This window comes from Xyrauchen texanus, chromosome 11, assembly GCF_025860055.1.
Source record: "Xyrauchen texanus isolate HMW12.3.18 chromosome 11, RBS_HiC_50CHRs, whole genome shotgun sequence".
NCBI classification, from domain to species: Eukaryota; Metazoa; Chordata; class Actinopteri; order Cypriniformes; family Catostomidae; genus Xyrauchen; species Xyrauchen texanus.
Window position 1 is genome coordinate 48,306,754 of NC_068286.1, and position 72,089 is coordinate 48,378,842.

The 72,089-nt window shown below is 38.1% G+C and overlaps 4 protein-coding genes across 8 annotated transcripts in view; 1 reads left to right on the forward strand and 3 right to left on the reverse strand.

The window, feature by feature from the left end:
- The first annotated feature begins 2,897 nt into the window (after positions 1-2,897).
- On the forward strand, positions 2,898-22,930 carry dnajb14 (DnaJ heat shock protein family (Hsp40) member B14). Its single transcript, XM_052137321.1, has 8 exons — positions 2,898-3,051; positions 8,786-8,960; positions 17,621-17,766; positions 17,845-18,027; positions 19,746-19,831; positions 20,001-20,110; positions 21,742-21,914; positions 22,028-22,930. Exons 1-8 carry the CDS (start codon positions 2,916-2,918, stop codon positions 22,150-22,152), a joined length of 1,134 nt encoding a protein of 377 aa, XP_051993281.1. The 5' UTR covers positions 2,898-2,915; the 3' UTR covers positions 22,153-22,930.
- Positions 22,931-23,035: 105 nt separating this feature from the next.
- pspc1 (paraspeckle component 1) lies at positions 23,036-40,923 on the reverse strand. The gene is made up of 7 exons (XM_052137317.1): positions 40,474-40,923; positions 32,082-32,383; positions 31,842-31,937; positions 31,541-31,737; positions 31,189-31,273; positions 30,650-30,755; positions 23,036-26,063 (listed from the first exon to the last, which is right to left on the reverse strand). The coding sequence occupies exons 1-7, from the start codon at positions 40,780-40,782 to the stop codon at positions 25,839-25,841; spliced, it is 1,320 nt and encodes a 439-aa protein (XP_051993277.1). The 5' UTR covers positions 40,783-40,923; the 3' UTR covers positions 23,036-25,838.
- Positions 40,924-64,731: 23,808 nt separating this feature from the next.
- On the reverse strand, positions 64,732-68,296 carry LOC127651492 (uncharacterized). 5 transcript variants are annotated; one of them, XM_052137345.1, is made up of 5 exons: positions 67,900-68,296; positions 67,344-67,393; positions 66,962-67,129; positions 66,307-66,402; positions 64,732-65,087 (listed from the first exon to the last, which is right to left on the reverse strand). In XM_052137345.1, the coding sequence occupies exons 3-5, from the start codon at positions 66,980-66,982 to the stop codon at positions 64,770-64,772; spliced, it is 435 nt and encodes a 144-aa protein (XP_051993305.1). In that variant the 5' UTR covers positions 66,983-67,129; positions 67,344-67,393; positions 67,900-68,296; the 3' UTR covers positions 64,732-64,769. The 5 variants fall into 5 exon arrangements, with proteins under 5 accessions (XP_051993305.1, XP_051993304.1, XP_051993303.1 ...); XM_052137344.1 differs by lacking the exon at positions 67,900-68,296 and adding an exon at positions 67,568-67,891; XM_052137343.1 differs by lacking the exon at positions 67,900-68,296 and adding an exon at positions 67,568-67,891 and having other exon boundaries at positions 66,962-67,393.
- Positions 68,297-70,857: 2,561 nt separating this feature from the next.
- Positions 70,858-72,089, reverse strand: part of LOC127651499 (helix-loop-helix protein 2-like) — a 3,125-nt gene continuing 1,893 nt past the window's right edge. The window contains exon 2 of the mRNA XM_052137356.1: positions 70,858-72,089. This exon is cut by the window's right edge and continues 345 nt beyond it. Coding sequence (XP_051993316.1) covers positions 72,007-72,089 — 83 coding nt within the window. The 3' untranslated portion in view covers positions 70,858-72,006.

The following is a 72,089-nucleotide window of genomic DNA, read 5'->3' on the forward strand; positions in this document are numbered from 1 at the left end:
TCACAAAAAATGATTCACATTTACAAAATAAAATTCCCAATTTTAATAACTTTTTAGTCATGGTTTTCAATGATGTCTTTAATGAAACAGCTCTAAGAGTACTTTAAGATATTACACACATTATAGGATAACTTCTGTAAAGCTGCTTTGAAACGGTGTTTTCTGAAAAGCACTAAACAAATCAAATGACCATTTATCAAACAGTATTATAAATCCTTATTTAATTTTAAGCTCATACTCCAGGTGTCCAGGTTCGATACTACAATGCCACATTGAAAGTCATTTCTTAATTCATTAAGAATCACATCAAATCATTAAAAATTAAAATGCAGCATATTTGTTTTAGAACGTAATGAAGTGCACACCTGTTCATTCATGCAAGATCTGCTGAAGGTTATGTCAATGCTTCAATAAACAATATCCATTAGAATTTTAGTCGAACATTTCCACATTTAGAAAAATGTTGATGGAATTTCGAATACTTCATATTTCTTGACAAAAAAAAATCTAGCATGTTTTCCAGTAAACCATGCCGTCGGAAAAGCATTTAGCTGTGAAACTCTCTCATATGTGTGTTATAACTTTTCAGAAATCTATGAGGTGCTAGAGTGATATTTTCATATTGAGCTCCAAATATTGTTCTATTTTGGGGGTTACAAATACATTGATGGGGGCTCCCACACAAAGTTTTGCTTAGGACCCCCAAAAAGGCTAAGACTGGCACTGCTCTCATAGCATCACATTTTATTTGTAAATTGACCAGCATCAATAAACACATATTTTATGTCGTTTGCTCACTGTCATCCTAACTGCCGGTGTTCCTGTCTGACAAATGGCCCTGTGAGGAATTTGTCCCATTTGGACTGTAGTTGTCTGTCTCTTCAGGATTTTATCGTTGAAATCTTAAGAGCTGACCTTCTGCTCTCAGACCCTCTCGACAGAGGCCCTTCCGCTTCCCTCTCCTCCTCTTGTGGCTCCGCCCACACCTTCTCCAGCTGCTCCGCCCCTTCTCCTCCAGCAGCTTCGTCCGCTCCTCCTCCTGAGTTTCCCATGGCTCCGCACTCCGAGTCTTCCACAACTGTGCCCCCCCAAGTCTTCCACAGCTCCGCCCTGCATGTCTCCGTGTCTTCCAGAGCTCTGCTCCCGAGTCTTCCACGGCCCTGCCCGCTCTTCCTCCTGCATCTCCACCCGCTACTTCTTCTGAGACTCTTCCTCCAGCAGCTCCACACATTATGAGTCATCTGAATCAACGCGCTCAGTGGCTCCACCCACTCCACCTCCTGAGATTCCTGTGGCTCCGCCCGCTCCGCCCCCTGCAGCTTTGCCTGCTCCATCTCCTGAGCCTCCCATGGCTTCATCTCCTGAGCCACATACTGCTCCACCCCCTGTGGCTCCACCTCCTGAGACTCAAGTCCCTGTGCCTACTACGGCTCTGCCCACTTCTCCTCCAGTGGCTCCACCCGCTCATCCTCCTGAGTCTCCTGTGGCTTCGCCTCCTCTGATTCCTCCCCCTGCGACTCCATCCCCCATTTACAGTTCAAATGTCTCAGACAGATTAAAGATATTATAATATAAATATTAAAATCATTATTGTTTATCAGAAATTCAGGGGCAAAGGATGGTTTTGGCTAATATTTATGTGCCTAACGTTGATGATCGGGGCTTTTTATTGATCTTGAAGGGATGTTGCAAGCCGCTGGCACCCCTCATGATATAATATTGGAAGGAGACTTTAATCTGTTGATGGATTCAGTCCTTGATCATAGTGAAGCAAAAGTGTGTGAGCCCCCGAAACAACACATATGGTAGGGACTATAAATGTTTTTCATCAGTCCATAAGATTTATTCTAGAATAGCTTTTTATTATATACAAGTCCCTCATTTCATCAGTTGTTGATTGCTCAATTGAAGCATCTTAGTCTCAGATCACACCCTGGTGAGTTTAGAGTGCCACAATTTCCGGAGTGGTGTGCGGAGATGGGGAGGGTGGCAGCTTTTGAATAGATGATAGATAGAAGGCTGGGGTTGGGGGACTTGTTTTTCAGGAAGTGGGGCAGGTATTTGGCAGTTTTGGGGGATTCTCGGGAAGGGTTAGGTGTAGCTGGAATAGGAGGCATTTGCATGTCAATGGAAAAAAAGTCAGAAAATTCTATGAAAAAAATCAAATCAAATCAAATAAAAAACAAACAAACAGGCCATGTCAAGCCCCTGAATTTTTTTTTTAATAAATGTAATTTCAAGTAATCTTTAACTAAATAAAAGACTGAATTGAAATAATTATAAAAATAAAATATTTCGTTTTGTATTCATTTTATTTTGTAAAACATTACAACATTTTATTTGATGGTAGTTTGTTATGAAATTGAAATGTTTAAACTATCCATACAAAATATTATGTGACAAGCACTAAACGAAACAAAATGGGAGTTTGTAATAAGAATATGGTCCATAATATGGAATATAGCAGATCAGAAAAGTGTGAAGTGTAGTTAAAAATTTGTTTTGTAATCTGATCTTTACTGATTTTATTTTCTGTTATTCTATTTCATTTTATGAACATTAATACATGAATTCATGTCACAACACATTAAATGTATTAAATAATTATACTGATTTTATATAATTAATGAATCGGGTCCTCTTTTTGGCCCTGCTTTTAAAGGGTTAATAATATGACAACAAAATAACCCGTTAAACAGGATCTCTTTGATCGGTTTCTTTAGTTTCGACACAAACTAAACTTATTGAGTAAATCTCTCCATATCTTTATATATTTTAACTGATTGCAGTATTGGTAGATATAAACAGAATATAAGCCAAATGAAAAGAGATCGCGTACAGCGCTTTATTTCCGTGTTTGTTGATCTGCGAAAGTGCTGTGCTGAATCAGCACGCTGCTGTGTGTCAGCTGATGCATGATGGAAGGAAACAGGGATGAAGCAGAAAAATGTTTAATCATCGCCACTAAAGCACTTGAACAAGGCAATACTGAGAAGGCTCTGAAATTCCTCAACAAAGCAGAACAACTATATCCTACCGAGAAAGCAAAAGGTAAATTATAAATGTCTAATTTTACAAACGGCATAGCGATGCCAGCTGAAGATATGTTTCACCTGTTTTAAGTGGCATTTTCAAATATCAGGAAAAAAAAAACTTCAAACGACTAATGCAGAAAGCTAATACACACACACACACACACACACACACACACACACACACACACACACACACACACACACACACACACACACACACACACAATCAATAGACTAACATAAACACAGACGAGTATCTGATCAAAAACACACATTTCGTCAAAGTGGTATTCTACAGTAAAATGTAAACGACACCTATAATAGACAACTGATGTTTCCAAAACAATCATGATAGCCTGTTTGTGTGTGTGTGTGTGTGTGTGTGTGTGTGTGTGTGTGTGTGTGTGTGTGTGTGTGTGTGTTTGTTTGTTTACTATATACTATATATATAGCTTTATACAAGAATGACATCATTTCCATGCTGCTGAGAATTATATTTAATATAACATCTTTGCTATCTGAAGCAGTGTTACTGCTGACGAGAGCTGCAGCAAACGGGTGATCTCATCTGCAATCTTTTTCAGTTTTCTCTCTTTCTCTCTCTCGCTCTTACACACACACACACACACACACACACACACACACACACACTGTGGAAAGCAGCACAAGCCTCCATTACTATTTCTAAAGTGACGTTTTTGAACTAGCAATGGAGGCTTGGGCTGTATCAAAGCAAGACCGTAGAAATCCGAAGGAAGAATTTACACTCAGAAGAGTGACTATAAAACCCTGACAGGGGTGTCAAACTCAATTTCAGCCCGGGCCACTTCAGCATTATATATGCCCTCAAAGGGCAAAATTGTCAATAAAGCATTGAATTGGAAGTTGGGATGTATATGTAAATTATTATATTTACAGTAACATCTGTAAGAAGATTTCACATCTCTTGGGCAAACAAACCCAGTTAAATTTTCCTGCAATCATTTATTATTATTATTAATATTATTATAGAGACCAGATTTACACAGAAAGAAAACTGATAGCTTGGGTCATAAAAATGATGGGAGAACAGTAAAGAAGAACAGTAATTTATTTATTTACAGTAAATCTGTGTTAAATGTTTGTAAGGTATATGATGTGTGCTCTTTTATTTAATGATTATTTTCATGATTTCTCTGTTGCTGTTTATAATGGCTGGGCTGTTTAACATGGTTTTAATGTAGTTTAATCACTGACACATTTGAAGTTTGGGTTAGAATTCACATGTGGTTCATTATCCTTCCCACGCTTGACACAAGCGATGTTTATAATGTCTGCACAGCATGTTGCAGTCCGGCGAAAAGTGCATCTGCCCTGTGCTCACGCAACTCTTTTTCTCCATTGATCCAGGCAGCAGTTAGCGCTGTTGATAATGATGTGCGCTGTACGGTTTAGAGTGGTAGGCGAATGAACGCACCTTCTCTGCGCTCACGCCGCTTGACCAGAGTGGATTCTGGGTAGCGCTGTTTTGTTTCGCTTTTGGAGAGAGTAAAATGCGCTCATTAATATTCATGGAGAAAGTGCTAACTGATTGGTCAGTGAGACGTTCCATTTACCTTCCATCATTCATTTTAGAAATCAGCTTGCGGGCCACATGAAATAAGGTGTCTTAAGTCGTGGTTACTGTGGTATAAAGTGGAATCATTGAAAAATAATGCTCTGTCGCGTGGCGCCATGCGAGGGTCGGACGTGTGAATGGTGAGCTCTGCTAGTTTTAATACTTTTATGTATTAAACTGATGAGATTCGATACACTCTGAATCTTAACTGTTCTAGGAATACAATATGTAAAAGAATTCAAAGTCCTTGGGCTCTGGAGACATTAAAAGACACTTACGTGCTCAAGCTGAATCCCCTGAGCAGCAGGCCGCGATGCTAACCAAGGAGGATCTTGCTGCAATAAGTCGATCAAGCACTGCCATGGAGACGAAATTCACTGAGTTAGTCACAAGAGTGACGGATGTTGAGAAACGGATTGATTATCTGGAGTCATCGGAGAGGGAAATAGCTGCTAATCCATTAGCGAACAAGACAGACTTGGAATGCATTTTGGAAAAGTTGGAAGACCTTGAGAATTGTAACTGGTGAAACAACGTCCAAATTGTTGTAATTCCTGAGGTCGAAGAAGGTCAAGATATGGTGAAATTCCTAGACGGGCTCTTCCCGAGTCTGCTCGACATAACGGACCTTAAGCTGGAAATCGAGCGAGCTCACCGGGGAAGACAGGGACACAACCTAACTGAGTATAGTTGCTGATATTGTGCATCCCTTTATGACCACGGTCTACCCATCTTCTAATGGCCACTTCCTACAGGATAACGTGCCTTGTCACAAAGTGCACGTCATCTCAAATCGGTTCCAGGAACACGAGAACGGGTTCAATGTGCTCCAATGGCCTCCGCAGTCACCCAGAGCTCAATCCAAAAGAGCCCCTTTGGTATGTGTTGGAACGGGACATTCATGGCATGAATGTGCAGCCAACAAATCTGCACAATCTGTGTGATGCCGTCATGTGAGCGTGGAACAGCATCTCTCAGGAATGTTTTCAGCACCTTGTTGAATCCATGCCACAAAGAATTCAGGCTGTTCTGGGAGCAAACGGGGCTCCTACCCAATATTAGTGAGGTGTATATAATAAAGTGGATTACTTTTTATTTTTCAACCCATTCTTGCTGATCCCTCCAAGATCATTACAGATTATCCTAACAATTTTGACAACACCTCATCTATGTTAGGCAGGTAGATAATGTTACTGTGGTGATGAGATTAAATCAACAGGATTCACAACAGCAAAGTTCAGTACATCACATAAATACAAATGGTTAACTTTGCAAGGCATAAAAACACATTTACAAGATTAACAAATGTAACATTTAACCAGAACGCAGCACTGGCCCGTTAGTGACCGTTTCATCAACCGAAATCTCACACTTGCCCCGTACCAGAGGCCCATCCTTCATATTGAGCCCTGATATGCTTCATAGAATGCTCTTTATTTTGCTGTCTTGTAGACATTTAATGTAAAAGTGCAGTTGTCTCAAAATGTGTCGTATCCTGCAATGCCGCAGTACCCTTCTGTAGTTGTGTGTGGCCTTGTGGAACGTTCATCTCAACTAAAAATATTTATTTCAGTTAAGGGTGGGTATCTTGACTTCGATAAAGTTTCCTAAACTATTCTTTTTCGATACTTTGGTCGAAAAAAAAAAAACTCTGGAGGAAATCTATGAACACCGGTATTACCGCTGGATGGACGCTAGGTGCTACTATGGGATCATTTTCGGTAAACATGGTTAGGGTTACACAATGAAGCAAGACACCTTGATTTCAAACTTTGAACTTTTTTATTTATTTATTTTAACTAAAAGTTCAAATGAAACCGGAACACAATAAGTGCATTTAAAATGTGTCGTTCAACTTTCTGAAAGACGGTTTTACAACAGTTGTGAACATTTCTCTGGCAAAGATTCATCCGTGTATTCTCTACCCGTCGGGTACTTCATTATCCAGGAAAATACATCACGTGTGTGAATACATTCGTTTAGTTCCTTCTTCACGATATATATATATATATATATATATATATATATATATATATAGATATATATATATATATATACAATTACATCGGAAACCTCCGGGCTGAGGGATCAGTGAATATTCTTGCTTTAATGATTTCACATTGAAAATTAAATACATTTATTTAAAAAATGAAAAACTTAAATCAAATACATTTCTAAATTCAAATTGCACTCCAAATGAAACAAAAAAAGCAAATAAAACGATGAAGTGATCAAAACAATAATATATATATATATAAAACCACCTTTTATTTACCGTTAGACAAGAATCTGTCTAAACATGGAGGCGGAAAATGACTTGCATAAAAACATTTATGAATGTAAAAATAATTATAGAGATGATAATAATCACTGAAATATAAATCATGGTTGGAGATAGTTTGTATTATTTTACAGGCTGCAGAGTTGCGTTCACAATAAACTGTTCTGTGGAAATAAAGTGAACTCAAAGCAGCTCCTGAGATGTGTGAGGTCATTTACACACTCATAGATGATACAAATGGGAAGTCAGAAACAAAGTGTGAGATCTTTACATGCGTGTGTTCCACGAGACCGCACGCCTCCGTATCAGCGCATCATATATGCCCATATACGGCTTTCTGTCATCTGTACTTAATAATAAAGAGTGTTTCTTCAAACGCATGTCTTTGTGTCTACGGTCAAATTAGTTGTAATATTAATTTGATAATAATAATAATTTAATAGATATATGTGAAAACGAGCCAAATATCATCATGACCTGGTCAAAGGCATCAGCTGTTGATCACTCTGAGCATCATCGATCCCCGAGAACATCGTCTGTCGGCTCAATCCAAATGTGCATTTCCCTCTATACATTAATGTTCAGACAGTCTCCTCGCTGTTTTCCCGACACATTCAGGATCATTACCGCTTTTCCCGGTGTTGCTGTGGCTCACTTCGTGCATGTGCTTGTAAAAATGATAATTAAAGATTATATAAGATTATTACGGTTCAGTATTTCTCTGTAATGTAGAACAGTGTCAGCAATATTACTGATGACATCCTCAGACCTGGAACTCCATTTACTGATACTCGTGTTTTTCCTTGTTGCCTAAACAGCCAATCACCGCTTGAGATACATGCTTATCTCTGACATGACGAGATTAACCCCTTACTGTACGTTCACACCAGAAGCGGCGAGAGCGTCAAAATTTGCTCTGGCTGCCCTGCCTTCGACGCTCGTGGACGCTCTGACGTAGTTGAAATAGGCGGCAACGTTTGTTCAGAATGCTTTGTTTTGTGAACTATATTTAAAGGGGCCGCAATTTAAACATCCAGACATGTCGACCATTTACTTTTTGCCGACCGATCACAAGTAGCATATCCTCATGAACTCTTTAAAATGTGAAAATAAGAAATCGATCGATGGCAGAAAGTAATTAAAATTACAGTTGTTTGTTATCAAAATAAAATACATTTGTAATAATAACTGTGGTCTTGGTCATATATTACAGGGAAACCCGTCACGGCAATAATTAGTTTCTCCTCAATTTTATCTTCGGAACGAATGTTTGGTGGGAACCAAAGTTTACACGGTTGTGTTCACTAGACTTCGCTAGAGCGGAGCACTTCTACATTACAATAGGTTGCCGCCGAACCGCGTCACAGCTCATTACCATAATGTTGACAGCACTTGAACTTCCATCTGACGCCCACACCGCCCAAGACTCGCCGCGCCGCTTCTCGCTGCTGAGCGACTCTGGCTGTCATTGAAAATGAATGACTTCTGGTCGATTTGACGCTCTCGCCGCCTCTGGTGTGAACGTACGGTTAGGTATCGAAATTTGGTACCGAACGAAAAGACATTATCGAACTCGATCCCCAGCCCTAATTTCAGTATTTTGTTCCAGTCTGTTGTTTAAGGGACTGTAGGTGACTCTGGGCTGTGCAATAAGAGGTTATCATCAAATGTAACTGGAGGCTCTCTCTATATATCAATGCTAATGCTAATGAATGCTAATGTTATAGATTCAAAGTCCTCAGGATTTATTTGTACATCAGAAAAAAACATTGTTGGAAAGTTCAGGAGATTTCTTCTGAAATAAGTGTTTATTTATCAGTGGTGTTACAGTGTTTCCATCGACCTCAGCTCATAATTGTACTTTGTTGGCAGTCTTGTTGGAAGCACTGATGAGGAATGGTACATCGGCAGGGAATAGCAGTGCATATTGCCGGAAGGCCACAAATGGAATGGAGAACGGGACCCAGACCTGTAAAAAGAATCAGGACTCTGCATCTGCAGATTCAACTAAAGGATTTACCAAGGAGCAAGCTGATGGTGTACAAAGGCAAGTTTCTCTTGGTCTTTATCTTCATGTCATGTGCTTCCCCTCTCACAGCGGCGTGTCATTCACCCGTAGATATTACGTTGGTCTCAGATAATGGCAAAGTGTCTGAACCAAATGACTGTAGACTTTTTAAACCTGCAATAAAAATCTCGTTAGCATTATTGTTACAAAGGAAGCAAAGCTTTTTATTAAAATTTAGGCAAAATATTCTAAACCTTATTAAATAATAATTTGGCATTCTTTGAACACATGTCACTGTTACAGTAAACCGTTTGTGGAATGACATCACGGCTAGTCGAATTCAACTCGACGATTGGCCTCGACTAGTTGTCTGCTAAAAATCAGTAGTCGCGCAACCCATTCTAGTCCATCGACCAAACGACTCTTGCTGCCGCGTGTATTGCAGCGGTAAGGATAAAAAATATAAGTCACATGTGAAACTTGGTAAACTTCTTAAACTCTGCGTGTCCGTTGGACGGGGCCAGACGTGTGTGATAAGTTTAAGAACCATTTAAATGAGTTGAGAATCTGATCTTTGATGTTGATGTAAATATATATATAACTATATATATATGTTTTTCACATAGCACTTAAATAGACAAGTCATATATCAAGTGAAAGCTCTTGTTCAATGTGACTGTAGTTTATTTTGTTGTACTTGTTACTAGGGATGCACTGATATATTTTAGACAGGTGTGTATCGGTCCGACGAGCCCGATCCAAATCTGATACTGTGTGTGTTAGTCATGGTCCTTACTGTCCAAAAATTACATAAAAGAACCGTTAAAGCACAATTAAAGTAGTTCATATGACTCGATCAAAGCCACTTGAAGATGTCATAGCTCTGTGAATCACAAAAGACTAATAATTAATTAATTGATAAGTAAATGTATAGTAAGTGCAGCTCCAGCGCGTCAGTGAACGGTGCTGCTCTGTTGACACACACACATACACACACACACACACACAGCGGCTATTTATATCCTTCACACGTGAGCAATATTTGAGCGCTATTCACAAACAACATCTCAGATGTAGATGCTCAATAGTTCGGTTCACTTATAATATGTATTTAGAACGGCACCGGAGGAGCATTTGAACACAATGTGAATAAGAAGTGAAATAAAAACACACACATACAGGACGTCCTGCAGACTTCAGAATTTCAAAATAAAAGCGTGAGGGGTTAAAAAGTGCATGATTTTAAAATAAAATAAAAAGTCAATAATAATAATATTAATAACTATTTATTATTGTCACAATTAGTAATTTTTTTTTTACAATTTATAACAATATTTTAGTTGAGTAGTTTCCAAAAAATAACTGAATGAAAAGTGGACAACTAAATTAACCAAAAAAAGAGATCCGAATCCTTTAAAGTCCAGATGTGAGCTGAAACATTTTCGAAGAAAAAAAAAAATGGCTTCTTTTCTACTGATGACTTCTGCTGGAATTACTGCTAATTTTACTGCTACATTATCCAGTATTTAATAATAAAGTGTTTCTTAATAATCTATACATTTATATTGAATAATGTGTAGTTAGAGGTTTGTGTATATATATTAAAGAGTTCAAAATTATTTCCACACAATAATGTAAAGATATTCTAAACTGATTATGCAGAAAAACGGATCGGCTGATACTGAGATTTACGTCTCGGTTCATCTCTTGTTATTACCAGTTTGAATGATTATCAAAAGAATCATGAAGTGAAAAATGATCTCTGTCAGACAAAGAAAAGCATCTCATGTCTGCTCTGATCATTGTTTCTTCAAGCCCCAAGAAGCCACAAACTCCACATCAGCGCTTACTGAAGCTGTCGTCTTCAAAATGAGCATTTTATCCTCGTCTGTGAGCTTGCTTGGTTAAATAATCCAGTTTAATATATCAAATGCCCAAAACAACATTTTCAGTCTAGCAGGATAAGCAATAATGGAGATAAACAAATTATGTCATGCGTAAGTAAAAATATGAACTGTTTTTTACATCATCACAAAGCTGAGATGAACACATTCAATTAAACGATTGAGGTGATGAAAATAGAGCGACTGGTTTGAGTTCTTCACAAGGATCCACATCAGATCTGTAATGGAAGGTGGCAAACGGAAAAATCTTTATTTCTAGCACTTGCTGCCATCTAGTGGAATTAAATCATTAAAAATTAGACCATATTGATTGATTTATTTTGCAGTTAGTCCCCTGTTTGTGTATATGGTGTGCTTTTATATCTTGTGGGAGAATTGTAAGAAAGGGTTAGTCAGAATTAAATGGGCTTGAATAGGGTTATTTTGATTTGACAATGAAGATCAAACAATGCAATAAATGAGCTGTAATAGCATTATAACATTATTTCATCTTGACTCATTATCATGAAAAGGTGTAAGACTGCAGCTTTAATATTTGACCAGTTTAAGTTAGAAATGTGATGTGTGTCAGGAGTGCATATCAAACACGATAAATCAAAATGAGAAAGGAATGAGCACATTTCCCGTTTATTTGTCATGACAGTCAGAGCTTCGGTAATCAATGTAGTTTATTTGGGCTTTGAGTTCAACAGTGTTGCACATTTACAGAAATATTGATATGTCAAGGTGTAAAGTAGCTAAAAGCTAACAGAAGTGTTTGATCATATTTAGCTTAGCTTTGACTAGCTGCAGGCGTTTCCCCTCCTTTAGTATAAACACCTGTGCGTACTGTATATTGAGTGACTCAGAGCAGCACATGTAATGTTCTGAACATTATCAGAGATGATACAGTGCAATACTGATATGGAGAATGTGTAACGCTGTTGATTGTGATGTTGAACACATTAAATATATTTATTTCATAGTGATCTTTTGTGTAAATGTGTTGTCATTGATCTTGTTTATCATGTCCTCTGACATCATTTTCATTGAGATCTTCAGCGAAGTAATTCCTGCTGATCCTCTCGTGAGAAGTGACTCATGCTCTCTTGCTCCATGTTGCATGTGATTGGCTGTTCGCTTCATGTGAACACGCTCGTTCTGATGATAAACTCCGGATCAAACTCTGACGTGATATAGAAAGTTGATAACAGTGTCTTGAGTCCACTTTATCCTAATAAACCCTGATTGGATTTACAAAATCTGGAATCTGGAATTTGTTCAGCTGTTTTTGTGATGCAGGACACTGGATTAAGCTCTTTTATAATCGCTATCGTTTCTAACAGCATTAGAAGCTGTGAAGGGGGAATTGACACCGGGTATCCTTATAGATGGATGACCTCTTTATGTTGGTGACCCAGCCACAAACGTCTTAAAGGAGGTCTGAACTTGACCTCCAGAGAAGCTCATATTTTCCATTGAACTCTCTGACATCCTCAATATGGAGGACATGGAGTGCCAATTAAAAATGAAGAAATAAATTATCAAAATATTAATTTGAAAATAAAAATATGAATAAACCAATTTACTGTATAAAAGGAGAAATTGAAATTTGTCACATTGACACATTTAAATGTGTTTAAGTCATGTTTAAATTAAATTGTATGTAACAATTAAAGTGCGCATTAATAAATCATGTATTTAATTAGTGTTTAAAATGTAATTAAATGTAACAATAAAATACCACAATAATAATTTATTTTTGGGTTATGTTTTGATTCTGTTTGTATATGTTTTGCTGTTCTTTGTTTAATATATGAATAAAAAAAAAGAAGGATTTTTAAATGCACGCAAAGCGTATCTGAAGTTAATGGTCACTTGTCACCGCTGCTAATGCCAGCCACGCCCCTCCTCCAGCATGCGCCCTGGAAGATGCAGTCAACAGAACGAGCTCACAGTCCAAGCCGTAAAGGGGAGAGCAGGGATGTAGCGCAACGCTTTGACATTTTACCTCAAACATCTATGTTATTTTACATTTATGCATTTGGCAGACGCTTAAATGATTTACAGAGCACTTATTACAGGGACAATCCCCCCGGAGCAACCTGGAGTTAAGTGTCTTACTCAAGGACACAATGGTGGTGACTGTGGGGATCAAACCAGCAACCTTCTGATTACCAGTTATGCGCTTTAGTCCACTAAACCACCACCACTCACATGACATGTACTGCCATTATCTGTAAGTGATGTACTGTCAATTAAATGTCAAAATAACGATTCTGCTACAATGAAACTGTACACAGTAAAATTCACCAAAGATTGGAGAGACTCTGATGAAGAACACAGATAAAAGTTGTTGTATGCAGTCACGGCTTTACAGGAGAGTGGCAAAGAGAGACACTATTGAAGAAAATAAAACCTCTGCTAGAGTTTCCCAGAAGGCACGTGGAGACTCTGAAGTCAGCTGGAAGAAGATTCTATGGTCTGATGAGACCCAAATGGAGTCCAGACACTATGTTTGGCATGAAGCAAACACGGCACATAATCAGAACTACACCATCCCCACTGGGAAGCATGGTGGTGTTAGCATCATGCTGTGGGGATGCTTCTCTGCACCCTGGAAGGCTTGTAAAGGTAGAGGGTCAAATGAATGCAGTAAAATACAGGGAAATCCTGGAGGAAAACCTGATGCAGTCTACAAGAGAACTGAGACTTGGGAGAATATTTGTTTTCCAGCAAGACAACGATCCCAAGCATACAGCCAAAGCTACACAAGAATGGTTTCAAAACAACAATGTTAATGTCCTGGCGTGGCCAAGTCAGAGTCCAGACCTCAGTATCTGTGGATGGACTTTAAAAATAGTGGTGTAGGGGTCTAAAGCACAAAACTGGTAATCAGAAGGTTGCTGGTTCGACCCCCACAGTCACCACCATTGTGTCCTTGAGTAAGACACTTAACTCCAGGTTGCTCCGGGGGGATTGTCCCTGTAATAAGTGCACTGTAAGTCCCTTTGGATAAAAGTGTCTGCCAAATGTAAAAAATGTAAAATTAATATATTTGTTATAATGTGTTTTCACTTTACATGAAAGAGTCTTTCTATTAATCAATATCTTAAAAAACAGAATACATTCACTGTAATTCAGTGTTGTAAAACATAAAAACTTTTAAGGGGGTGAATACTTATAATAGATACTGTATGTGATAAAAGTAGCAGTAACTCATAAAGCACTTTAATGGCAATGTGTGTTTAATGTGTGTAGAGCGACTGTTAGTCCATAAACATGTTTATGAACATGTGCACAACACAATTAAGACTTTATTTGCAACATTATAAACATTCATATTCAAAGCAGGTTGGTGTGAAAAATACAATCTTTTTGAAATGATCATTCCAAAGAAACAAGTAAAGTATAACAGTAGTTCACCAAAAACTGCTCTCTTGCCTTCTGTGTATCCTCGGCTGGTCCGCCTTTCCCTGAGCATATTATTTTAATACAAATTACCTTACTATATTATAAAGGTGCACACAAAATGTCTTCAAAAGGAATGTGATATAACTGAAGTGGATGGGGTGTCCCGGCTTTATAGGAGCGGCTGAGGGAAGGTCAGGCAGCACAAAGCATTTACTTCAGGAGAGTTTAGGATCCGGCGGTACCACAAGCACCGGTGGAGAGGGAAGCAAATGGCAGCTGTGGGCTTGCAGTCAGAGTTATGGGTCGGGGGGCTCATTCTTCCTCCGTGCACGATGGAGGAGGGCCGTGCTCAACATTTAACAGTCAGTCCATCTTACATCTCTTAAAGGGTCATCACGAAACCCACCGCGTGGAGCCCCAGTTTTTCACACCTCAGACTATACCCCAAGTGTTGTTGAATCTCGCACCTTTTTGTATTTATTTCAGTGTTTGCCTTTCTTTTTACACAACTCATTTTTTCATTTTATTAATCAGGATGTGACCTCTTGTATAATGGGCAATAAAATGCCCAGAGTTAACAAAAAACTGCATCAAAGGCAACACAAATGTGCTGACTGGAGCTTTATACACTATTATTGGGCCGCTAACATTCAAAAGATTCTGTTCTGCTCTATTACCCTCCGATAAGATGAAGAACAGTCATGCCTACACTCCAGCCTTCAGGCTTTCATATACTTCAGCGTATATATAATATACTCCTTAATATAATACAATATATTGTTATTTAATATACCTTTTTAGCCTTCTCATTTTCTTCCAACCCCATTGTTCTTTCCACCCTTAAAATCGGGAACCAATTCCGTTCCCACTGTAAATGTGTCCGCCTCTTTCTTTGGACCATCACAGAAATCACATTTTTTCGCCCTTCTACTATCGACTTGACCTTCCTGAGATGGAGTGAGAGAGGTCTTGCCCATTTCCAGGACCTTGATACTTAAGATACATAAATTAAAGTTTTGAAAAACAAAACCTGCACAGAGTACAACCTTTCCAATAAACGTTTTTTTGTTTGGCAATATCTGCACATACGCCAATTTCTTATCTCCCCTTTCCGACCTGCCCTGCTCATGCGACTGTAGCAGCTTGGGAGAAAATCACTCTTTTAAAAAAGAAAAGGGCATAATGGGTTTATGATCTAATATTGTCTGTGGACAGTCATGGCCTTGCTAGGATTCAGTCAAGATTGGAGGAGGAGGAGTTTGGGATGGATGTAGGAGATCACTGAGATAAATTCATCATCCTGTGCACGCTCGGGACTCTTCAGTTACCCAGAATGCAGATATACACTGGGACTGATGCTGTGATGGGTGTGCTTTACTGCCCCACTGATCACACAGTTTCTGGTCCTGCCCCTCTCTTAAACATGTTAGACGGGAATGTTCTAAATTCTTTCTGAGGTTCTCCGGATCATGATTGAGAACTCCTTTAATTGGAATTTTGTTATTCAAGCAGAAACTTTAACCACACGTCAGTCTGATGTCATGCCGGTTACCTCACTTCTACCCGATGTAGGATTGTATTAGAAGTCTACTGCACCACCATCTGTAACCTCTTGACCTGAAGATGAAGAAATCTAATTCACATTAATAGAGTGATTGTGGGATATTATTCAAGGTGGCAGCTCTTCATTTTCTGGGTGCTTCAACAAAAAATAAATAAACGTTCATAACTCTGTACTTGCCAATCAAATATCAGCAGATAACAACTTGCATTGTGTACGGCCAATCATTATGATATTTGGCATCCACTTATATGTTGCCATAGTTAGGCTGTATAACAATGTATTTTTGAGAATCGGCCACAAGGTGGTGCTATAATGAGCAGTTTCACTTTATTGCTAAAAGCCCCAGAAGCATGTGGGCTAGAATCACATTTTGTGCTTCTATAATCCTTCAGTGCCCACAAATCATGTTCATGTGGATTTCTATTGACACCAACGTTTGACATTTGACACTAAAACTGCTGTGTCCACTTCATCCACTGGATCTCATGTAAACTATGATTCTTTTGGTCATCATCTCTTCATATGTGCTTGGACCCTGATAATCACCGCCTGCGGCTATATTTAAAGCTTGGAACTGATCCTAGGCCAGTATTTACGAACTGTGTTATCCCAGAGCAGCAAACAGATTTCCTTATAGATATTAATACATTTATAACTGCATCATGCCAGTGGCGCCTGTTTATGATGATAAACAGTTGTTCGAATAAAAATGTTTGCTGTCTTCAGCTACTTTTCATAATAAATATCTAAATATGTTTACAATGTTGCCCTGTATGTGTCCTGATCCTTGACGTTGGCGTGTTCAGTGTTTGTTTGACACAGATGTTTTTACAAGTTGTTTGTATTAACCTCAACATGTTATTTAAACTTATATTTGTGATTTGGATTTTAAAATGCGCTGCTGACTTTGCATGTGGAGCAGAATCACAAATCCAGTGGAACAAAAGATCACTGAAGCTGACACCGGACCGCTGTGGGGACTTGCTGAAACTCACACATGACTCCTGAAATGTATTTTCAGCCCTCCCAAAATCATCTGATCATCTCATTCTGCAACAAACAGAAGGAAGAAAAAGGAAATGAAAGATTGTCGAAAGTCCATCTATAACTTTATCTAACATTCACTCGCTCCATAATAAAATGCCCCGAACTCTCAGTGTCGCCGACCTGAATGATGGCCAAGACTTCTGATGATTTTAAGAGTATTTATTGAGTCTCAAAAGATCTTTGAAATATGGGATCTTTTACATTTGTAAAATCACCTTTTAACTCGAGCAAATCACCGTAAGAGCTGAATGATAAAACAAAAATGCAAAACTAGATGTCTCATTAGAGTTAATTACACCTGTAACTGATTAGCATCCTGAAACACATCAAGTGCAGCAAGACTTTTTCATTTTTTACACCAGAAGTGCCGTGGAATATTTTTGTAAACGCTTTCAACAATTTTGTAGTTTGTCATTGCTGATTTGCCCCACTATATCACTTGCAATGGTTTTCCCACTGACATCCTGACTATTATCCTCACTAAACCAATGAGTGATCTGATTTCATGCGATCTACCGCATGAAATCACAGGACACGCTCTCCTTTGCACATCCATGATCTGTAAATCAGTGGGATGGTGACGGAAAGAAAGAGAAAATGTTGTAGAAGTGTGAGAAAGGAAGTGAAAAGCTGATGGGGGAAGTAGACGGGAAAGACAGTTCACTATCTTTACATTCTGCAGCATTTCAAAGTCTTTGTGATATACTGAATAACATTCATAAGCATTGATGACAATTCTGCCCATATTTGACTGTTAAAGCCGTTTCTTTCTTTCTTGTATGTGTCTATAGGATAAAGCGGTGTAAGGATTACTATGAGGTACTGGGTATCAGTAAAGAAGCCAATGATGAAGAACTGAAGAAGTCCTACAGAAAACTTGCTCTACAGTTCCATCCTGACAAGAACCAGGCGCCAGGAGCAACTGAAGCCTTTAAGAGTAATGCCCATTCTCAAACGCCATATCAAATATAGATGCAGAACAATAAAAAGTAATGAATGTGCCCTTGTTCTCCAGAGATTGGAAATGCTTACACAGTGCTTAGTAACCCAGACAAGAGAAAGCAGTATGACATGAGTAAAGGAGAGGAGTCCAGCAGTCACAACGCTCATGGAGGATTTGAATTCCACAGAGGCTTTGAGGCAGATATTACACCTGAAGATCTCTTTAACATGTTCTTTGGAGGCAGCTTTCCTTCCTGTAAGTCTTTATGTGTGTTATTTCCCTCCAAGTGTGTCCTGAAACATCTGTACATAACATTAACACAAGACTATCACAGGTAGACACATGAATTAGTGCAGCAGTGAATAAGAAACAACACTGTGCTCATTCTGTCCTGACTGAAGAACGTCCGTTCATCCGCACTTTACTATCAGAACCTTTAATATCACATTGGAGACATTTGTATCTTAGGTGGTTATTTTTAATAACAGCTGATAATTGCAAGGATTCAAACCTGTGAATTGAAATAAGCCTCCGCAGTCGCTATAAAAGTATTTTTAAAATCCTCATCCAGTAATATTAAACGACTGTGATTGGTCCATCTTGGCCAGCGCAAGTAACGGGTATCACGTGACGGCGCCATCTACGTGTCGCACTGTTTCGGTCGCGGTTAGGACCTCTGGACAATCATTTACACATGATTAATGATACTGATGAACTTTACCATGGGAATAAAAAACTGTCCATTCTGCCATCATTTACACGCTCTCGTTATTCACAAGCAGTTTGACTTTTGTTCATCCATTAAACACAAGATTGAGGGATAAGAGGATCGTGTTTGTGGCTCTCAAAGCTCCAAAAACCCTTTAAAAGAAGCTTATAGTCATCCATAACACTCGTGCCTTAGATTTCAATTCTTCTCAAGCCATATGATATTCTTGTGAGAGGAATAGACCGAAATGGAAGTGTTAATCTTCACTCATTTGAAGTTGTTTCACATACGGCTTGTTTACGTAAGCGCTGCGAGCGCACATGACATCATGAGCGCTTCGGTCTGTCGAGAGCTGCACGCAGGACGTGCTGCAGTGTCAGACGAAAGTTTAAACAAGGCAGAAAATAAAACCGTCAAACAAAGAAGAGCATTTTCATAGGATATCCGCACACTTGTGGAATGCAGTCAGTTTGATTATTATTGTAATATAATGCTTAATAATAATAATAATAATCCAATGGTGAAATGCTCATCTCCACATATGTCCGCTAATATCCAGCGTCTGCGGTTACTTTAGGTTTATTTTGTCATTTGCTGTGGACAAACATATTTGGAATTACACAAATGTGCAATTAAATTAAATCTGGAGCACTTTAATGTAACGCATTCAGCGCACGTTAGTGAATCGCACACCATTTAAAAATGTTCATGCATGTTCCAAGACAGGCCAGAGTGGGGCACAAATAAACCATATGATGTGTGTAAACCTCTGTGGCTAAAAATAGTGAAATAAACCCGTAGTGAACTTCTGAAGAGAGCGGATCAATCATCGGACAATTGTGTAATTAACCGCGAGCGCTCATGATCATCGATAAAATACAATTAATATTGCAGCTCTACTTTTAAATGTGATGTGCAAAATATTGTTGACCTGAAAATCTTGACAAATTGTAACGAATTTCAAGAAATGAAATCTGATTTAGTTTGATATATTAAGAGGCCTCATGTGTGCTGGAACATGATTTTGAGAGTTTAAATCTGGTGTTCATTAAAGCGTGCAGGAGTCAGTAAAACCATTTATCAAGAATGTCGCTGATCTTGATAATCAGGAAACCATTTTACCAGTTTGCACACGTCAGACATCATGTGCTGATTCAACCAATTTGTTATTATAACACACTTAAAGCATAAATAAATGGGTATAAAACACCTGTTGTAAAGGTCTTTGAATGGGGTCTGAATGTGTGATGTTGTGTTTCTGCAGCAAGTAACGACACCTTCACTAATGGCAGAACACAACACAGTCATCAGACGGACCAAACCAGAGACCGAGCGGAGGAGAGGGGAGATGTATGGAATATATATTCAATCAATATAAATGCCATTTTTATTGTGCTGCTGCAGACATGTTAACTCCTTAGAGAATGTGTCCGGAAGTTTCTTGATTAATGTTCGTTCTGTCATTGAATGTTTTGAAGTAACACACAGATCATGAGTGATGTTGGTTTGTCGTCTTCAGGGTGGATTCTCCATGTTTATTCAGCTGATGCCCATCGTTGTGCTAGTCCTGGTGTCAATTCTCAGCCAGCTGCTGGTGTCCACAGCACCCTATAGCCTATACTCCAGACCGTATGTCACAATGCATCATCATGCACCCTATACTTATTATACATGCCTCAAACCATCATACAAGCAATACTCCAAATTGTATGTAATGACTCCTTTTATGATAATTTTTTTATTTAATTTTAATTGAACATAGACAGAATGGTTTCCAAAAAACCTACTCACCAAACACCCCCTAGCACGCCCAATCCCCATTGGTCCCCCACCTGTGGTTGTCAGCATGTACAAAGTCCTGATAACACTTGCCTCACATCACCTGTACACCAGACCATATGTTATATTACCTAATAATATATACTGTATTATTGGGAAATATTTAAGAAATATCACACGAGCAAGAGTGCGAATGGCCCTACATCAGCACTGCTGAGAGAGAGAGAGAGAGAGAGAGAGAGAGAGAGAGAGAGAGAGAGAGAGCATGTGTGATCACCTTTTGCCACTCCCAAGCAGAGATGCTGTCAGCTTTCTGAAGATCAGCTTTCTCAGTGGTAAAATGGCGCCCAATTGGGGGTATTTCTCCCCATTTCCTGTAGCTGGTGTGCTAGAGACAATCACTATAGAAACTGCAATCTTCTCCGCCATTTTAAACCGCACACATTGTGTAAATAATCAGTCGGTTGTGTCTCTCAGCTGTGATGAGCCCTAATGCTGAAGTTGGTCGTTTAAATCATTTTAAAGTTATTTCCCAGCTTTAGTCATGTAGTAGTAATACGAGTGATCACGAAGAGCTGTTTTATTTAGACACTAGCTGACGCAGATTCACTTCATGTCTCCAACTCCTCATATTATCTTTTGCCACCACCTGCTGGCTAACATATATAATGTCACACAAAATACATGTTAAAACAAAAGACAAACAGTAGCTCTTAACACATCTGCACTGCTCTTAAACTATATATACTGTGATCTGAAACCCTTGAGCCTTCATTTCATTTGACTAGGGGAAGACATCGCTGTTGCATATTAAATTAACTTTTTATTTGGAATTACGTGACTGTGAAAATAAAGCAAACTTTGAACAAGGGTCTTATATTCTGCTGGCTGTGCACAAGAATCCTCCGTAATATCCTCCCACAGAACTCTACTGTGTGCGGTGTGTGTGCGGTGTGTGTGCGGTGTGTGTGCGGTGTGTGTGCGGTGTGTGTGCGGTGTGTGTGTGTGTGTGTGTGTGTGTGTGTGTGTGTGTGTGTGTGTGTGTGTGCTGCTTTGCTTCCTGTCTAGTATTAACTGCTTTAGTTGTCCAATCAGAACCTCATTTGACCTTTAGTTTAGTTCAAATGTTTTCATTTGTTTTGTTGTGGTTGTCATGGACCAGCGGTGATGATTCAAGGTTTTATCCTCTTCTAGAAGATGTTACATCATCAGTCTGATGTATGTGTCTGATTCAATAGAGGACGTTTGAATCTGATTGGATGTAAGGAATCGATTAGACCGTGTTGCGAAAGCTCATCTCAATGAGAACGATTTGCAGCCTTCAGGGTCTGACATATACAAGAAAAGGGGTTATCCTTCCTAAACACTCATTTGAGTATTCTGAAGTTAGTTGGAGTCAAACATTATAAGACTGTTATTTCTCCCATATGTTGTGCTTCTGCAACTGTTTAATGATGTCATGTCTGCTCCTTCACATCCAGGTCCACAGGACAGACTGTGAAGAGACAAACAGAGAACTTGCATGTAGACTATTTTGTCACAAGAGATTTTAAATCTGAATATAAGGGCTCGGCTTTACAAAAGATCGAGAAGAGTGTGGAGGAAGATTATGTGTCTAATGTGCGCAACAACTGCTGGAAGGAAAGACAGACGAGTATGTGCCATTAGATCATCTTCATCACTGCCAGCTGATTGTTTATTATACTCTGAATAAAATGTGTTTGTCAGTAAAGAAAGCTGCTGTTTCATCCGTGTGATGTGTTTCAGAAACAGACCTGCTGTACGCCGCTAAAGTCTACAGAGATGAGCGACTGCGGCAGAGGGCCGAGAGCATGAGCATGGACAACTGCAAAGAGCTGGACAGATTAAACAGCCTGTACCGCGGAGGATGAACCTGAAACTAACGAACACTTCATTAAGAGACACAAGATATTTATGTAAATGTGTTTGTTTCTACATGAGGATAGAAGAAAAATATATGTAAACTAAAGTTAGATTTCTTAGATTTAAGATTTAAACCAACTTCCAATATCTCATTTGTTTACCTCCGCACCATCAATTCTGTTAAAGAAACAGTTTACCTGTCATTATTTACTCAGCGTAATGTCGCTTCAAACCCAAATGACTTTCTTCCATGGAGGAGACTTTGTACTAAAGTCTTTACAGAGTTTATTTGCCATATAATGAATGTAAATAGTGACTCAAAAGAAACCCACAGAAACTGTAACGGACAATCACATCATGTTCCAAGTCTTCTGAAACCATCCACTGAAATCATTAATGAATCGCCCAAATCAAATATGGCAGGAAGATCAAACCTCGCTAGTTCTCATCGTGTCTCGTCACCAATCGTTGCGACACCTTTCCTGTCTTTGCTGAAATGCTAACATGTGAAAATAGGGCTGTGAATTAAAACATTTGAACTAGTTTATGAGTTTCTGTGATTAATTGGGATTCAATTATTGTATGTGAAACATTTTAACAAACAATAAAAATCACCATCAGTATATTTACTTTAACCAGTTTAATCATCATTTTTTAAATAAAATATTCAGGTGAATTGGACACATTTATACAGGCATTAATCTTTGATTGTGGACATGCTGTAATTATAATTTGGGCACAATCTGCTGTTTTTAGTGCTCTTATAATAATACGATCAAATGGCAGATTCAATTCATATCAAACTTTATTGGCAAGAGAAACTTAAAGGGACAGTTCACCCAAAAATGTAAATTCTGTCATCATTTATTCACCCTCATGCTGTTCCAGATGTGTGACTTTATTCCTTCTTTATGAGCATGAAAGTAATCCACACGACTTCAGTCGATCAATTAAAGTCTTCTGAGGCAAATCGATAGGTTTGTGTAAGAAATTAAATAGATAATTTAAGCATTAACATTTAAAAAGTGCTTCCTACCGGCAGTTGGTGCATCACGTGTCTGTTGCGCGATGTAAGCGGCGCTTATTTACAACAGCGAGATGAACGTCACGTGAGAGTTCAGCCATTTCAAACAGCATCTGGGCCCTGGACATTAATTGATCGACTGGAGTCGTGTGGGTTACTTTCATGCTTCCTAAATATGACTTTTGGACCGTCAAACAGCAGCAGCCACGTTTACTTACATTATAAGGACCTACAGAGCTTCAACAGTCTTCTAAATACCTTCATTTGTGTTCTGCAGAAGAAAGAAAGTCACACATCTGGAACAGCATGAGGGTGAGTAAATGATGACAGAATTGACATTTTTGGGTGAACCGTCCCTTTAATAATCCTAATAAGAGCATCAGTGTTTCAGCACTTCATGCTTGAACCTGTAATAATATACAAAACATATTATGAATAACAGCACGTAACCTAGTTTAGAACTGCACACATGAAGCCTAAAACATCAAAGCGTGTATCGAGACAAATATAATTCACATACTAACTTCCAGCCTAATTCATGTAATGGGAAATTGCAAACCTTATTAAGATATTTTACAATGTTTCAATTGATAATTATTCTGCTGCCATGAAGAATTCTGTTAAATATTTTAGTTTTATTGCCAGAAGAATATAACATAAGACACAATGATATACATGTAAATTAATTCACATTTAATAAATCTGTTTTAAGTACTTAATGTTAACTTGTTCCCTCTGTCCATTAATGAATGTAGTAACAGACGTGACTGCCCTGTTTTAACAGAACACACGTGTTGCCCACATGTCACAGTTTATTAAAGTCATAAAACAGTTATAAAAGCTCAAATCTATATGAATTCATCTTAAAATGATTTTCATATAATATTTAATGAAAATATTCATGAAACATACAGTAAATGATCCAGAGAAGCCCTCATGGATGTGCAGCCTGTAATTTAAGGGTTTACACAGACTCTGTTCACACTCAATACCATATCCTGAAAATAATGTTCATGGAGGAAATACAGTAACTCTACAATATAAAATACAACATAACCAATTGTAACGTTATTAAATGCATTCCTGACACATGTGAGAACACGGATCAACTCATGTGCACCTGCTGTGTAAATGACATTATCATTCGATTGTGTGAGATAACAATGACAACTTGCATTAACATTAATCCAACATTTTCTTCTCCGTTATAGTTTAATGTTGTTAATGAATACAATCGCATTGTAAAGTGATGCTGAAAATACTGAATACTTTAGAAGCAGCAGTAAGTCATGAGTATAATGATTTTACAGCTCCTAAACGTGTGCTTTAACATTTTAAATTGTGTCCACAGTCATTTCTGTTTCTCCAGGTGTCTGGATGGGCAAAAGCTGCCATTTTCATTTTCATACACACTGATGCTTTCCAGCATCTGCTTCCATTCACAGAGTTTCAACACATTGACAGGACCTTCAGCGTTCAACATCTTAAATGTTAATTACCATCAACAACATGCTGCAATGACTTACAGTCTCTGATTATAAGAGTTGGGATTGTCACTGAGGGTCATTGATGATATTTCTGATGGAGAGATACATTTACTTTCAGGTTTTATTGCATATATAAAAATATATGATGTATTCAGATACCAAACCGGTTTCCCTGCACCCACATTTGTGTCTTTTGGTCCATGCAAGTGTGTTTACTATTTATTATTTATTTTAAACAGCCTGTTAGAAACATTTACACATTTATTACAGTTCAAATGTAAATAAATATGTAACATTGAAAAATGAACAAATATTTTGAATTTGTTTTGAGACACTTATTGACACTTTAACTTTGTATATTAAAATATTGCTTGACCTGATGATTCCCTACAAGATAAATATTACCTTTTTAACTTTATTACGGACCCATTTTGAAAACATTTCAAGTCTAATATGTCAAACTAAATTTAGTTGAGTTAAAAATACTCAAAAAGCTGATGGAAATAGTTGCCTGTTTTTTTTGTAAAACGTGTCAAATTTTTTTTTTACAGTGTTTAAAAATAGAAATATGGGCTATTGGCATATAGACTATGACTCTTGACATTTTTGGAAGTTGCAATTGTTTGAATATTCGGTTAATGATGCTGGCTCATAACATCAGTGTGTATGCATTTTATATATATATATATAACCTGATTATAGCACCTGCTAATGATTCATCCATGCGCTGACTGCAGCTGTTCTCACACCATTCTTCAGGACTTACTGTATGTATTCCATAAATATATATATATATCATATATTTATAGATAGGTATTCAAAGCACTGGCGTTCCACAACGGACAGCAGATGAATTATTCCAAAACATTCACTAAAATAAAGATTAACAATTCTAACACATGCAAGTTTTACACTATCACTCATTTACAGGTAAACAGGATTCAAATCTATATTTTCCGATATTAGTATATAAAAAGGAATATACATCACTACATCAATTGTAAACGATCTAAAAATGGCTGTCTCCATTTCATGATTTTAGGAGTGTTTCACATTAACGCTCGGCTCATGCGGGCTTCAGAAAGAGCAATAAGTGAGGAACAGAAAAGTATGGTTTGATACAGTAAGCATGAGTTGAGCCTATCCTATCTGAACACGAGGAAGCACAATTAACAAAGAAATATTAGTATCTTTGTCGTTTGCTGCCAGGTCCATCAAAGTTGCCCCCAACTGGACTTCCTCTCCCAAAGCCAGCTGGCACAACCACGCCAGGAACTGCTGTCTGCTGCTGCTGCTGTTGTTGTTGTTGTTGTTGTTGTTGTTGCTGTTGCTGAGGAGAATCAACACCAGGCCGCCCACCCGCAGACGATCCCATCAGAGGAGATCCTCCTTGGGAAAACCGCTCAATCTATATTGCAAAAGAAAAAAGAAATAGGATGTTTGTAATGAGCATGTGTAAGCCATATGCATTTCAGATTATACAATTCAGATTTTATGCCTTACAGATATAAAACGAAAATGATATGGACTATAAATTGCTGAAATACCTCAATAAAGCAGCACAATAAAAAAAATAAAAAAAGGAAAATAATGTTAAAACATCCCACACTGAATTTTTCTAGAGACGGATCAATGCTATATTTTGAGACAAGTACGAGAACCTTTTACATATTTGCCAATACAGATGCGATAGTTTATAGGAGATGTATAAGAGATGCATAAGAGATGTATAGGAGATGCATAAGAGATGCATAGGAGATGCATAGGAGATGCATAAGAGATGCATAGGAGATGCATAGGAGATGCATAAGAGATGTATAGGAGATGCATAAGAGATGCAAAGAGATGCATAGGAGATGCATTGGAGATCTATAGGAGATGTATAGGAGACGTATAGGAGATGCATAAGAGATGCATGGGAGATGCATTGGAGATCTATAGGAGATGTATAGGAGACGTATAGGAGATGCATAAGAGATGCATAGGAGATGCATTGGAGATCTATAGGAGATGTATAGGAGACGTATAGGAGATGCATAAGAGATGCATGGGAGATGTATAGGAGATGCATGAGAGATGCATGGGAGATGTATAGGAGATGTATAGGAGATGCATGAGAGATGCATAAGAGATGTATAGGAGATGCATAAGAGATGCATAAGAGATGCATAGGAGATGCATAAGAGATGTATAGGAGATGTATAAGAGATGCATAAGAGATGTATAGGAGATGCATAAGAGATGCAAAGAGATGCATAGGAGATGCATTGGAGATCTATAGGAGATGTATAGGAGACGTATAGGAGATGCATAAGAGATGCATGGGAGATGCATTGGAGATCTATAGGAGATGTATAGGAGACGTATAGGAGATGCATAAGAGATGCATAGGAGATGCATTGGAGATGCATAGGAGATGCATTGGAGATCTATAGGAGATGTATAGGAGACGTATAGAAGATGCATAAGAGATGCATGGGAGATGTATAGGAGATGCATGAGAGATGCATGGGAGATGTATAGGAGATGTATAGGAGATGCATGAGAGATGTATAGGAGATGCATAGATTAGGCCAATTATCAGGAGGAGTTTGCAGTAGTGTGAGTTTATTATTAATCTTATTATTATTATATATTCACGTGTTTGAGAGTATTATTTCTTGCTAGGTTAGTTAGGTGTACTGAACTCCTGTTTGTTTTCATGTTTTCACCTCTCTAAACATTTGGGCTCGCCACGTGTAGTAGATTTGTTGTGAATGCCAAAGACGTCTTCTCGCTCAGATCAGCAGCAGCGCTTGACCGCGTTGGCAGGTTTCATGCCAAATTGGGCTAATTTGAAAACACAATTGGGGTTTAAAATCAAAGAATTGCAGGTTGTGTTTTTGGGATACTTTACACATGGACCGCGGTCAACAAAAGTCTGACGAATGGAAATGTCTTATTCATGTATAATGATTCCCGGATTGAATATCTGGCAACCGCACCAGCACATCTTAATAATCAGTATCACTACAGTCATAACGTTACTTCCACAAATATATTATTCGCACGGATTGTTTATGTGTAATACATTTATGCGGCTTCTGTGTAAAGACGGAGTCTCGTCCACATCAGAAACTTGCAGAACTGTTGAGAAAGAGCAGTTATTAACAACAATAATACACTACTACTATATGTAGGTAAATAAATCTAGAGAAAGTAACCCTACTGATAAACAAAAGGAGGAAAACAGACGACGTATATCAGAGTCCAAACGATGACAGAAAAACATGTTAATAACAGTCACACGTGTGGGCACACAGGCATATTCATATTATTTCTCTTTTTACATCTCATATGAAGTGATTCACAAAAAATATTAAATAATTGTTAACAATAAAAACAAAAAAAACAGGAGTAAAAGAATTAAAAGCACCCAAAATAAAAGAGTTGGTAATAAAAAAAGATAGAAAACTAATTACTTTAACATAACACTGCATTATTTAACCAACTCTTAATCAGTACAAATGCACGCTTGCACTAATGATATATTGCACAATTATTATTATTATTGTTACGTCCAAGGACGTATTCATTGTGTGTCTGTAACATACCAGGAGTGTTATGTGCATGTGTATTTTTCTTTTCTCTCTCTTTCTCTTTTCTTTTTGTGTCTTTGATAGGATTAAGGGCTACCACCTGTGCTCGTTAACTCGGGAGAGCTGTCCGCGCACTGATTGGTGCGTGATTCCTGAGGAGTTAAATAAAGCAGCAGAGAAAACTCTGAGAAAGGGGGGAGAGATATCGCGGCGTTTGGGGTTGTTCCGCTCTCCAAGCCCAGACAAGCGAGTGCTGGTTGCGCTCTTTGGTGTGTGTGTGTGTGTGTCACAATGTGTGTCCTAGTGTGACTTGAGCTTACTTTTTTTATTCTCTTCTCCTTTTCTTTTTTTTGTATGATTAGTTAAGAGTTTGTGGGTAATATAGGGTGGAGGATACCCATAATTTTTCTCCTGTTTAAAGGTTAGTTAGGGAGTGAGGGAAGTTATTTGTTCTTTTGTTTTGTTTTCTGTTGTGTATAGGTAAGTTAATGTTATTTCCCCTTTTAGGTAGACGTTATTTTGTTTTCTTTTGAATTGGGCCCTCCTCCCGAGGTAATACTTTTTGTTTTGGATTTATTTGTAATGTGTTTCCCCACTTAATATTAATTATTTTCTAGCTTCGGCTAGAGAGTAGAAATAGAAGGCAGACATGCCATTTCAAGGTGAATGTTGTTTGGCTATTTTGTGAATCTGGGACTGGAGAGCTGGAGATCCTCAAAGTCTCTCCACTGTTTGTTCGTCGTTCCCTATTTTACCCCTAGACAAAAGGGGAAAGACGTAACATTATTAATTCATAATTATTTATTATATTACTACAATTAATATTATATTTTACTATACAGTTGTAATATATTTCTGTTGCAATTTCTGGAACCTAGCTTATTCTGAATCATGCTTTTATTCTGCCATGAGCTTCTTCTGATGGATAAACAGTTTGCTACATGGCAGTGTGATAGTTTAAGTGCAAATACTGTGGTTTCATTATATAAATATATTGTCTACATGCAGTATGTGCTTTACAGTGGATTAGTGCTCTCCTCTGTCATCTCATACAACATGATTGATTATTAATGTCTGTGGAGTTTCCAGTGTACGAGCGATCGGCTTCACACTTTCATTTAAAGCACGCAGCTCAAATACAGACTAAGATTGCACCCTTTCGCAGTTTAATAGTCACACTATACATGATTTAATTGATTGTCTATTTCAGTGTAAAACAAATAACAGAGCACACACTCAGATAACTGTGTGAGCATTTGAAAGCAGTCGTGTCAGTCAGACAGAAATTATTACATCTTTTATATTTTAGTACTGACTTTGTAGCAAAGTACCGGTACTTACAAAACTGCTGCCGTTGTGTGTTTGTTGGACCCCAAGTTCTGGACCCCATTGACATGTATTATATGGATATAAACTAGGGCTGTCGATTGATTAAAATGTTCACCTGCATCAGACGTGCTTGTGTCGCGTCTCGGGTGCGTTGCATCATACACATAAAATGTTTAGTTCACTGTGTCAAGTTAAACATAGTTTAATACTCAATCTTTAAACACTTCTTGAGAACTCAGTTCGCATTTGCGCTCCTTCAAGTGTTTGAACGCAAGAGTGTAACACATGTTTGTGTTGTTCTGCTGAAGTGTTTGTTCACTGTATAAACTGTGTGTTGCTCATACAGCTGAAGTTTCACTTACTGCCCTCTGGAGTAAACAGGTGGTACTACAAGCATTTCTCAGGACTCTTCCTTATTACGGTCCGGGGGCATTGCCATTAATTGCGTTAATTTTTTTAACACGTTACTTTTTATAAAATTAATTGCACTGAATTAACACGTTAAATTGACAGCCCTAATATAAACGCATCATTTTTCTTGAAAATATCTTTGTGTTTCACATAAGAGAGTCAGTCCTCCAAGTTTGAGGCAGCTTAAGGGTGAGAATCCGATGAGAAGTTTTTTTTCATTAGGGCTAAAAAAAAATCATTGTTCAGGTATTTTAATTTCAATGATCTAATGCCTATGAATCACCAGTTTCCATGTATTGGAAGAAAGGCTTGACACTTTAGCACTTTTTTAATTAACGAGAAATTCTTTTCATGATATAATTAATTCCTTGCATTGGTTGATCTCTATTTAAAAACGAAAATTATAAAATTAAGAATATTAAACATGTTAAGAGTAACCAACTCTCACTTTGTTCACCCATAACAAAGGTGCATAAAAATGTCCCTTTGTGCCACTTAGTGATTTTGTGAATGAGTCTCATGTGAGACTTGACTTTACAGTTTTACTGTGAGGGCGGTTAGGGGCATTTTGGTCAGGTACATACTGTACGACTTCCATTGTCTGTCTGCTGAAACTAAACCCTAATAGAATTCTGTAAAGATCAGAATGAAAATGGAGTATTTCTCTTGTACTTACACTGTCTAAGAAGCTGGACTTGAATCCATCTGGTTGCCGTCTCATGTCATCCTGCTCTCTATGCCGTATCATCTCTTCCGCACGTCTGCGTCTCTCTTCTTCATGTCTGAGCATTGGGAATGACTCAGTTAAACAGCAAATGCTCAGAATCCAGTCTATAGTCATCATTAGATTTTAAATAGAACGTAATGATTTGATTTAATCTGCGTGTTGCCTTTATGAAACTGTGTTTTGTTGGTGTGGGATACGGCTAAAACACTAACCGTGGTATTTAGTTTCTGTGTTCAAGTTGGGAAACGTTGATTAATAAAACAGCCAGAGTAATTAAAAAAATGCTTGGCGCTTCATCCGATAGAGAACGCCACAGTAATTTGGGTTCAGGCTGGCTTCGGGCTTAAAATCTGACAGAACCGGTTGGGTCGGTTCGAGCTTCATTTTAAGGCCCATGCAGACCTCTAACGTGCCACTACCAACTAATAGGAATGCTTTCATTCTTTAAAAGCAAAAAGCATGGGACATCCACTGAGACACATGCACACCTCATCTCAATCTGCTTGCGTTTCTGCAGCTCCTGATTCCTGAGCTCCTCCAAGCGCCGCAGCTCCTCTTGCCGTCTCATGAGATCTGTTTGAAAGCCCACAGGTGCATTCATCAACAGCCAGTGTAATAAGCAGACAATATTTAAAAGTCTTGACTGTGTCGCAGGCCTAAGCAAGTAAACATGGCCTCCGTCGTCAAGTTTTAGATGTGTGACAATATGAAGCTGGCACAAAAAACATATGGTACGTAAGATACCAAAAGTCCTAAGAATTCTCCTTAAAAACAAATGTGTGGTGGGCAGTACAAGTTTCTTTGTCAGGAAATTTTCCAGCTCAATGTGTATATGCATACCTTGTCTCATCATCATGAGCTGATGCTCATGTTTGGCGGCCTCCATTTCAGCCTCCAATTTCTCCTTGGCCTCTTGTATGTTTCGGTCCACCTGTTCCCTCTGCTGTTTCTCCATCTCATCCAAAGCTTTCCAGCGAGAGGAAAACTCAAACTCAATGGTGCCTGGCTGTGCAAAGTGTGGTGGGTGCTCCCTTTCCCTGTATTGCAGATGCTTATGTTTAGTTTGTAAACTCACCCACAGCGATTTTTTTACCTTAGATAAATGGAACACAGATAACATGTCAATGGTCTTAAGACACACTTGTGATATTGTGCTGATTTTTGCAACAGCTTTTCTGTGAGTCCATCTTCATCATCAAACTGTTCTGTTGGCTCAAGAATGACTGGACGAGGGGACCTGAAAGACAACAGAAATAATGTATGTATAAAAAATGTGACAAGGCATAAAGATTGGTCATGTCCATCATAAACAGTCTCTGCTTTGACTTTCCTTAGTTGATATTTAGTGACAGATCATACAGTGTAAATGACAAGTAATTACGTTGTAAGCAGAAGGGCTCCATCTGTACAGCCATCCAAAGCTTTCCGGGCAGCTGGCTTATTGGCAAATTCCACAATCCCCTTGCCTGTCGGTCGGCCACGGTCATCAACCACCACAATTGCCCGCTCAACTGGGCCAAACTGTGAGAAGGCCTGTTCCAGAAGCTCATTGGATACCACTGGAGCGAGGTTTCGTACTGTGAGTGCAGCCCCATGTGTGGCAAATCGGATCCGGATGGGCCTGTTCTTTAGCACCAGACCATCCAACTCAGCCTTCGCAATCTCTGCGAGAGTCCTTGTCTCCTGAATAATCAAACAAGAGAACAGTTTTCAAGAAGAGTGTTTAAACTATTTTGATTAACAATTCAGATTTAAGGACACAAGTTTGTAATGATGTGTAATTAAGAAGTTGTGCCCAAGACAAAGACACTTACAAACAAGAAACCAGATATCAACTAATTGGTAGAAATAATTCAGGGCCTGAAATTCGGCACGGGATAATCATTCCCGGAAGTCCCACTTTCATTTTGTGGGAAATTCCTGCACATTTATTTACTTTACAATGCAGCTGCAAATTAGTAAACCAATAGATTCTCAGGAAAGTAATAACTACATCACTACAATTCCATCCCGAACGGCATCAGATTATAATGTTTCGTCTCTCTCTAGATTAGCAGCTGCCTGACGAAACACCGGCTGACAGAGTTGACACATATATTGTTTTACAGTGAGCAGCACATCAGCAGCTTATTTTGCAGAAACCGACACGCAAATCTCATCGATGCTCTCATTGTCACCTGACACAAAGCCACTTTAGACATGTTATTGTGACATGAGTATTTTGCCCCATGAATGTCTTTGCATTTATGGGAAACATTTTTTTGAACGGTGTCATAGAGATTATTAATTTACACAGAGCTGTAATCACGTACATGATGATTCATAGCGAAATAAAGTTTAAATGCAAAAGTTCATATAATTGAGGGAATTTTAAACAAGTGGATCCTGTTAAAAACTGCGCTGGCATAAGGTGGTCATACTGGCATGCGTGCGGTCAGTCATTCTATTGCAACATGAGCATCAACCTGAATGGCAACTTTACAAGACCAATAAATACAGCCAACTGAGAATGAAATTAAACCATCATATTTCCAACATGCACTCCTCCAAGGCTCTTCGAGTTGATTAATGTGAAGTAATGAAACTTCTTTGGGACTTTGCAGGATTTGTCTTTAGGTGAGTTCGTCTCCATTTCTTAGCGCTTTAACTACACATCAAGCATTTATGCAACACATCTCACTAAAGCATGAATGGCTGTTACGTTTCATAAAATGTTTTAATTCAACCAATACATTGCAAAAGCTTACTTTACTTGTGAACAACCCCCAGTACTGTTTGCAGCAGAGCGATGACATCATCATTACCTCGTCTCTTGTATGCCGTGATCGGCTAATGTTACTCAATCTACACCACGCTATCGTTCAGGTATAACTATTCTTTTAAACACTAAAGATAGCTTCACTAATGATCTTCCAAATTTGTCAAATACTCAGTAAGAAAAAAGTTCAGAAGAACTTGACGTAGTCCCAGAAAATATAAATGCAGTCTTCTCTAGCACTCCTGATAGTGTCGCCCCCCCTTCGATTAAAACAATTTAAAGAAATAAGCCCTGCACCATGGTTAGGGCTGGGACAACGCGTCGACGTCATCGATGACGTCGACGTCAAAATTACGTAGACACAAAATATGCGCGTCGATTCGTCAGACCCAAAACAAAGATGGCGGCGCCAGCGAATAGTAGCAACACGAGTGGCTCTTCAGACTATCAGAAGTGCAAGGCGGCACGCACTCGTTCCTCTAAAGTATGGGAATTCTTTAATTTAAAAGGGAACAATTCCGTGATATGTCGTCTTTGCAAAATGGAGATGGCCTTCCATTCTAGCACCACGGCAATGCACCAGCATCTGAAGAGGCGCCACCCGGGAGCAGCTGCAGATGACAGAGCACCGTAAGTTTTTTTCAACTTCCCACTTTGCACTCGATGTTGGAGTAGGCTATAATACGTAGTCGACACCTAAAGTTTTCACTTATAGCTATTAATAATGCGCTTATAGCTATGAATGTCGTGAAAAATACATAGAGGACACTGACAACGCGCTGACAGACAGGACCAAGCAGGTAACATTTAATAAAGTCTCAACTTTCAAATTTGGTCATTCAAAGAAAATTAAACCATAAATAGCCCTACTATTTTGTGGCTCTTTAATGTGTCGTGACAGATTGCCTCAGTTAAAGCTGCTCGTGAACCGATCATCTTTTCCTTGGTTAATTTATAGCATCAAATAGGCTAAACATGAATGTAGCCTACATCAGAAGGACTGTTGTTTTAACCGCGGAAAGATGTCAGTACAGTAGCCTACAATCATTATTCAAATTCACCGACGTTAATCTTCTCTCTCCTGACAACTTTGTCGGACAAAAATGCCGTATTATGATTGATTGATCAGATCGCCAGTCAATCAAACTCCTGCCAAATATTTTTTTTTTAACATTTTATACACCCCCACCCCCGATGAAACCGGTATTACCGGTGTTGTCACAAGTCGATTAATCGAATCGGACTGAAAAAATGAATCGTTAGATTAATCGATGCATCGGAAAAATAATCGCTAGATTAATCGTTTAAAAAAAATAATCGTTTATCCCAGCCCTAACCATGGTACAATGATCACACTCATGCTCAAGAGAGCAACTCTTGAAATTAGAAGTATTTCGTGGTGCATGGAAGGATAGTGTCTGTAGATACAGACAGGCACTAAAAGCTGCCAGGTCAGCATATTTTAGTAAACTCATAATTACCACAACAATCCTAGATGTTTATTCAGTACTGGTACATTATTGGTTAGGCCTTGTATACCAGATAATCCATCGCAGCACAATAGTAATGACTTCATAAATGTATTTACTGATGAAATTGAAATCAAACAAAATCTGTTTATGCATCAGATTTTACGCACCTCAGAAGTGTCTCAAATGATTCCCTACGAGCAGCTTCATGTTATATGTATGTTAGACCCAATACTGACTAAATTCCTAAAAGAAGTGTTTTCTGTAATCTCAGAACCTCTTCTTAATATGGTTAACTCCTCATTATCCTTAGGACATGTCCCTGGAAACTATACACTGGCAGTTATCAAACTGCATGATCCTGGAGAATTGGCGAATAATTGACCGATTTCAAATCTCCCATTTATGTAGAAAATACTAGAAAAGTCCTCCCATGTTCATTTCTACAGAGAAATAGTATATATGAAGTATTTCAGTCAGGATTTAGGCCTCATCACAGTACAGAGACTGCACTTATCAGAGTTACTAATGACTTGCTCTTATCATCTGATTGCATGTGAAGTTACTGAGACATGTCATGGTTTGTTTTGTTGTTATGTGCATCGTGTTACTACAATGATAGACCGGTGTGCAACACAGTGTCATTTAAACGGTCCACATATCAGATCCGTGACAGGCACGTTTGAGCTCATAAAGTTGAAGTGTTCATCTGTTTCATTCTCCCTCTCTCTCCTCAGCAGTTCCCGGTCACTTTTAACTTTTTATTCTAATGATTAAAGGCAAATATCAATAAAACTTATTATATACCTGTGGCAGCGGGGGCGTGGTCAAGCGCCCGTCCGGGAGAGGAAAGCGGTAAGGGCGCTTACACCTGAGCTAAATTATGCCTAACACCTGTCTCTGATTCCAGTGAGCACGAGGAGAGCGGCATAAAAGCAGACACAGAGCCTCCAGTTGAGGAGAGAGACGACAAGCAAACCCAGTGTTTGACATTTGTATTGTGTGCGATAATAATACTGTGAGAACCAAAGAGAATTAAAAAAGCTTACCTTGTGGTGAAGACCTGTTTCCTGTCCTCCTTCCCATCGAAAAGCGTTACAATACCATTTGCAAATATGCAGATATCTCGTTTAAACAGATGTAATTCACAAACCTCACAAAAATCCAGTGTTTTCCTCCTAATCTAGTTCATCTATCACCTGCTTTGTGCCCACTGACCATCATGATGTGTGAATGAGAGGAACTTTTGATCCTGAAGTTTTTAATTGTGGCTGATAGAATAACACTCTTCAGAGGAAGATATTAGATAAAAGACATGTATTTCTGTAGTATTTACTTCACCTTCACTTGGAGCATTTATTTTGGCAGAAAGTGCAGTATTTAACAGTTTACATTGTTCCTCATATTAAATCTGATTAAACACGGTCATCTCCTGTGATACTGTGTCATGTTTTTAAATTTGTATAATAACGTGGCTTTGACTCTGGCCTTCAGGACGGCCAATGGAACAGCACCCTCTTTAATTCACTCCTCCAGCAGGTCCATGTGCCCTCTCGCTCGCTGCGGCCTCAGAATGAGTGACAGCTGGTGAATGAGTGACAGCTGGTGAATGAGTGACAGCGAGTGACACTCTTCAATCATTCATATTCCTCAGTGGTGGAAAGAGCTTCCATCCGATATCAGATATATTCTCCAGATATCACAAACATAGCTGTCTTTTGTTCCAAAGCATATAGACTGTGTTTAATATGTAGTTTTACCTCTCTATGTAGCAGATATTAATACACATCTTCAATCTTATTTTTTAAAAAAGCTTTAGAATATAAAGTAATTTCACCATATTGTGTGATATTCTAAAATAATCTGTGTTGTAAAATATTTTACTGTATCATGTTCATTTCAAAATTAGTCATTTTAATGTGGGACTTTTATTTTGAAAAATTATGTCACCAGCATCTCATCTCATTATCTCCACACACGCACACACACACAACTGCTACAAATGCACAAATTGTGTCACACTCTATCTTATGAGTCAGATGTCATTTTTTGGAGAAACCCGATTTTAGTTTAAGCTTTTTATGATGTCAGTTATCTTGAAATTCAACAATAAATGTTGTATTTATACACTTTAATGGTGCGTGTGACAGATTGCAGTAGCTGGCCATTCATACGGAGCGGGACACAACGCTCTTTCTCTCCAACTTATAGCATGAAAAAAACATGAATGAACCTCTGAGGGTTTGTTGAAAGATACGGTACCACTTACTGAAACATGTAATCGCCCAGTCTGCTAATGTTGAAATGACAATGGAAATGAATGGGGAATATCTTGAGAGCAGCACTCAATGGACCAGCACATATGTGCGCTGAACTAGAGATGATTTAGCGGAGATGGGTCACTTCTCTTTAAACGAATGGGAGAAATTGAAATACTCAAACAAGCAGCTGAGCACCCAACGGTCAACGGATGTAGAAAGGAAGTCCCGCCTTAGTTAAAAGAGCCAATCACCTTTCAGATACAGACATCGCCTGTCAATCAACTCAAGGTGGCTCATTAGACATACGAGACAGTATAATTGTGTTTTTTAGCGTAATATGAGGTAAAGAATCACAATATATGATACCAGTATTGACAGATTTTACTGCTGATCAAAATCTGGACCAAAGTGAAACCGTGCGCCCACTCTGCTGTCAGCGAGGCATGAAAGGTTTTCATCCAACCTTACGACCCAAGGAGGGAAATGTTCAAACAACAACAAAAAATAACACCTCGTGTATTGTAATTTAAGACTTTTTAATAGCCTTATTTTTCACCACACTGATTTAATTCATTAATAGATTTGCAACACAAATGAAAACAGACAAGAATCGTATTTTCAACATTTATGACCACACCTCATAAAACAGCTTATAGGAATGTTAAAATCCAAATATCATCAATAACAATACAGAATATAAAAACATAATACGTCACTGCATTAACACATGTGAGCACCACACCAGCCGAGTAGGGTATATCTGCAGGCATTGCTCCAAAAACAGGCAGGAGCTCCAAACCGCCATTAAAGCCCCTTACCCTAAACTTTACCATGAGTTGGAATTGACACCCCCTTAAGAAGTAACATGTCATCTTTTGGATATTCCGCCCCCTTTTGGAGGTCTCCGGCTAGCAGCTATACCTACTGACCAACAGTCCTGTGTGTCAGAGAAACATTCTCACTATTCGCAAGACTTTTCAGCAATCAGACGGGCATCTCAATAGCGCATTTCTTTAATGTCTTTTAATTTTTATGGTAATCATCATTATACCACAAATGCTGTTGGGGAATGTTAGGAAAACCATTGAGCACAACCTTAAATGAACGTTCCTTAAAAATGTTAGTTGGGAATATTCTGAAACATTTTATACTGTAATTGATTTCAAGTAAATCAATCTAACACATCAGCTGGAAATCCTATAGCGCTTTTCCACATTTTCCCACTTACGAGTCCAGGAATTTCACTTTCGTGTTAGCTATAGGGTTATGGTATAGCGTTAGGTATAGGGTAAATGTATAGAGTTAGGGTACAGGGTTAGGGGATAGGGTACAGGGTTAGGGTACAGAGTTAAGGTATAGAATTATGGTATAGGGTAGGGGATAGAGTTAGTGTATAGGGTAGGGTATAGAGCTAGTGTATAGAGTTATGGTATTTAGGACATAGGGTTAGGGTATAGGGTTAGGGTAGAGGGTACAGGGTTAGTTATAGAGTTAGGGCACAGGGTTAAGGTTTACGGTATAGAGTTAAGGTATAGAATTATGGTATAGGGTAGGGTATAGAGTTATGGTATTTAGGGCATAGGGTTAGCTATAGGGTTAAGGTGTATAGGGTAGGGTATAAAGTTAGGGTATAGAGTTATGGTATTTAGGGCATAGGGTTAGCTATAGGGTTAAGGTGTATAGGGTAGGGTATAAAGTTAGTGTATAGAGTTATGTTATTTAGGGCATAGGGTTAGCTATAGGGTTAAGGTGTATAGGGTAGGGTATAAAGTTAGGGTATAGAGTTATGGTATTTAGGGCATAGGGTTAGCTATAGGGTTAAGGTGTATATGGTAGGGTATAAAGTTAGTGTATAGAGATATGGTATTTAGGGCATAGGGTTAGCTATAGGGTTAAGGTGTATACGGTAGGGTATAGTGTTAGTGTATAGGGTAGGGTATAGAGTTAGTGTATAGAGTTATGGTATTTAGGGCACAGGGTTAGCTATGGGGTTAAGGTGTATAGAGTAGGGTATAGAGTTAGTGTATAGGGTAGGGTATAGAGTTAGTGTATAGAGTTATGGTATTTAGGGCATAGGGTTAGCCATAGGGTTAAGGTGTATAGGGTAGGGTATAAAGTTAGTGTATAGAGTTATGGTATTTAGGGCATAGGGTTAGCTATAGGGTTAAGGTGTAGAGTTAGAGTATAGAGTTAGTGTATAGGTAGCGTATAGAGTTATGGTATTTAGGGCATAGGGTTAGCTATAGGGCTAAGGTGTATAGAGTAGGGTATAGAGTTATGGTATTTAGGGCATAGGGTTAGCTATAGGGTTAAGGTGTATACGGTAGGGTATAAAGTTAGTGTATAGAGATATGGTATTTAGGGCATAGGGTTAGCTATAGGGTTAAGGTGTATACGGTAGGGTATAGAGTTAGTGTATAGGGTAGGGTATAGAGTTAGTGTATAGAGTTATGGTATTTAGGGCATAGGGTTAGCCATAGGGTTAAGGTGTATAGGGTAGGGTATAAAGTTAGTGTATAGAGTTATGGTATTTAGGGCATAGGATTAGCTATAGGGTTAAGGTGTAGAGTTAGAGTATAGAGTTAGTGTATAGGTAGCCTATAGAGTTATGGTATTTAGGGCATAGGGTTAGCTATAGGGTTAAGGGATAGGGTTAATGTATAGAGTTAGTGTATAGGGTTAGGGTATAGAGTTAGTGTTAGGGCATAGGGTTAGTTATAGAATTAGGGTACAGGGTATATAGAGTTAAGGTATAGAATTAGGGTATAGGGTAGGGATAGAGTTAGTGTATAGAGTTATGGTATTTAGGGCATAGAGTTATGGTATAGAGTTAATGTATAAGGTTAGTGTATAGAGTTATGGTATTTAGGGCATAAGGTTAGCTATAGGGTTAAGGTGTAGAGTTAACTTTAGGGTATAGAGTTAGTGTATTTAGGGCATAGGGTTAGTGTATAGAGTTATGGTATTTAGGGCATAGGGTTAGTGTATAGAGTTATGGTATTTAGGGCATAGGGTTAGTGTATAGAGTTATGGTATTTAGGGCATAGGGTTAGTGTATAGTTATGGTATTTAGGGCATAGGGTTAGTGTATAGAGTTATGGTATTTAGGGCATAGGGTTAGTGTATAGAGTTATGGTATTTAGGGCATAGGGTTAGCTATAGGGTTAGTGTATAGGGTTAGGTTTGATGTAAACACTAACACGTGTTGTCACCACAGATCAGACGCTGCTGCAGAAACGATCATATATGGTCTTGATGGGTGTATAAATATTTTAAAGGGATTACCAGGCGGATAAAGCCGAATCCTCGGTCTCGGTTGATGAACACCTCGTTGGATTCGCCATACTTGGAAAACAGCTTCTTGAAATCTTCCTCCGTTAAATCCGTCGGGAGATTTCCGACAAACAGTCTGCACCGTTGAGTGAATGTTTTCTCCCCGGGTCTCCTGAAGTTCTTGAGGTCTAGAGTCATCTCTTGCGCCGCTGGTGATGATGAAGGTGATGATGGGGATGAAGGTGATGATGGAGACTCGTCCTGAGGTTTCGGTGATGCGGCATTTTCAATCGTTACCTCTTTCAGGTTGCGGTTTGCCATAGCACTGCAGCGTTAACACCGGGTCAGTTTCTGTGTTTATGTTTACTTAAACACCCGTAATTTACAAATGGAGAATTTGTACGCGCAACTATTGTGCTAACCTCTCTCGACTACGCTCAGATATGACGCAATATCCCGCATGAAGACGTTATTTCCGTTCAGTTGTGATGAGACGCTCGCCGACGCTACAAACACGTGATTTATGACGTACGACGCTTTGTTCGGTTGAGAGACACGTGACTGATTCGGTCTCCGGTTCGCAGAGCGTCACGACACCGGCCGAAGCGATATTATTATCTAAATCATGCTTACATGTTTTGTTTGTTATTTCTTATTATTAAATACATGATTATCATTCATTAATTAGATATTGTGATGTATCGGTGTTTTATTGTTGAAATCATTGACTTTTAATGATCATCTTTTTATTACCATGATTATTATAACTATTGTGATTGCATTGTCTCTGGTCCAGTATTCGGTTTATAGCAACTGTATTACAATAAAACATGCAAACATTCTTCTTTATAAAATCAACCAAGCAGACAAGATTACAGCACAGCTTTATTCATGCATTGGTTCACTATACTTTGTTTAAAATAAATAATGTAAAGCATAAAATCAATGTCTTGATTGATAATTATTTGCTTCACAGCTGAAATGTTTGAGCTTGTGTTGCAGGAAACATGAAGCACACAGAAAAGTACTGAAAGGTTGAAGTAAAATACAAAGGAGGACGTGCAGAAGACAAATATACATGCTTGGCATGGAAGTGTCATCACTGCCGGCCCTTGCCTTTTGGGGACCCTAAACAAAATGTGCTGGGGGCCCCGTCACCGTCAGTATGTTTGTAACACTATAATGTCCCTTTTTTACTGTAAATTTAAACTTTAAGATGTGCAAGTGAAACTAAACAGGCATTGCATGTGATTTTCAGATGTAAATATGAAAGTGAAACTGGAGATTTATAGTAAAGAATGACTTAATTATTGATCTGTTTCTCACCCACACCTATCATATCTCTTCTGAAGACATGGATTAAACCACTGGAGTCTTGTGGATTACTTTTATGGTGCCTTTATGTGCTTTTTGGAGCTTTAAAGTGCTGGTCACCATTCACTTGCATTGTATGGACCTACAGAGCTGAAATATTCTTCTAAACATCTTCATTTGTGTTCTGCAGAAGAAAGAAAGTCAAACACATCTGGGATGACATGAGGGTGAATAAATGATGACAGAATTTACATTTTTGGGTGAACTGTCCCTTTAACAATAGTTTATATTTATTAACAAATGCTGTAAAAAAAAAGAAAGAAAGAATAAGATATTGTTAATTTATGATATGTAATGCATTAAATAAAGTTAACAAATAGACCCGTATTGTAAAGTGTTACCAATAATTGTTGGTCAGCACAAAACCACCCACACAGAGCGCAGAAGTTATGAAATCTATAACTAACATTTGGGAAGGGATCCTTTTGATCTGCTTCCCGAATCTGATGATTATTGGAATGTCAGTGTTTCCCGCGCACAGCCGCTAGATGGCGCCACGAGTTCGTGCAGTGCTCACAATTAATGCACCATGTAATATGACATATTCTTCATCTCTTCATTATGTGGCGAGGGGTATTTCTGCATTGTGCTTTTACATTTATTACATCTGTAACTCATTTCTAAACTAGGAACAATTATCTAGGGAACATTTACTGTCTGGACTCCGTGTAGCAAGAGTATGTTGTTACAGTAGATTATATTTGACTAAACCTGGGGTATTTTATTTTGAAAGGACTTTTATAAACAATTTAGCATGTGGTGCAGGTCTGAGGTCACATGATCACAAGTGTAGGCTACTTAATTATGTTGCATTTTTTTATTCTCATTTTCTTTGACAATTATATGTTTTTAATGCTGTCGTTTAAAATTTTTCTGTCATTTATAGAATTTTTTATATGGACAAAATGTCAACATTAAATTACGCGTGATCTTGCCAGTAAAGTGGGAGGAGGAGGTGATTTAATCTAGATTATAATTTGATCATACAGGGCTGAATGTGTCATTATATTTAAAAGATAAACACAACACAGTGAGAACAGTTGAGCATCTTGAAATATAGGAATTATTATATAATTATAATATTATAATACTATTGAGAACTTATAAGGTAATGCAAAAGAAATAAACATGATAAATTGGGTTTTAGGGACAGGTTTAGAATTAATATTAATTATTATTATTATATCATTATTAGTAATAATTATTAAATATTTGGTAGACACAGGGATTGATAAGCGGATATGATACTACACATAAGAGGATCTGTGTATGTTATTTACACACAGCTGCATACACATATAGAAGGGAACTCACATGTTTTAGGCATGAGAGCTGATCACGCGTGTATTGGGGGAAACAGTCACACATGTTGGATGTAAAAGTAACAGTAGGTGTTGTTATGTTTCTAAAGCCGTACAGACATACGGTGAGTTTATCGAGTGATGTCGCTGTACTGTGAAGTCTCTGGTGGCCGTTTCTGATGTTATTGGTGGACTGCACGTCTGGTCTCATGAAATCGTGCTTGGATAAAATGGCAGCTTGAGCACGTGTGCTTTAACCGAGCTGCCTAGTTATTCTCCCAGTGTTGAATTGAAAGTTACAAAACTTATATAGACATTGCACGATTGTTTTTGTCCTCATTATGCGGAAGTCTTCTTAGCAAAGATTCACAGCAAGATTATTATGATGATGATCGTGCAGTTCACAATGGGAAAGTACGAGGAGGGAATATGGAAATTGGTGAAGAATTCGTCAGTCTGCCTGGACCATGGAGTCAGATTCTCTGCGGCATCCACGCACAACACACGCCCCACCGAGAGCCACATTATAGCGACCACAAGGAGGTTACCCCATGTGACTCTACCCTCCCTAGCAACTTGGCCAATTTGGTTGCTAAGGAGACCTGGCTGGAGTCACTCAGCACGCCCTGGATTCAACCTCACGACTCCAGGTGTGATAGTCAGCATCAATACTCGCTGAGATACACAGGCTGTACTGTACTGATTCCCACCTGTAATCATTTTTTAGAAAAGATTGTAAATGTAATCCCCTGCATTGACAATGAATTGAGAGATCGCTGTGATGTTGGGTTATGGATTGAAGAACTTGACTTAGCGGTTCAAAAACGTAAGATAATCAAATTTCCTGGTCCTGACGGTCTCACGGCTAATTTTTACACATTTTTCTGGACTGATCTGAAATAGTATTTGTTTTCCGTCTATGAAAGATGGGTCTTTAGACCCCCTATGAGTCAGGGCATGATCTAAACCAGCGGGTCGGCCGCTAATCGCAGGGTTGACGGTTCGATTCCCGGCCCACATGACTCCACATGCCGAAGTGTCCTTGGGCCAGACACTGAACACCATGTTGCTCCCAATGGCAGACTAGCACCTTACATGCAACTCTGCCGCCATTGGTGTGTGTGTGTGTGTGTGTGTGTGTGTGTGTGTGTGTGTGTGTGTGTGTGTGTGTGTGTGTGTGTGTGTGTGTGTGAGTGTGTGTGTGTGAGAGTGTGTTGTGGTGTAGTGGAGTGGTGGTGGTGTAGTGGTCTAAGCACATAACTGGTAATCTGGTAATCAGAAAGACACTGGTTCGAGCCCCACAGCCACCACCATTGTGTCCTTGAGCAAGGCACTTAACTCCAGGTTGCTCCGGGGGGATTGTCCCTGTAATAATTGCACTGTAAGTCGCTTTGGATAAAAGCGTCTGCCAAATGCATAAATGTAAATGTGTGAGTGTGCGTGCGTGCGAGTGTGCGTGCGTGCGAGTGTGCGTGCGTGCGAGTGTGCGTGCGAGTGTGCGTGCGAGTGTGCGTGCGTGTGAGTGTGCGTGCGTGTGTGTGAGTGTGCGTGCGAGTGTGCGTGCGTGTGAGTGTGAGTGTGAGTGTGAGTGTGAGTGTGTGTGTGAGTGTGAGTGTGAGTGTGTGTGAGTGTGAGTGTGTGTGAGTGTGTGTGCGTGTGTATGCGTGTGTGTTTGTGTGTGTGTGAATGGGTGAATGGGCCACAGTGTAAAGCGTTTTGAATACCGCTAAGGTTAAAAAGGCGCTATACTGTAAGTGCAGAACATTTACCATGATTATATAGTTTTCACACATATTTTTGTTAATAGATTCAAAGATGGTATTAATAATTTAATGAACGAGTTACAATCAGGATTTCTTAAAGGGAGATTTATTAATAATAATAAAAATAATATAAGATTGTATTTCAGTCACTTGATAGAGGATGACGGATTTATTCTATTCTTACACTTTAAAAAACAAGTTTTTCTTTTTAAACTTTAGAATGTTTTGGTGAATGATTTATAAAGACATGAACAGTTCAGTCGGATCGCTCGAAGAATAAGAGAGGGGTGCTCAGTATCCCCCCTTTCATTTATTTATGGTGCAGGTATGTTGTCCACTTTGGTTAGTCGTGATTTAACGGTAAATTAATTGAATATATTTGGAAAAACTTTAGCAATCAGTCAGTTAGCAGATGACAGCAAATTATTTGTAATTAGGGTTAGTTAACTAGTGTGAGTTAATGGCCGTACACCAGAACGACTCCACTTCCTGTATGACATCACAGATACAGCGAAATACTGTTTCAGTGAGCACAGATTTGAACATTAGCATGAAAGAACATTTTGAAAACAAGTTATAAAAAGCAAATACAATCTTAAATTGCTGTTTGCAGAGAGATATTTCCACTTTTAAGAGAGTTTTGCTGATCAAAGTTGAATATTGATCCAGATTGATTAATCCCGCTTTGGTTTCCTCCTCAGATGGTATTTAAACAAGTCATCAGAAAATATATCACTTTATTGAGAGGCACATAATATTAAGACATCTGATCTTATGAACAAGGTAATATGAATATCTTGTTCCTCCAGTGTTTATAATGTTCACAGCTTCTTCACAAGTATAATTTACCCAAACTCAATCTATCAGCTTTCTATCAACAAGTCTTATTATTTTGGAAATAGGCCCACAATACTCCTATGTGGAATAACACATATATTTAATATATTTATGTGTATTTAATGAAGATTAGTTAAGCAGGAATATCTGTGATGGACGTATGGATGATAATGGAACACTTTACAATGCGTTCACAACACAGATGTCATCCAAAACACTTCTTCAACAACTTCTGCTATAACAATGTAATAGATGTTCCCGTTCTTATTCCCTCTTTATATGCTGGTGATATTACATTAACACTGCACCAACAAATACACGAGACATCATCAAAACTTTAAATAAATTAGATCATATAGTTGATAAAAATATGGTACAGCCTATTTAAGATTTCCCCCAAACTTCAACATATTAAACGAAATATAATAAAATGTAATCTTGAGAATGTTCCTTGTTATCCTGTAATTATGAAGATACAGAACATGTGATATTTCTGTATTTCAGTATTACAGACAGTAAAAGATGATTCACCTTATAAAATATAATGTATGGAATAAACAAGGACTGACATGTTTTGTTTTATTTGATTAATAACAATATCAGATATCCCCTCCTCTGTTTATTATGTTCAGAAATGAATTAAAACACTTTTCAGAAGCACTTACAAAAATGAAAAGTAACTGAAATAACTGTAGAATTAATTCTGCCCCATTTTCTTCCTTTTTGTTCTTCATCTGTGTTGGATTTAATCTGGTTCTGATGTGCCGAGCCTTCCATGTCAGGGTCTTGTTGGAAAATAACTATTTATGCCATTTTGTTGTAATCAAACTTTGTATTTAATAAAAAAAAAATAACAAAGGATTCAGTTTTCTCGTCCCTAAAAATGCATATAGTGCAGTGGAGATGAACGATCAATGAATGTACACGTCAAACTCACTCAGACTGCCGACAGATTCTGTTCCATGCATCATCTTTATTATATCCATGTCTGTGTTTACAGACGATCGCTCCCAGAATCCTCTCTTCCTCATCTGACTTCATTTTCTCAAAGCAGACAGATAAAGTGAGACTGACACGTCTTCACTCCTATTGGTTGTCTGTCCTCATTTGCATAAAGTTCAACTTTTCTCAACTTTTCTCAACTTTTCCGTGTCGCTCGCCACGCCCACATTTAGTTGCCAGAGATTGTTGTCGCTCGTGTCGCCGGAAGTCGGCAGCTCTCATTGATTTTCACTGTTTTCAGGACACAGTAAATCTAATCATCATATATGTGCGTGATTACAGTCAGAAAGATGCTAACTTTATTTCCACATGCCAATTGTATGTAAACTGTGTTGATTTATTTCAGCTCTTGTTACCTGCTACAGTTAATGAGAGCAATATTCATTTGAAGTCTGTTGAAAGACTGTCAGTGCAGCAGAAAGTCACGACAGACGACACTTTGGCTGCCGTTTATCATTCCTCATTTACATAAAGCAGAAGAATGTGAACTTTTTCGACGCCCTCGACCGCCATCAATGCTTTCTCCGCACCGTTGCCATTCCCACAATGCACCTCGCGAGCATGGCGCTCAACTTCCATAGGAATTAATTGAAAATGCTCGCTCTGTTCTAAATGGACACGAACCGTTACGGGTTAGGTCTTTTGCTCGACCCCTGCGGTGATGAGAGGTACGTTTCTAGTAGCTCCACAAGTGCTTAAAAATACTTTTATTTACCTGTCTATTTTGTATTTCTGTGGTTAAATATGTGTGTTTGTTAAGTTCTTTCTTACATTTGATCCGTAATTCATGTCGGTAAGGTATAATCAGAGTTTGATTTGGGGTAATTCCCACCGCTGGTTTCTATACAGAAATAAAATGTTCCTTTAATCGGCTCAGTTTTACACGGTATTTCTCCATGAAGAGTTGATGCAATATTGCATTTGTGTTCTATTATGCATCGTCCATTTGGCATGTGAAAAGTTTCTCTCATCCCAATTGAAATGAGAAATGATTTGATGATTAACAGACGTGTGTCCCCCAAAAGATGCCTGATGCTGTCTGCTATTATTCAGTGCAGGAGTGTGTAACACATCTGAACAGTTTTATAATTATACACACAAATGGTTTGATATACTGAGTACTTTAGATGTGAAGACACATTTCATGCCAGAAACACTCGTGAACCTGTCAGCAACAGTGGCAACGGTTCAGACCTGTTTTATATCCAACCATTTTATTTATCATTGATGAATTAAAATAAACCTGTCTTATCCAGTCCCTGAATACTGAATCATAATCAAATCATTCAAAGCTGAGCTCAATACAGCGAAACATCAAACCTCACTGATCTGGTTGAATGGAATCAGGACATTTGGCCACGAGACATGCAAGACATTTTTGACATCATTGACATGTTGCCATTTGTTATTTGTGCTCAGTTTACAATGATTTGAGAGGAAATAACTTGAATCCTTTGTCTGTTTTTCATACAAAGTTATTGTATGCTTTTAGAAGCTTAAGAATCATTTACTAGTTTTACTTTTTAAGTTTTTAAGTGAGTCACTATGAAATGCTTTATTCACAACTTTATAAACATCCATAATGGATGACTCGATCTGAGCCCGAGGTTAGGGGTAATTTAGGGGTAGTTATGAAGGTGGAGTTTGGGGTGAAGGAGGGATGCCGGAGGAACTGAGGTCAGCAGCGGCATATATACGGTTACTCCAGTGTTGGTTGATTGGATTAAATGAACATAATCCTCCCAAACGTTTGTCCAGAACTCCATGTGTGGAAATCTGTGATTGCAACATCCTTCTAATAATTTTCGGCAAAAGAAAGACGAATTTGGAAAGACATGATGAGGTAAAGTTCAGCTCAATCTGAAGCATTTCTGTCATAATGTTGATTACCACAAACGTTCATTTCGACTCGTTCCTCCTTTTCTTTAATAAAAGCACAAATGTGTGTTCCAGTGAGACACTTACAATAGAATTCAATGGGGACAATTTTTGGAGGGTTTAAAGTCAGAAATGTGACGCTTATAATTTAATAAAAGCACTTGATATTCCATCTCATTCACATGCTCCTGACTTCATCAATAAACTAAAGTTTCACAGTCAGGATAAAATTCACACCAAGAAATCAAAAACCTTTTACATTGAACATGGATGAAATTAAGACATTTATTTTACCCAACGAATGAAATAATGGAACTATGACAGAGAAAACATCTTTATTTAGCGTTTCTGTTACATTATGGCTGTTCATCATCTTAAACTGTAAATATTGTAAATCTGTGTAATATCAGATGTTGTGATTACATCACAAACTTTCATATTGTTTTATTTTGTATTAAATGTATAGTTTATTGCACAGTTCTTTGCTCTCTGCTGTGATGGTGGGGTTAATGTTCATTGTGTATATGTATAAAATATATGTAAATAGGTCAATAAATCTGAAGCGGGACATGAAGAATTGCTTTCATTTGATTATTTATAATACATTTAACATTTTTGGGACTTTAACATGAGGTTCAATGAGACATGTTGAATTATATTTGTTTATGTGCATCTGTGTTGGGGGAATATAGTGTTTTCTCGTGGTGACTCGAGGAAGGGAAACGGTTGAATGAATATGCCTGCATTGAGCGAGGAGCCGATTCAGTTTGCAAAAGATTAAATCATTGAATATTATATTGTGACTCGTTGGAATGAAGTTGTGCAGTTTCACACATGCCAGTTAGGGTTAGGGTTAAGTCTTCAGGAAATTGTTTCTTATTAGGAAAGATCCCTGTGGACAAATCTATATAGTGACCAACAGAGGGTGATGTAATGTCAGAAAGAACTGTCAGAATAACTTTTTAATCATGTCTTCATCAGGACATAACCTCATCTCTGACGTTCATATCTGACCGTCATCTTTTCTGACTAAAAAGAGAAACTTAACTTTGAAGAAGCTTGAAGCAGCAGTTGTAAGAGCTTTCTGTTTTAAACGATGACGGTGAGTGAACGACACATTTCGATTTAAATGGACTTTACTCAGGGGCTCTACAACACCGTGTCTTTCAGGTTTAGGCAAGACAGGGTGCAGATGGTCGCCATTCAGCATGCATGTGTGCCCTTGAGATCATTGAGTTCGTGTCTGAGAGATGGATGACTCCCTCCCTGCTGACAAGTTTTATGCTTTTTTGGCAAATAAAATGGTTAATTTTACAGGATGAGAGGAAATAATCTCTTTATTCGACCCCACACAAACAAAACATACAAACTGAATTAAGTCTCGAACACTTTCCATGAATAGTGTATATGACAAATCTTATTGGGGGTTTATAATTCATTGATTTAATCTCTAACACTCGTGCATGATTCCTGAGAGACATTATGCCACGATATAACGCTGTTAACATTTTATTTCCAAAATATCTTCCTATCCTTGTTGTCCTTGTTTTCCCATTGCTTTTGTCCATTCTTGATGAAGATCCCAGATGCCTGCACCATACTTAATGCTCAACAATCTAAACAACGAAATCTACATCATAAACATACATTGCATGTGCCACCGTTTAATGTCAATATATCTACTAGCTGCAATGAAGCTTTAGAGTAAGTTTAATGAATAGGAATAAGCGAGATGGTTGGCATTTATGCTTTAATGCGTGCTGTATGACAAGTCTTGTGTGTACAGATGGTCTGAGCATGAGTTTGAATAAGACAGAGCCTGTCTACCATTGATGTATTGTGAGCGTGTCTCTCTCAATATACGAGTTAATAAGAACAGACTGACTTCTTTTTTTCTGATTCCCCTTTCTTCTCTCATTCTCTTTCCCTTTCTCCACTCTCTCAGTGTATTTCCATCTGTTTGGAGACAAAGGGCCATGAGCCAACTCCAGTTGGGGTCCCTGCTGGTGAAGTGGGCACGCATAATGTGGCCCATCCCGGGGGCCACATATCAACACATGGATCTGCCTTTGTACCTCACTGCTATTGCAACACACATATACACTCACTCTACAACACACACCTCTGATGGCTATCAAGGGGACGAGTGAAAAGCTGTATTCCGAGGGTGCATTGTGAGATAGACTGTATGAAAACAGTAAAATTATAATAGAGGGAGATGAAGAAACATACTCCACCTTCTGCTTTTAAATGCTGTGTAAGACATGTGCACATATGGTCACTTGTAGCCTTTTGCCATTACATAATCCATGGTGAACAGAGAAGCAATATGGCTTTTTCTAACACACACACACACACACACATGTGCTGGTTAAATTAGCAATCTGTGACCCACTCAAAACAGGGCTGCAGCTGGCACTTTTGGGTTGGTGTGGATTTTGGAGCTACAACATGGGAAAAATGTGTAAATGAATTGATTGAAGGGGCTTTATACACCATGAAAAAACTCCCAAATGAAGTGAAACCAATTGATATGTCAAAATAATATATTATTAATAAATCTTGTCACATAACTACTGTCCTCAAGAATCAGGCAACATCATCAGCACATGAACATTAAAGACTTCTTCAGTATACAATTGTGGTTTATGCCACCCATACCCTTGATGATGTATTTGTCCATGTGATGTATATGTCCATGTGATGTATTTGTCCATGTGATGTATTTGGCCATGCAATGTATTTGTCCATGCGATGTATTTGGCCATGTGATGTATTTGGCCATGTGATGTATTTCTCAATGTGATGTATTTGTTCATGTGATGTATTTGGCCATGCGATGTATTTGTCCATGTGATGTATTTGGCCATGCGATGTATTTGTCCATGTGATGTATTTGTCCATGTGATGTATTTGTCCATGTGATGTATTTGGCCATGTGATGTATTTCTCAATGTGATGTATTTGTCCATGCGATGTATTTGTCCATGTGATGTATTTGGCCATGTGATGTATTTGGCCATGTGATGTATTTGGCCATGCGATGTATTTGTCCATGCGATGTATTTGTCCATGCGATGTATTTGTCCATGCGATGTATTTGTCCATGCGATGTATTTGTCCATGTGATGTATTTGTCGATGTGATGTATTTGTCCATGTGATGTATTTGGCCATGTGATGTATTTGGCCATGCGGTGTATTTGTCCATGTGATGTATTTGTCCATGTGATGTATTTGGCCATGTGATGTATTTGGCCATGTGATGTATTTCTCAATGTGATGTATTTGTCCATGTGATGTATTTGGCCATGTGATGTATTTGGCCATGTGATGTATTTCTCAATGTGATGTATTTGGCCATGCGATGTATTTTGCCATGTGAAGTATTTGTCCATGTGATGTATTTTTGTCCATGTGATGTATTTCTCCATGCAATGTATTTGTCCATGTGATGTATTTGTCCATGTGATGTATTTGTCCATGTGATGTATTTGGCCATGCGATGTATTTGTCCATGTGATGTATTTGTCCATGTGATGTATTTGTCCATGTGATGTATTTGTCCATGTGATGTATTTCTCCATGCGACGTATTTGTCCATGTGATGTATTTGTCCATGTGATGTATTTTGCCATGTGATGTATTTGTCCATGTGATGTATTTTGCCATGTGATGTATTTGTCCATGTGATGTATTTGGCCATGCGATGTATTTGTCCATGTGATGTATTTGTCCATGTGATGTATTTCTCCATGTGATGTATTTGTCCATGTGATGTATTTGTCCATGTGATGTATTTCTCCATGTGATATATTTGTCCATGTGATGTATTTGGCCATGTGATATATTTGTCCATTCGATGTATTTGGCCATGTGATGTATTTGGCCATGTGATGTATTTGGCCATGCAATGTATTTGGCCATGTGATATATTTGACCATTCGATGTATTTGGCCATGCAATGTATTCGACCATGTGATGTATTTGGCCATGCGATGTATTTGGCCATGTAATATATTTGTCCATTCGATGTATTTGTCCATGTGATGTATTTGTCCATGTGATGTATTTGTCCATGTGATGTATTTGGCCATGTGATGTATTTGGCCATGTGATGTATTTGTCCATGTGATATGTTTGGCCATTCGATGTATTTGGCCATGCGATATATTTGTCCATTCGATGTATTTGGCCATGTGATATATCTGTCCATTCGATGTATTTGTCCATGTGATGTATTTGGCCATGTGATGTATTTGGCCATTCGATGTATTTGTCCATGCGATGTATTTAGCCATGCGATATATTTGTCCATTCGATGTATTTGGCCATGTGTTATATCTGTCCATTCGATGTATTTGTCCATGTGATGTATTTCTCCATGTGATATATTTGTCCATTCGATGTATTTGTCCATGCGATGTATTTGGCCATGCAATATATTTGTCCATTCGATGTATTTGTCCATGTGATGTATTTGGCCATGTGATATATCTGTCCATTCGATGTATTTGTCCATGTGATGTATTTGGCCATGTGATGTATTTGTCCATTCGATGTATTTGTCCATGTGATGTATTTGGCCATGTGATATATTTGTCCATTCGATGTATTTGGCCATGTGATGTATTTGTCCATTCAATGTATTTGGCCATGTGATGTATTTGTCCATGTGATATATTTGTCCATTCGATGTATTTGGCCATGTGATGTATTTGTCCATTCGATGTATTTGGCCATGTGATGTATTTGTCCATGTGATGTATTTGGCCATGTGATGTATTTGTCCATGTGATGTATTTGTCCATGTGATGTATTTAGCCATGTGATGTATTTGTCCATGTGATGTATTTCTCCATGCGATGTATTTGGCCATGCAATGTATTTGTCCATGTGATGTATTTGTCCATGTGATGTATTTGTCCATGTGATGTATTTGTCCATGTGATGTATTTGTCCATGTGATGTATTTGTCCATGTGATGTATTTCTCCATGTGATGTATTTGTCCATGTGATGTATTTGGCCATGTGATGTATTTGTCCATGTGATGTATTTCTCCATGCGATGTATTTGTCCATGTGATGTATTTGGCCATGCAGTGTATTTGTCCATGTGATGTATTTGTCCATGTGATGTATTTCTCCATGCGATGTATTTCTCCATGTGATGTATTTCTCCGTGTGATGTATTTGTCCATGTGATGTATTTGTCCATGTGATGTATTTGTCCATGTGATGTATTTCTCCATGTGATGTATTTGTCCATGTGATGTATTTGTCCATGTGATGTATTTGTCCATGTGATGTATTTCTCAATGTGATGTATTTGTCCATGTGATGTATTTGTCCATGTGATGTATTTGTCCATGTGATGTATTTCTCCATGCGATGTATTTGTCCATGTGATGTATTTGTCCATGTGATGTATTTGGCCATGTGATGTATTTGGCCATGTGATGTATTTCTCAATGTGATGTATTTGTTCATGTGATGTATTTGGCCATGCGATGTATTTGTCCATGTGATGTATTTGGCCATGCGATGTATTTGTCCATGTGATGTATTTGTCCATGTGATGTATTTGTCCATGTGATGTATTTGGCCATGTGATGTATTTCTCAATGTGATGTATTTGTCCATGCGATGTATTTGTCCATGTGATGTATTTGGCCATGTGATGTATTTGGCCATGTGATGTATTTGGCCATGCGATGTATTTGTCCATGCGATGTATTTGTCCATGTGATGTATTTGGCCATGTGATGTATTTGGCCATGTGATGTATTTCTCAATGTGATGTATTTGTCCATGCGATGTATTTGTCCATGTGATGTATTTGTCGATGTGATGTATTTGTCCATGTGATGTATTTGGCCATGTGATGTATTTGGCCATGCGGTGTATTTGTCCATGTGATGTATTTGTCCATGTGATGTATTTGGCCATGTGATGTATTTGGCCATGTGATGTATTTCTCAATGTGATGTATTTGTCCATGTGATGTATTTGGCCATGTGATGTATTTGGCCATGTGATGTATTTCTCAATGTGATGTATTTGGCCATGCGATGTATTTTGCCATGTGAAGTATTTGTCCATGTGATGTATTTTTGTCCATGTGATGTATTTCTCCATGCAATGTATTTGTCCATGTGATGTATTTGTCCATGTGATGTATTTGTCCATGTGATGTATTTGGCCATGCGATGTATTTGTCCATGTGATGTATTTGTCCATGTGATGTATTTGTCCATGTGATGTATTTGTCCATGTGATGTATTTCTCCATGCGACGTATTTGTCCATGTGATGTATTTGTCCATGTGATGTATTTTGCCATGTGATGTATTTGTCCATGTGATGTATTTTGCCATGTGATGTATTTGTCCATGTGATGTATTTGGCCATGCGATGTATTTGTCCATGTGATGTATTTGTCCATGTGATGTATTTCTCCATGTGATGTATTTGTCCATGTGATGTATTTGTCCATGTGATGTATTTCTCCATGTGATATATTTGTCCATGTGATGTATTTGGCCATGTGATATATTTGTCCATTCGATGTATTTGGCCATGTGATGTATTTGGCCATGTGATGTATTTGGCCATGCAATGTATTTGGCCATGTGATATATTTGACCATTCGATGTATTTGGCCATGCAATGTATTCGGCCATGTGATGTATTTGGCCATGCGATGTATTTGGCCATGTAATATATTTGTCCATTCGATGTATTTGTCCATGTGATGTATTTGTCCATGTGATGTATTTGTCCATGTGATGTATTTGGCCATGTGATGTATTTGGCCATGTGATGTATTTGTCCATGTGATATGTTTGGCCATTCGATGTATTTGGCCATGCGATATATTTGTCCATTCGATGTATTTGGCCATGTGATATATCTGTCCATTCGATGTATTTGTCCATGTGATGTATTTGGCCATGTGATGTATTTGGCCATTCGATGTATTTGTCCATGCGATGTATTTCGCCATGCGATATATTTGTCCATTCGATGTATTTGGCCATGTGTTATATCTGTCCATTCGATGTATTTGTCCATGTGATGTATTTCTCCATGTGATATATTTGTCCATTCGATGTATTTGTCCATGCGATGTATTTGGCCATGCAATATATTTGTCCATTCGATGTATTTGTCCATGTGATGTATTTGGCCATGTGATATATCTGTCCATTCGATGTATTTGTCCATGTGATGTATTTGGCCATGTGATGTATTTGTCCATTCGATGTATTTGTCCATGTGATGTATTTGGCCATGTGATATATTTGTCCATTCGATGTATTTGGCCATGTGATGTATTTGTCCATTCAATGTATTTGGCCATGTGATGTATTTGTCCATGTGATATATTTGTCCATTCGATGTATTTGGCCATGTGATGTATTTGTCCATTCGATGTATTTGGCCATGTGATGTATTTGTCCATGTGATGTATTTGGCCATGTGATGTATTTGTCCATGTGATGTATTTGTCCATGTGATGTATTTAGCCATGTGATGTATTTGTCCATGTGATGTATTTCTCCATGCGATGTATTTGGCCATGCAATGTATTTGTCCATGTGATGTATTTGTCCATGTGATGTATTTCTCCATGTGATGTATTTGTCCATGTGATGTATTTGTCCATGTGATGTATTTCTCCATGTGATGTATTTGTCCATGTGATGTATTTGGCCATGTGATGTATTTGTCCATGTGATGTATTTCTCCATGCGATGTATTTGTCCATGTGATGTATTTGGCCATGCAGTGTATTTGTCCATGTGATGTATTTGTCCATGTGATGTATTTCTCCATGCGATGTATTTCTCCATGTGATGTATTTCTCCGTGTGATGTATTTGTCCATGTGATGTATTTGTCCATGTGATGTATTTGTCCATGTGATGTATTTCTCCATGTGATGTATTTGTCCATGTGATGTATTTGTCCATGTGATGTATTTGTCCATGTGATGTATTTCTCAATGTGATGTATTTGTCCATGTGATGTATTTGTCCATGTGATGTATTTGTCCATGTGATGTATTTCTCCATGCGATGTATTTGTCCATGTGATGTATTTGTCCATGTGATGTATTTCTCAATGTGATGTATTTGTCCATGTGATGTATTTGGCCATGCAATATATTTCTCCATGTGACGTATTTGTCCATGTGATGTATTTGGCCATGTGATGTATTTGTCCATGTGATGTATTTCTCCATGCGATGTATTTGTCCATGTGATGTATTTGGCCATGCAGTGTATTTGTCCATGTGATGTATTTGTCCGTGTGATGTATTTCTCCGTGTGATGTATTTGTCCATGTGATGTATTTGTCCATGTGATGTATTTGTCCATGTGATGTATTTGTCCATGTGATGTATTTCTCCATGTGATGTATTTGTCCATGTGATGTATTTGTCCATGTGATGTATTTCTCAATGTGATGTATTTGTCCATGTGATGTATTTGTCCATGTGATGTATTTGTCCATGTGATGTATTTCTCCATGCGATGTATTTGTCCATGTGATGTATTTGTCCATGTGATGTATTTCTCAATGTGATGTATTTGTCCATGTGATGTATTTGGCCATGCAATATATTTCTCCATGTGACGTATTTGTCCATGTGATGTATTTGGCCATGCAATATATTTGGCCATGTGATATATTTGTCCATTCGATGTATTTGGCCATGTGATATATTTGTCCATTCGATGTATTTGGCCATGTGATGTATTTGGCCATGCGATATATTTGTCCATTCGATGTATTTGGCCATGCAATGTATTTGTCCATGCGATATATTTGGCCACGTGATATATTTGTCCATTCGATGTATTTGGCCATGCGATGTATTTGTCCATGTGATATATTTGTCCATTTGATGTATTTGGCCATGTGATATATTTGTCCATGCGATGTATTTGTCCATGTGATGTATTTGGCCATGTGATATATTTGTCCATTCGATGTATTTGGCCATGTGATGTATTTGGCCATGTGATATATTTGTCAATTCGATGTATTTGGCCATGTGATGTATTTGGCCATGCGATGTATTTGGCCATGCGATATATTTGTCCATTCGATGTATTTGTCCATGAGATGTATTTGGCCATGTGATATATTTGTCCATTCGATGTATTTGGCCATGTGATGTATTTGTCCATGTGATGTATTTAGCCATGTGATGTATTTGTCCATGTGATGTATTTCTCCATGCGATGTATTTGTCCATGTGATGTATTTGTCCATGTGATGTATTTCTCCATGCGATGTATTTGTCCATGTGATGTATTTCTCCATGTGATGTATTTCTCCATGCGATGTATTTGTCCATGTGATGTATTTCTCCATGTGATGTATTTCTCCATGCGATGTATTTGGCCATGCGATATATTTGGCCATGTGATGTATTTGGCCATGCAATGTATTTGGCCATGTGATATATTTGTCCATTCGATGTATTTGGCCATGCAATGTATTTGTCCATGCAATGTATTTGTCCATGCGATATATTTGGCCATGTGATATATTTGTCCATTCAATGTATTTTGCCATGCGATGTATTTGTCCATGTGATGTATTTGGCCATGCGATGTATTTGGCCATGTGATATATTTGTCCATTCGATGTATTTGGCCATGTGATGTATTTGGCCATGTGATATATTTGGCCATGTGATGTATTTGGCCATGTGATATATTTGGCCATGTGATATATTTGTCCATGCGATGTATTTGGCCATGTGATGTATTTGGCCATGTGATATATTTGGCCATGTGATATATTTGTCCATGCGATGTATTTGGCCATGTGATATATTTGTCCATTCGATGTATTTGGCCATGTGATGTATTTGGCCATGTGATGTATTTGGCCATGTGATGTATTTGGCCATGTGATATATTTGTCCATGTGATATATTTGTCCATTCGATGTATTTGGCCATGTGATATATTTGTCCATGCGATGTATTTGTCCATGTGATATATTTGTCCATGTGATATATTTGTCCATGTGATGTATTTGTCCATGTGATATATTTGTCCATGCGACATATTTGTCCATGTGATATATTTGTCCATGTGATATATTTGTCCATGTGATATATTTGTCCATTCGATGTATTTGGCCATGTGATATATTTGTCCATGCGATGTATTTGTCCATGCGATGTATTTGTCCATGTGATATATTTGTCCATGCGATGTATTTGTCCATGCGATGTATTTGTCCATGTGATGTATTTGTCCATGTGATGTATTTGGCCATGCGATGTATTTGGCCATGTGATATATTTGTCCATGCGATGTATTTGTCCATGCGATGTATTTGTCCATGTGATATATTTGTCCATGTGATGTATTTGGCCATGTGATGTATTTGGCCATGTGATGTATTTGTCCATGTGATATATTTGTCCATTCGATGTATTTGGCCATGTGATGTATTTGGCCATGTGATGTATTTGGCCATGTGATGTATTTGTCCATGCGATGTATTGGCTGTAATTTCATTCATGAGTGTTTGATATTTCATTCATTTTAATCATTTCACTCACCTCAGAAATTTAAGCAAACTGAAAAATCACAAAAGACAAGATAATTAGGAAGGTGAGACCAGTGTATAATGCCAGAACATTTTCATATATTGATGGTTAACTAGTTCAGTAACCAGAGGAAGTTCTGAAATAAAGAACAAATGGTTTCACAAGGTGAAAAGATGATGATAATTCACACGTGTGAATGTTTTTCTTGAAAGACTGCACATACTAACTTGTTCGGTTTGGTAAGATCTCTGATGTAGAAATCAGGAAATATGCTGCTCTGTCTTTCTTTTTCCATAATTGTGTTGCTTTATATTTGATATATGACACATGATTTACTTTACAATGCACTACAGCTGAAAGTCATTTTAGAGAATACTGATACTCAATAAGCCGCACCCGGCACTCGAAACATATGTTTGCGGCCCACGTGATGTTATCACCATATAAATGATTATAGGCTACAGTATGTTCTTATTGTGATGGGACAATTAACTAGCGCATTTACAGTCATTTTCAGTATCAGAAAAAGAAACGGCAAACAGATGTAAAGACTGGATTGAATGCATTTTATTTGAATTCAATTAATTATATATTTCAATTATGTATTTAACAGTATGTGTAGCATAGTCTACTCAAGTCATTAACATAAAAAAGCAATTCAAATCTTGGTAATACTATATTTTGCAGTGTTCCTGTTACAGAGCAAATACCCAAGTAAGTACAGAGTAAGTACAATATTAAATAATTTAATAACATGAAACTACATGTACTTAATATGTAATTAAGTTATAGAACGTCAAGGGCATACACATTGTAATTATGTGTTATAAACATGTATTATTACATGTGTGTAACAGGTCAGTCTTGTTACATGTGTAATAGCAAGATCACTAGTTTAAATGAACTCATAAGATAATTACATTAGAATTACACAGTATTACAGAGTATTAATCAGGTACAGTTGCAGATGTAGTACATCATTTAAAGTTATGAATGCGGTCTTCATCATCATAACTGTGGACGTGCACACCCTGTCTCTGTCTGCTCTCCTGGCAAAATAACTCTATTGCATTTCCAAGCAACAAAGAGAAAATTGTAGAATTTTGAAATGGATGTGCAGAATCTATGACTCCAGAAGTTAGAACCAAAATAGAAAACTTGAAGCTGAAGGGAAATTGCACATTGTCACGAACCCCGCTCCCTCGCTCCGCCCCCTCGAGCTTCCACGCTCGTTCCGCCCCCTCGAGCTCCCACGCTCGTTCCGCCCCCTCGAGCTCGCACGCTCTTTTTGCTCGCTCGAGCCCTCACGCCCACTTTGCTCCTACTCGCTCACATGCTCGTAGGCAATCTCCCTTCCTCGAGTTTCTCACGCGTTTCCAATCCCCCAGAACATTATGACCACCTGCACTCGCGTCATCTGCACTCTTGCACATTAGTTTCACCTGCACTCGTCTCATCACCTGTCATGGTTTACACCTGCACTTGCCCCTATATATATATATCACTACCCTTTCGTCTCACGGTTGTTGGTTATTGTATTTAGTTTCCCGTGTCTTTGCCCCCGCTAGTCTCGTCTAGTTTTGACCTCCTCTCGTTCACCTCTTAGCTTGCCAGCCCCCCTTGTTCCCCTGTCTTTTCCTCTCGCTTGTCTTGTTAGTATATTTATTCCCCGGCTTCGACCTCACGCTCCCTTTGACTACTCTCTCCCGGATTGCCCCCTTGTTTATATCTTGATTCCCCGGCTTTTGACCTAACGCTCACCCTGACCATTCTTCGCTGGATTTGCCCTTGTTTTGTACTGTTGCCTGCTATTGTTTAATAAAGCAGTTTTTCCCCGACATTGTGACTGTCTCAACTTGTGTTCGCTACACACATTTAGATAAAAAGAAGTTTAAAGATAACCACCTTGTTTAATTATTAGCTTCACTTGTGATGTCACTCACCCAGTGCTTCAAGAATGGCAAACTGTTCATCTTGTTACCGTGACGACTGTTTAAGTAAACAAAACAAAAAGAAAACAACTATAGTAAGAGCCCTAATAGAAAAGTGACAATATTATGATAAAGATAAAGAATGCTAAACTCAGTTTATTCTTTTGCTCTTTAGCAATTAGTTGTAAAAAATAAAACAAATCCAGAAAAAAATGCTAAAGGTTTTATATTGTTGAATAAATGTGTGTCTCGTTCATTAATGTCCATGTGATGGCAGACAGGTGAATGTGTAAGTGCACTTAAATATTGGTTTAGCATCTGTTGCTTTGTATACAAGTGAGTTAATTTAAACTTAAGCTCAGTTTGTAAATGTATGTACTAACACATGAAGTTCACAGGCAGTCTAGATCACATAACTTATATAACTATATATATATATATATTTATAAAGCATTGCATTTATATTGGAACAGATTGCAACAGTAAAACCTATTTTGACACTTCTGAATTCTGTCCATACCACCAACAGACCCATGTTGCTTAGAATAATTTGAAATCACACATTAAGAAGCAATTGTGTAGATAATTGTTGTTTTTTTGTAGTTTTCTTTGACCATGCAAAGCCTGCATAAGCAGCGATGTTTTGTAAAAATATTTGATTGTTCCACATTTGTAACAAAATCTTCCCATTACACAAATAGGCAAGTAACAAGACTGTTACACACATGTAATAATACTTGTCTATTACACATATATAATTACAATGTTTAAATACATGCTGTTCCATAACATAATTACATAGTAGGTACATCTTTTTTCTTGTTATTATATTATTTAGTACTCTGTATTTACTTGGGTAATTACACTGTAAAAATGAAGAGTAAAATATTTTATTATTAATTTAATAATAAATAAATAAATAAAATCAATATAAAAAAAAAGAATGCAGCCCTCGAGGCTAAAGGGATCCTGCTTTGCGGCCCCTGAGATTTGCAAAACGGAGTGCCCCTCCCATAAACGATACAGAGTTAATGATGATTTTTCAAATACTTTCTGATGGTCTCAAGACATTACAAAGCTGCGGTAACCTGTCATTCAACCTTTGCACCATTGTGTGTATTTGAGTGTTGTGTGCGTGAAGAGAACATGTGAATTAAACAGACATTACACTAAAATGTTTGATCTAGGGAATTGGTTCTTTTAAAAATTGGTTGTAAGGTTAAGCTGGGTACAATGTGGCTATCTATATTCAATAACTGTCCAGTAAGTGAAAGGAGAGTATTTGATGTAAAAAGCCCCTCTGTTGCAGTGGCTAAAGCCCCAATTAAACACATTGTTTATCTTAAGTGGGGTAAATAGATTTGTGATAAAGAATGTTCAAAGTGGGCTCACATTGACTCATCCAATCATAATAGAGATTCATTTGTTAATAGAATAATTGAGATGTTATGAATTATCAAAAGTGATTAAAAAAATTATTCACTCTTTTCTGAAGTTATTTTTATATAAAAATATCTTTATTTGTGAAGTGAAAGCAGCCTTTTACCCCAAGTGAAGCAGCCTTTTACCCCAAGTGAAGCAGCCTTTTACCCCAAGTGAAAGAGCCTTTTACCCCAAGTGAAAGAGCCTTTTTCCCAAGTGAAGGAGCCTTTTACCACAAGTGAAAGAGCCTTTTACCCCAAGTGAAGGAGCCTTTTACCCCAAGTGAAGCAGCCTTTTATCCCAAGTGAAAGAGCCTTTTCTGCCAAGTGAAAGAGCCTTTTACCCCAACACTGTAAACCCTAATAAGTTCACAGAACTCAAAAATTATTTTGTAACAGATTACACAAAAATATTTTAGTGATGTTTTTAAATGTTTTAAGTTTACATAAAATAAAAATTATATTTACAGTTGCCTTAAATTATCTCAAGGTTATCTTATAAATATTGATATTCCTCAACTTAAAATAAGTGAGTAATTCACTAAATAATTTAAATATTCTTCAACTCATAAAATGTGGGAAATACACTCAAAATTTTCAATATTCTTAAACTCATATAATGTGGGAAATACACTCAATTTTCTATAATTTTCAACTCATAATCAAAATTTATTCTAAACTAAAATACTGATGTCGGCCCACTACACAATTATAATCAGCTAATAATGTCAGAAAACATGAAAGTGACACCACAGTGACAATTTAGCAACTTTTTTTTTATTCAACACAATGTGCTTTTTAAAAGGCACAAATCGAAGGAGCTCAGTCAAAACAAAGTGCTTGTCATAAAATAAAAGGAAATGATTTCATGAAAAAAAAGTACATTAAGTGTTAATAGTTCCATATTCTGATAGTGGTCATTGCTACAGAGGGTAGATTCAGTATTTTAGGTCTCCATCTCACATTATTCAGTAAACATTATGATAAAAACTAACAAGGGATTCATGATAAAATTAAATAAGATTCTAAGTATTATCCATCCTCAACAGCAATGACAACTATTAGAATGTGGAGCCATTTAAAAGAACACAGCGACTTTTTGGGACTTTAGGTTATTCACGTATCCCCAGAGTTAGATAAGTCCACACACCCTTCTCATCTCTGTGCGTGCCATAACTGCGTGTCTGACACACCCACCGCTAGCCTAGCTTAGCACAAAGACTGGAAGTAAATGGCTACAGCTAGCATACTAATCCCAATAAGTGACAAAATAACGCCAACATTTTCCTATTTATATGTTGTGATTTGTATAGTCACAGTGTGTACAAATAACAAGGTCATATGAGACACAGGCATCTTTTAACCGTCTTTTAACCTATGTATACGGTTAAAAGATGCCTGTGTCTCATATGACCTTGTTATTTGTATAGTCACATTGTGTACAGACAAGGTCATATGAGACACAGACATCTTTTAACCGTCTTTAAACCTATGTATACGGTTAAAAGATGCCTGTGTCTCATATGACCTTGTTATTTGTACACACTGTGACTATACAAATCACAACATATAAATAGGAAAATGTTGGCGTTATTTTGTCACTTATTGGGATTAGTATGCTAGCTGTAGCCATTTACTTCCAGTCTTTGTGCTAAACTAGGCTAGCGGTGGGTGCGTCAAACAGAGTTACAGCACGCACAGAGATGAGAAGGGTGTGTGTGGACTTATCTAACTCTGGGGGATACGGTGAATAACCTAAAGTCCCAAAAAGTCAGCGTGATCCTTCAATACTGTTTAAAAACATTTAGGCACTTACTGTACCTTGAAGGCTGCAACTCACTTTGTTTTATTTTTAAATTCAAATGAAGTTCAACTGTTGCCATTCAACTGACAACATCAAGGTAGGCATTAGCCAACAGAACATTAAACATGTATAGTGCATGAAACAGTCGTTTCCCACAAGTTATTATGTGCGTTATTAAGTGCAAAAACTTGGGCTGGGCAATGCGTCAATGTTGTGATATTTATCTTTTAACAATCAATTAATTAAATCTGAGGTAGAAGAGGCAAACAGTCTCATCTTAAATCTGAGGTAGAAAAGGCAAACAGTGTCATCTTAAATGTGAGGTAGAACAGGCAAATGATTACATTTGTAAAGAGGAGAAAAACAACAAAAAACTTCCTCAATACTCAGCTCAACAAATAGTCCATTCTGAGTGATTCACTCATTGAACAAATCATTCTTCAGCGTCAGTAGACGCCCTTTCAGTGGTTTGTTGTCCTCAAGACACATTACAACTTTTTGTATAAATGTAAAGGTAAGCTCGAGATTCTTTGGGTACTGTAGGTCTAGTGCATAGACGTACCCAAAGAGCAGGAGAAATGAGTCAGCCAGATTTGTGGGACCACTCACAAGCATTTCATCCTCCACGACAATACAGATGCTCTCAGGGCTGAAGAGGGCCGCATCAGTAGTGTTATCCGTGACGACTGTCAGGAGAGCCACTGGAGTGTCAGTGAGGTCTGGACCATCTGCTGACTATAAAACACAAATAATACAAGAATGAGTTCAGCCCCTCAAGGATACAAATCATGCTAATGATCTCTAAACATTACTGGCACTTAGACTGCAACTAAGCTACATGTTTAAACTATTTTCTTTACATATGCTTATATCTTATGTTAGTTTCACACCTATCTGTTAGCATACTTTTTGTTTAGTGGAATGCTTTATTACTTACCTTTTCATTTATGTAATTTCTACATGTCAGTTTGCAGAATAACAACTCAAGTAAACTTCATAAACAGGTCCTGGGGGCTATTCCAGGAAGGAGGTTCAACAAACTCTAAGCCTAACCCTGAACTCTGAGTTGACTTACCCTGAGTTTTCAGTTCCAGAACAGCTGATCTGAGTTAGGTAATTCGACTCTAAATATTATTATTATAGTATTATTAGTTAATTATCTTTTTCTGGCTGATGGAAGGCGATTGATTAAACCTGCAAAGTGATAAAAAAAAAAGCTAAAACAAAGACGATTGTTCTGATCTGAGAGCACGTCAGCGATGACGTGTAGTCTGATATTCGCTGTGCGGCCGGAGTATATAAATTACGGACTGATGAGAAGCGGTCTACTGTTCGGTTCAGTCCTTGTCAGGGAGTGAGAGCTCATCTAAATGAATCAAAATTCTCTTCCTGGTGTAAAACTATGTGAATTATTTCTGCTTTAACATGATCGGACTGAGAAGGAAAGGACAGCCGCTGTCAGACAGCTCCGTCAGACTCAGGGTTTCTTCAGGTTAACCAGCTCACTGGCAGGTTTGGTTCACAGAGTAAGTTACCACAGTAACAGACCCAGAGTTTAAGTTACCTCTCTGCATCCTGTTTGCCATGGAGCATCACAGTATCAGAGCTCCATTGATGGCTTTATACTACTCGTCAGGCACAAGCTCAACTCAGAGTTAAGATACTCAGAGTCGAATTACCTAACTCAGATTTGCTATTCTGGAACTGAAAACTCAGGGTAAGTCAACTCAGAGTTCAGGGTTAGGCTTAGAGTTTGTTGAACCTCCTTTCTGGAATTACCCTCTGGAATGGATAACTCAAGAGTTTCCCTCATCTCAGGGTTCACTCTGAGTTTTCACATAACCTGCTTTCTGAAATACCCCCTGGTTCTCCTAGAGTTCTTTGAGTGATGTTATATGTTTAAGCTGACTGAATAGCTAGGCAAAGGGATTGATAGTGAGGCCAGTACACTTACATTACAGGTCCTGAAGAACTTGGAGGCATCTTCACGCAGGTACACAGGAAGTGCACGAAGGACGAGGGCCCGCCTCATATTTACATCACGTTGTTCCTAGATGGACAAAAAATATCCATTACAACAGTAATTACACAAATGCAGAGCAAACACTTAAAAAAAAAATCAAAGTGTTAAATAGCTCCATATTCTGATGGTGGTCATTGCTATAGATGGTAGATTCAGTATTTTGGGTCACCATTTCTTCAGTAAAACATTTTTCAAATTAATAACTTTCTATTGTAAATACTTTAATAACACACAAAGGAAAAAACTTAAAATTGTAAATAAAATTTCACGAAAACAGTAGTTATTTGGACTTCCAAATTGAAGCTGATAAAGTATCTTTTAAAGGTACCTCTTTCTGATAGAATACATCTTGTCAAGATGTCTATCTCTGATGAGATGACAATATTGTGTTCATGGAATAATCACTTAACCTCAGGGCACAGTCCAGGCAATTCACACTATGGTTTCTTATAGTTGTCTGAATATAATCTGTTAATAATCTGTTTCTGGATCATGTAAAGTTTAAAATTTACCTGAAGATCATAAATCCTCATGAGCTTGGCTAGCTCCTCCGCTGTTTCTGGATCATGTAAAGTTTAAAATTTACCTGAAGATCATAAATCCTCATGAGCTTGGCTAGCTCCTCCGCTGTCTTGCCAGTCTTGGTGGCCTTGTCTCTGAACAAGGTGATGAGTTTAGGCGTGTGTCTGTCCAGCTCCTTGTAGAATTGATTGCGCAGGTTAACATTGTTGATTCGGTGGAACTCTGCAAACACCTGTACATGGACAGAATTACACAGAAATATACAAAGATGAATTAGGAACAGAATTGTGAACATTTTAAGAAGTTTTCAGTTGCCAGGTAGCAAAACCAAGGGCAATTCTACTAGGGATGAGTCAGAACCAAGGTCAAAATAGAAAGTTAATTGTCATTCTTTAATTTAAAACAGGCTGTAAACACTAATAACACTATTTCATAATACATCCTACCTGAACTCCTAAAATGATTTCTAGATGATCTTACAACCACACACTTGAGCCTACAAAGAAATACAGTACAAACACAGACCTTGTTAGCATCATGATAACACACTCACTTTATGTTGTTTAGCATTGTTCGATTCACGCTAGCACACAAATACACACAGCTCGACCACCTAAAATATTGACTGTGTAACGCGGACACTTATTGAAATAAGTATAACGTTACTCACAGTACGCACGTGCATTACCAGCGAACAGCGAAAACAACACCCGAACCGGCAGAAATCGGGAAGCAGGGATAAGTTAACGTTATGCCTTTCGTCAATGTCCCGGGAAAACATGCATTATGGGAAATGTAGTTCTTCCAGGAAACCCGCTGATAACTTTACACTGTTGTAAGATTCAACAACTTCTAAAGTTACAATTACTTGGATTTGTAAACTATTTACAACAAATATTCACTGTGCACATTGTACAAATATATTCCCAGTTCCAAATTTAAGACTATTTATTGAAATTCAATTTAAAACACAACAACAACAAAAAAGTTAGCGTTACTTACCAAATCAGGGCTGATAATAAGACGGCGCTTAAAAAAAGGAGGGCAATAATACTAATGAAAAAAACCTGAGGTGGTGGTTTGAAGCGAGGGGATAAAAGTGCGCATTGATGCAAACAAATAAAAATAAATTAAACTGTGGGGCTGGCCAAAACTCAAGGCAAATTCAAGATGGCTGACTCAGCTTTCCTGAGGGAGAGATAAGACCCACCCACCAGAACGCCATGACGTCGATAACGTCATGACACTACTGTATGGTTCCTAAACGTTTTGAGTGTTCCACACAAATTAGCTATAAAATATTGAGCCCTATTCAATTAAAGTGGCATAAATCTCAACAGAGCTAAATACTTTATAGTTTGGTCAACTGCATAACGACATTTGACTGTTATGACCTTATTAGTTATGCGCTAGTACAACTGTTTGGGATTACAGTGAAGTGATGGAGCCTTTTACCCCAAGTGAAAGAGCCTTTTACCCCAAGTGAAGGAGCCTTTTCTGCCAAATGAAGGAAACCTTTACCCCAAGTGAAAGAGCCTTTTACCCCAAGTGAAAGAGCCTTTTACCCCAAGTGAAGGAGCCTTTTCTGCCAAATGAAGGAAACCTTTACCCCAAGTGAAAGAGCCTTTTACCCCAAGTGAAAGAGCCTTTTACCCCAAGTGAAAGAGCCTTTTACCCCAAGTGAAAGAGCCTTTTCTGCCAAGTGAAAGAGCCTTTTACCCCAAGTGAAAGAGCCTTTTACCCCAAGTGAAAGAGCCTTTTACCCCAAGTGAAAGAGCCTTTTACCCCAAGTGAAAGAGCCTTTTACCCCAAGTGAAAGAGCCTTTTACCACAAGTGAAGGAGCCTTTTACCCCAAGTGAAAGAGCCTTTTACCCCAAGTGAAGGAGCCTTTTACCCCAAGTGAAGCAGCCTTTTATCCCAAGTGAAAGAGCCTTTTCTGCCAAGTGAAAGAGCCTTTTACCCCAAGTGATGGAGCCTTTTACCCCAAGTGAAAGAGCCTTTTACCCCAAGTGAAGGAGCCTTTTCTGCCAAATGAAGGAAACCTTTACCCCAAGTGAAAGAGCCTTTTACCCCAAGTGAAAGAGCCTTTTACCCCAAGTGAAGGAGCCTTTTCTGCCAAATGAAGGAAACCTTTACCCCAAGTGAAAGAGCCTTTTACCCCAAGTGAAAGAGCCTTTTACCCCAAGTGAAGGAGCCTTTTCTGCCAAATGAAGGAAACCTTTACCCCAAGTGAAAGAGCCTTTTACCCCAAGTGAAAGAGCCTTTTACCCCAAGTGAAGGAGCCTTTTCTGCCAAATGAAGGAAACCTTTACCCCAAGTGAAAGAGCCTTTTACCCCAAGTGAAAGAGCCTTTTACCCCAAGTGAAGGAGCCTTTTACCCCAAGTGAAGCAGCCTTTTATCCCAAGTGAAAGAGCCTTTTCTGCCAAATGAAGGAAACCTTTACCCCAAGTGATGGAGCCTTTTACCCCAAGTGAAAGAGCCTTTTACCCCAAGTGAAGAAGCCTTTTCTGCCAAATGAAGGAAACCTTTACCCCAAGTGAAAGAGCCTTTTACCCCAAGTGAAAGAGCCTTTTACCCCAAGTGAAGGAGCCTTTTCTGCCAAATGAAGGAAACCTTTACCCCAAGTGAAAGAGCCTTTTACCCCAAGTGAAAGAGCCTTTTACCCCAAGTGAAGGAGCCTTTTCTGCCAAATGAAGGAAACCTTTACCCCAAGTGAAAGAGCCTTTTACCCCAAGTGAAAGAGCCTTTTACCCCAAGTGAAGGAGCCTTTTCTGCCAAATGAAGGAAACCTTTACCCCAAGTGAAAGAGCCTTTTACCCCAAGTGAAGGAGCCTTTTCTGCCAAATGAAGGAAACCTTTACCCCAAGTGATGGAGCCTCAGTGAAAGAGCCTTTTACCCCAAGTGTGGTGTAACAGGCCCTCTTACCAACCTTTTTTATTATTATTATTTCTATGAACTGGATTCAAAACTACTTTCTGTTGTTATTTCGTTCCACACGTATTATGTTGCTCCATCAATATTCAATGGAAATAAATGTATTTCTGGAGTCTTGACACAGCAAAAGGCTAATTTTCCTTAAGGTGTGCAATCCAGTTGTACTCTCTGTTTTTTGATATATATTAATTAATTCAATTGTTTTTACATTTGAACAATTCCAGATCCATAAACAATGCTGATCTTAAGTGCCTCTAATTGTCAGCATCACAGCATGATTGTTTTACTACTGTGGTAAAATAAGAAATAGGGTAAGAATATAGGATTTGAGAGCTCTTTCCTTCACATAAATACATATTTTCCTCTCTCTCTCTCTCTCTCTCTCTCTCTCTCTGTCTCTCTCTCGCTCTCTCTTTCTTTCTCTCTCTCTCGGTCTCTCTCTCTCTCGCTCTGTCTCTCTTTCTCTCTCTGTGTCTCTCGCTCTCTCTTTCTCTCTCTCTCTCTCTGTCTCTCTCTCGCTCTGTCTCTCTCTCTCTCTGTCTCTCTCTTTCTCTCTCTCTGTCTCTCTCTCTCTCTCTCTGTCTCTCTCTCTCTGTCTGTCTCTCTGTGTGTCTGTCTGTTTCCCACGGGAGGTGCCAGACGGCCAGTAATTTGGTTGTCTTGGCTCGTCTGGAGTAACACCTGCCCCCTCTCTGGGGAAACAGCCTTTCAGCCAAGAGGGAGAACTAGCAAACGCGTCGAGCAGAAATCACACCCGAAACGTATCTCTAAAATTACAGTATAATAAATAATAATGTCATTGGTAATGTGGAATATCATGTGTATGAGATACGCTATAAGAGGATAAAAACAGCCTTCAAGTTTAGTCTGGAGTCGCAAACGAGGATTTTATAATTATTTCCTATTTTTTCTCAGACAGCGAAGATATTACATTGTAAACGAGACACTATTTATTATTTCGTCATCTGTGTTGTTACATTTTTTTTCATTGTTACTTTATTTAAAAAAGAAACAAGACTCAACAGTAAAATAGGGTAGCTTTGATAAAAACCAGCTGTCACATCGACTTTACTACAAATTATTCAAAAGGTGCATAAAGTAAAAAGGACTCGACCCTGAAAAGCATAATTCTTTGGATAGCAGATATTTTCTTAACTATGAAATAACTTATTGTATCATCTGTTTCAATGGGGTTCTGAATATAAACATCCCAGACAGCGGCACGTGAACACTGAGAAACACAAGACGCAAAACATTTCATGTCAGTCTCAGAAATCATCCAAACCACATGAAATTACAGCAGATTATTAAATAAATATAACATTCCAAAATGATTTTGTTGTAATGAATTTGTTGTTCTAATGCATTAAAACATGGGGGAAAACAGCAGATTATTTCAAATAATTTAATCCCAATATACTATATATATATATCAAAAATAAAGAAACACAAAAAGGTGCAAGATGATGCTTAATTTCCCCCTCATCATTGATGAAGGACAAACTCTAACACACATGGTAACTTTTCTTTTAGCAACATTCAAGAAACGCACATTAATCTAAACAACAATCTTTCAACAAATAAATAAAACATGAGGTGAAACATTTCAAAACATAGAACAACAATTATGTAATAAATAAATAATAAATGAATAAATAGTTAAATACATGTGGTTAAGGTCACGATACTGTAATTTTCCCCTAATTGGAAAACTACTAGAGGAGGAAATGGAGGGAATGCTGATCATCTCAACAAGTCTCTGAATCTCCAGACGGATGCAACGGGTGATCTCTGACTCTGATCATTACAGTATTCAAATAGTCCTTATTGCATCATGAGTAGCCTAAAGCAGGGAACACAGTCTTTTCAATGGTTCACAGCTCTTTGAGCAATTACCATTTTTGTTTAAAGGGGAAGTATTTTGCTATAAACTATAATTTCTCATCAAATTAATTAACACCTGTTGGTGTCAAATGAACACTTGGGTGATAGCCATCTTATGTGCTTTCAGTCTTTTCCAACTACATGCATGGGGGTATCTCAGAGAGCCAACCACATAGCCGAAATTAGGATAGGATATGTGTTTTTATTGTTGTTGTTGTTGATTTTGTCCATTTAATGGTCCTCGTTTGTCCAAGGAATGGGTTTATCATCATAAAGATGGGCCCTCTGCTAAACATCCAACACATGATTTAAATACGAGATATAGCAAATAGCTAGTCTCAGGATTTCGATTTTTGACAATTTTTTGTCGG

What these genes read in the sequence shown, in the direction of transcription:
- dnajb14 (XM_052137321.1), top strand. Translation starts at nt 2,916, where the DNA reads ATGATGGAAGGAAACAGGGATGAAGCAGAAAAATGTTTAATCATCGCC. An exon ending in AGCAACTGAAGCCTTTAAGA is followed by an intron (nt 17,767 to 17,844) that starts GTAATGCCCATT and finishes CTTGTTCTCCAG; the next exon opens with AGATTGGAAATGCTTACACA. An exon ending in TATAGCCTATACTCCAGACC is followed by an intron (nt 20,111 to 21,741) that starts GTATGTCACAAT and finishes CTTCACATCCAG; the next exon opens with GTCCACAGGACAGACTGTGA.
- pspc1 (XM_052137317.1), bottom strand. Translation starts at nt 40,782, where the DNA reads ATGGCAAACCGCAACCTGAAAGAGGTAACGATTGAAAATGCCGCATCA. An exon ending in GATTCGGCTTTATCCGCCTG is followed by an intron (nt 32,384 to 40,473) that starts GTAATCCCTTTA and finishes TTGATTATTCAG; the next exon opens with GAGACAAGGACTCTCGCAGA. An exon ending in AAATCAGCACAATATCACAA is followed by an intron (nt 31,738 to 31,841) that starts GTGTGTCTTAAG and finishes TCTGCAATACAG; the next exon opens with GGAAAGGGAGCACCCACCAC.
- LOC127651492 (XM_052137343.1), bottom strand. Translation starts at nt 67,192, where the DNA reads ATGTTCACAATTCTGTTCCTAATTCATCTTTGTATATTTCTGTGTAAT. An exon ending in TGAGGATTTATGATCTTCAG is followed by an intron (nt 66,403 to 66,961) that starts GTAAATTTTAAA and finishes TTGTCCATCTAG; the next exon opens with GAACAACGTGATGTAAATAT. An exon ending in AGTTCTTCAGGACCTGTAAT is followed by an intron (nt 65,088 to 66,306) that starts GTAAGTGTACTG and finishes TGTGTTTTATAG; the next exon opens with TCAGCAGATGGTCCAGACCT.